The sequence below is a fragment of the Akebia trifoliata genome, chromosome 11, assembly GCF_017979445.1.
Source record: "Akebia trifoliata isolate Shusen 1 chromosome 11, ASM1797944v1, whole genome shotgun sequence".
In the NCBI taxonomy this organism is placed as follows: Eukaryota; Viridiplantae; Streptophyta; class Magnoliopsida; order Ranunculales; family Lardizabalaceae; genus Akebia; species Akebia trifoliata.
In genome coordinates this window covers 29,162,428-29,234,516 of record NC_141385.1, presented here as the reverse complement: position 1 = coordinate 29,234,516, position 72,089 = coordinate 29,162,428, and the positions used below count along the sequence as shown (strand labels likewise).

Genomic DNA, 72,089 nt, shown 5'->3' with positions numbered 1-72,089 from the left:
GGTTCACAGCCAGCAGTAAGGACTTCATTAGGGTTATCATTCCAGTAATATGATAGCTAGATGGTTTGGGATTGATTGGACGGACGAGGAGGACTAGGTCAAATGGGGGTTGGGTGATGGATACCATATTCAAATTCTGAGGAGGTTGGTAAGTAGGTAAATGATTGGTGGTAACCTTTGGTTGCATAGGGTCAGGGATGGTGATTTTTTTAACGTTGATGAGTTCTTGAATGTCATGGCGGAAGGTGATACACCGATCAGTATGATGACCTGGGTTTTGGTAGAATTCATAAAAAATGTTGGGGTTATGTGAAGCTGGTAGGGGGTTTGGCAGAGGTCGAGGTTGGAGAGGAGTGAGAAGCCCTTTTAAAAATAGTTTCTAGAAGGCTACAGTGAGGGTCATTCCTAAATCTATGAGCTGATGGGGAGGAGTTCTACCTGGATTTGACTGAGTATTAGTTCGAACTGGGGATTCAAATGGAGTGGTGGATGTGTTGGTTATATAGGCATAATTGACATTGGGTTTGGAATTAGTGAAGGGTTTTTTGGCTTTGTTCTCAGAAGAGTTGGAAAGTATCCTAGAGGCAAAAGCATCCTCAAGTTGGTTTTCGGCTTGTAACAAGGATTCGAATGTGGGGAGATACTGAACGACTAAATGCTGAGCATACCCTTGCGAGAGGTTTTTCAATATGATCGTCACTTATTCCTTTTCTAATAGTCTATTCCACATTTGTGCATCCTTGGTCCTACAGTGGCTAATGAAATCAGTAAATGTTTTCTCATTCTTCTGCTTAGTTAATTCCATATCCCTTCGAGAAGTTTCGATCTCGGTGCTGTACTTGTACTGGTGCTAGAACATCCTTGACATATTTTCCCATGTCCCTATTACAGTTGGATCTTGCGACATCAACCATTGTAGAGCTGATCCAGATAGAGTACGTTAGAACAACAATGTCATATGTTCGTCATTAAGGCCCATTGTGCGTATGTTGGTGACATACACCTTGAGATGCGTTTTTGCGCAGCCTACTCCACTGAATTTTTTCATTTTTGATATCATAAATTTCTCGGGCAGACGAATCTTAGGGATTTGATTCATAGCCTCTATTCCTACCGTGATTTCATCAATCTATTTTATGTTCTTCATGATTGTTTCCAACTAAGTCATTATGTTGGCTAGCATTGGATTCTCATTAAAGTGCTCATCATTTTCGTCAAGTTCATAAACGTCATCCAGATTCTTAGCCGTGTTACCTTCCGGACCCTTACCCCTTTGATCTTTAGGGTGGTCTCTTGTTGACTCGAAGATCTATTCTAGCACTTTTACCTTGCTTTTTATGCTATTCATATCCATTGCAAAGATCGCCAAGATCTTACGAATTTTCAGAATTTTAGATTTAGAAGCCATTTTTGACGGTTCGCTTGGTGCTGATATCCGTCCTAACCGTCCTGACTCACGACTCCAACTAGGTGGTGGACGCTTAAGTTTAGGAGCAATGATATCCTGAAACGCCATCAAAGGTGGATTATTTGTTATAGACCCGATGATAGATTTTTAGCAATTAGAACTAAAGGTCCCTCTTGATAGCATTTTTTTAGATTCACCCCCTAGATTCAAAGTTTTTAACTGATGACACATTCCGAGCAAAAAACAACATGAAAATGATTTGTTGATTGATTAGGAATCTTAATAAATTTCGAATCATAATTAAGGGTCGTATGACCTTCAAAGAGAAAGATCTAGGTTGTGTTAGTCAGTACACCCCTTAATATGTTTTCTACTAATTCCAACCTTGTCGATTAAAAAATATCCAGTCCATTGAATTAAATTGGCCAATAAAAATGATTGGGACTATGTATCCATTTGAGTTTGGACTGATTCGACCCAATGGATCTGAATATTTTTCTTAAATCATTTCATCCACTATTTTTTAAGTCAATTAGTCCAATCGGTCCATATGTTAATCCATAAGATCCATTTACGAATTGGGCTAACTGGTTTAACTTGACATTGATTGATATATCTTATCAGTTATGTCTATTGGGTTGGACTGGTATTGCGGGTTCAATTTGAGCGGTGTGGACCGGTCCACCCACTTACTTTTTGATTAGATTAAAGAAAGGCAACCCAGGAATACTTATGGTAGATTCAAGTCGTGGCCTAGTGGGACCGCACCTAAATTCTAGGCTTACTATATGATTGAAGTTAGGTTAGGACAAAGCTTAGGTCACTTCAGCCCGAAACATCGATATACTATCCCAGTTTTACCTAGTCAAGCAATACGTGGTATTCCAGTTTGATATACCCGAAGGTACTGTATTGAAGCTGTAACGTTCACGGGCATCCCCTGTGTCCCGAAAGACTAAGTTAGCTTAGATCCGGCTACTAGGTTTATAAGGACATGACATGATGCAAATATGAGTATGCATGCTCGTGAGTGTGTGCAAAGGGATAAAGTGCACCCGGGACATTTTTCGCAAATATCCAATCATACAAATCAAATGCATCCAATCATCAATCCAATCAATAGAGATAAACAATTAAACATATCTAATTACATGCCAATGAAAGAAATGACAAAATCTACATAATCTAAGATTTTCATTGAGTCAACTAGATTTACTCGAGGAAAAAGTCAACTTAAGGATAATCTTGGATCGGGTCAAGTTTGACCCTAAATATCCCCAGTGGAGTCGCCACTGAAATCGTCTTAACTCGGTTGGCCGTCTGTTACCACATAACGAATAGGGGTCTAATTAGGTATCTCGGGAATTTTTGAAGAATAGGGAGTCACCACCTACTTTAGGTCTAAAAATCATAGATAACTCCAAAATGCATCGGGTTGGTCCACGAGTAATGGGTAAGGGGTTAGATTACGAGTTTTGGAAGGTGTTAGTACCGAACCCGCCTAATCAAGATTATCAGTCTCTACTACGATTCAAAAATATCCTATGGACAACATTTAAAGACTAAAGGTCAAATTATGGTCCAATCATCATCGAATTACATCGGATTTACTAAACAAATCTTACGACTAACATAACTACATGGATTCTCAAATTTCGCATGATGGAACCCCATGATTTAGTAAGGCTTACGTGGCACCAAAAAATTAATGGATCAATTCGATCACATTTTGAAGAGTATGAAATCAATTTTCAATGTCATGTACATAAAATTAGTGAATTGGCTCACATATCCATTTCATGGAGAAAAAAAATCGATTCAAATTTCTAATGTACCCAAAATCAGTGAGTCAACTCACAAGTTTGATCAAGAAAATTTTTATTTTTCAAAACCGCCACGTGCACTAAAATCATTGAATTAACACACATATCTATTTTACAGAAAAAAAAAAGTCGATTCAAATTTCTAATGTACACAAAATCAGTGAGTCGACTCAATAATTTTGATCAAAAAAATTTTAACTTTTTAAAATTGTCACGTGCATCAAAACCATTGATTTAACTTACATGTCTATTTTATAGAAAAAGAAAATCGATTCAAATTTTCAATGTCCCCAAAATCAGTGAGGCGACTTAATAATTTTGATCAAGGAAATCTTGATTTTCCAAAATCTCCACATGCGCCAAAATTATTGATTTAACTTACATATCCATTTTATAGAAAAAAATCGATTCAAATTTCTAATGTACCCAAAATCAGTGAGTCAACTCACAATTTTGATCAAGGAAATTTTGATTTTCGAAGACCATCACGTGTGCTAAAATCATTTAATTAACTCACATATCCATTTTATAGAAAAAAATCAATTCCAATTTCTAATGTACCCAAAATCAGTGAGTCGACTCAATAATTTTGATCAAGGAAATTTTGATTTTCAAAAATCATCACGTGCCCCAAACTTAATAAATTAGCTCATACTTTTCGCAAAATCAACGAATTGATCTATTAATATTACAAAATGAGGAAATCGATCCAATAATACTAATAATCAATTGGTTGATCCATCAATATTTCAGAAACTTTAAAAATTGCCATTAGTGCCACGTACACCTCAAAAATTGACGAATCCATTCGTGTACATAAAAAATTATCAAAGCAAAAATAAATACATAAAATAAAAAAGTAAATAAAAATAAATAAAAATTACCTTTGCCAAATGATTTCGAACGCTTGGATTCTTTCAACAAAAATTCAAAATAGCTTATGAGTAGTGCCTTGATCTTGCGAGTTTAATGTGTGAATCTTCCTCCAAAATCAATTTTTTTATTTATTTATTTTCTTGAAATTGTTTGAATAGTTGAAAAAAATGATGTAGTGAAGAGGAAGAAAAATAGAGAAAGTAAAAGAAATAAGTTGGTTGAGAGGTATCTTCTATTCTTTATTTTTTTTATTTTTTTGGTTTAAAAAGGGCGAAAAAATGTTAATGGAAAAAGATGATTGTTGCAAAAAAAATTTCTTTTTAAAATAGGAAAAAAGAATTAGTAGGGTTGTCGTCTAACGTGGGAGGGAGGAGTTGATGACGATAATGGAGAAGAAGGTATATCATTTTTTTTTAAGAAAGAAGAAGAAGGTTGTAGGTTTAATGGTGAAAAAAATGTTGCTATTTTTTTAAGGGTAGCTCTAAAAATGTTTTTTCCCCTCTTAATGGTTCCCTTGATCCTCTTTTATGGTGGTTTTATCATCAAACATGAGAACGGGAAAGATAAGAAAGATAATAGAGGACATTGGTAGTTATAAGAAGTTTGAGAAAGGAAGATGAAGGACATGGGGAAGAGATAGTTGGAGAAGAAATGTGTGTCTACGTTTTTTTTTCTCTTTTTTAGTTTTTTATTTTTTTATTTTTTTATTTTTTTATTTTTTTTATTTTTTTAAGTTTGGAGAGTGGGGGGTGGTGATCCCACGCTGCTCACCTTAATGATCTCTCATAGACCATTTTTAAATTGATTGATTGCTTGGAACTCGAATGGATTTCAATTTGATCGAGTGAATTTTACTTTTGGTTGATTGATTTAATTTTAAATTCGATTGGACTATTTTAGTTTTAAATTTGGTTGATCGATTTTAATTAGTCGATTGGATTTTAATTTCAATATTAATTGATGGATTGGATTTTGATTTAAAAGTTTGATTATTTTAATTTGTACTTTGTTTAATCGATTGGATTTTAAATTGATTTTGAATTTTGTTTTAAATTTGATTTAGAATTTCAATTTGAATTGGTTGATTCAATTTTAATATTATTTTGATTTTATTTCAAATTTGATTTGGTCGAACGAGTTCGATTTTGAATTTAGTTGGGTTCCTTTTTGAATTTATTGGTTGGTTGGTTTTTATTTTTATTTTTATTTTTAATTTAATCGGTTGAATAATTTTAATTTTGATTTTTGACTTGATTTTGCATTTTAATTTGATTTTTGATTAGATTCTAATTTGATTTTCGATTTGAATTTTAAATTGGTTTTTTGATTAAATTTTAGTTTAATTTTCGACTTGAATTTTAAATTAATTTCTAAGTTAAATTTTAGTTTAATTTTCGAATTGAATTTCATTTCGATTTTCAGTTTGAATTTGATTTTCCTAGGGATCATGGTCTTTATGCTAGAGTTGGATATTGAGGGGGCATTTTGGTCATTTTTATGATTTTTTTTAAATTTCTCTATTTTCGTTGATTTGGGTCCCGTTAGACTTGAAATCACATTATGAATGCATTGGAGGTATTTTCGATATTTTTTGAGGGTCCAAAATTTATGAAGGGTATTTTCGTCATTTTGAGGATTTTTACAGATTTTTCTCGAATTTCTTTGTTTTTATCAATTTGGGTCTCGTTAGACTCAAAATCACATTTTAAGTGCAATAGATGTACTTTCGCGATTTTTCGGGGATCCAAAATTTATGAGGGGTATTTTCGTCATTTTGATGATTTTTACGGATTTTAACGTGAGGTTTCTTTTAATCCCTGTGTGATTATTTCGAAATCTCAAATCTATATTTTCCTAGCGTAGCGAGGTCTCCAAGTTATCGAACTGTGTAGCAAACCTATGCGTACATGTTTGCTAAGTCAAGTGTAAGATGTAGCGATCATAAGCGTGTGTAAACTTCTATGTCGAGTTGTGACGAGTAGGAGGATGAAAAAAACTAGAAACATAAGGAATCAAGTAGTATTCACAAGCCTTCGAGTTCTTTTATACTCATCAATAAGAATCCATAACAATCGGGTGACGAATTGTCGAATTAGGCAAATGCAAAAATGGGGTGTCTATAATAACGCTAGATGTCATATGTTTTTCGATAGTATGGGATACCTTAGAGCATATTAAAGCTTATAAAATCTAAAAATTTCTCCTACTTATTTCTTGAGGAACGTTATATGTAAAGGCGGTCTTTGTATAGTATAGAGGTAGGCGGGGTTCATATGCATTGCCTCTTGATAGGTTTCGACGCGAGGGGTCTCCTAGGCTAGTTAGTGATCATTATTAGTCTATAATCGTCAAACGATCGAACTCACCGTTAGTTGAACTCAGTATTGGATTCTTGGTCAATGATCAGTCTGAACTGGATAAATGGTAATCCAACTATAGTATGCTAGACCGACCACAAAATCATATTATAACAATGGGATTCCACATCAGATTGGAAGTCTGGAATAACGAATTGTCATAGTCGAGGCGGTTATATCGATATGTTCCTCTACTCTCTTATCGACTCACCGTTGTATTCTTATTATGTATCTTTTCTTTATTTTGTAATGTTTGATAGATGTTTTTATTTGAAAGATGCATATGTTACTTTAAATGATTGAAATTATGATAAATGTTTACTGAGTATGCTTAGACATTTATCGTATGATTACATTATGAAAAACTTGCATTATTTAATTGTTCAGATGATTATTCGTGTATGTATGACTCGCTATTAGACCGACATTCATCCTATTGAATACCATTACCTTGTTACTCACCCTATCGTTCCCCTTACAGATTATTCAGCTATTGAGGAATCGTTCTTTGAAGAGTCTTTTGATGAGGTCCTTGAAAAGGATCAAATTGATGTCTTGCTACCGCTGTGTCTTTAAGGATTAGTAGAGGGTCTTAGTGGTTTGTGCATGTAGATAAGAAACACAGTAATTTAGAAATTTTTATAATCTAATGTATTATGAGATTGAGGATTTTGATAATATCAGTGTTTGATGATTGTTCTGCTTACTCTAAACTCTTATATTGATATTAGTTAAATGTTTTTCCGCTACGTATATTTTCTTTTCCATAAGTATTATTGCTTGTGAATGTTCTAGCAGGTTGTGTGATTGGTTACCTCACACCTCAAGATTCTGATTGATAAATCATAGGAATTCGTGATTGGGATTTTAGGGTGTGACACAAAATAACTTCAAACGAAAAATCATGATGAAAATCAACGGATTTGATTGTAATAAAGTTCAATTAGAAAAATAAATCAAAGAATTGATTCTGGTTAAAAGACAAATTGTGAATCTATGACATTGGAGTTTCTTTGGCAAGAAACCACACCAGTGTTTAATTAAATGTGATTTTTTTGCAAATTTGGATTAGAAATAGGGGAGGAGCTAAAGGGGGCAGTTGCCCTCTCAACCATTTCGATTTACAACCCCTCTATTATTTGGTAAATATTTGAGATATCCCCTATGTTTCTAAATTGATGAAATGTCACATTTGACCTTGTTTTTCCTTGCTTCAATATTTTTCAAACTTATGTTATGCCCCCTTTGATCTTGTTCTTATTTTCTAAGCTAAGAAAAATAATTTAAATACCTTCATTTTCATTTTGCAGCCAAAAATCCTTAATTTTTCTTTTTAAAAGTAGTCCATCTCCAAGCTCTTCAACCTCTATAATAAATTAATCTTAATTTATTTAACCTCATATTCAATTCATTATTTTTAACCCCACCTTAATCCCTTGGAGAAATTTCTATAAAAAAATCTCATCATCTTTTACTTCAAAAATTCTTCTTTACGTTTGAAGGTTAAAGTAAATTAATTTTCAGATTGAATATTAAGATAAAAATTATTATCCAAGAGGTTGAAGATGCCTTTTTTGGGAAAAAAAATAAAAGTGTTTTAGGTTCACGTTAAAGATGAGTGTTGAAGTCATTTTGCATTAATCTATTAGAGAAGACTAACGTCAAGAGGCCATGTAGGTGTTTTGATGAATGTTTGAGATATCTTATGTTTTTATCAAATAACATTGTCCGCTCGACTTAGGTCTTCTCTCATAGACTAATGAAAAATGATGTAAATGCCTACCTCTTCAATCTCTAATCAAAAGTCCTTGAATTTTCCTTCCCCAAACCAATCTGTAGACACCCAAATTTGATCGGGCCCTCGACGCAAAATGCCCCAAAAATCGCAAAAATTGGAATAGGCTCCGAAGTCCAAGCCTACAAAAATCCAATTTATTTTATCATTATTTTTCAATAAATGGCCCGAGGCTTCCCACGTGGCCCACGGACCAAAAACATCTCATCACCCTCCTATATTCTTAAACTCAACCCAATGCAAGCCCAAACCCATCCTTATCCTACCCACTACCCAAACCCATCCTTATCCTACCCACTACCCAAGTCCATTCAATTTAACTTATTCAAGCCCAAACCCATCCTTATTCTACCTATTACCCAAGCCCATTCAACTCAACCCAACACATTACCCAAGCCCAATTCTCTACCCTAACCCAACATCACAACCAATCACCCAACATCATCAAAATATGACACATGTCATCACCCCATCTCACCTCCCTCATCCAACCACTAACTCCCATCACCTTAACTATCCCATTATTTTTCTTTAAATATCATCTACCCATACTTACAACCTACACCCCCTAGCCTATCATATCCATTATCTCAAATCAAACACTTATAACCTACACCTTCCCCTAATCTACCCCCATCATTCCCTACAAAATCCATCTCTACAATCTAAACCTACACCTATCCTCTCAAATCAAACACTCATCCTTTCCTATCAACTCATCTCAACCCTTCATTTCCACCCACTTTGACACATGGCATCATCTCCCTTACCCTCCCAAAATATCATCAACCACCCCCTTAAATCCTTCATTCTCTTAAAACCAAATACCATTTAATCACAACCACCATCTTAAACTCACTTCACCAAACACTCCACCCAAATGGGTTGGGTAGGATCCAAACCATTTGGGTCAAAACCCACCCATTTAACCCCCCTTCCCTAAATACCCTCCAATCTCCTCTAAATTACACCCACTTCTTTCTTAAACTTATAATCATTCTATCATTTTTCTTCATTTCACCCAACTTTACCCCTAAAATAACTTCCCAACTTCTATAAAAACCCCTCAATTCTCCCTTACAACAACTAATGAAAATTTGACAAAAAATCCTCTAAAAAAGACAACTCACCTTACTACTCTCAACCCTCAACTCTCTACTCTTACTCTACTCTCAACACATCTCAACCTTCAATTCTCAACCTTCAATCAAACAAGTCAAGAAAAGAAAAGAAGACTCATCAAGGAGACATCTTTGAAGATCAAAGAAGATCAAGATTGAGTCAAGGTGGGTTTGAACAAAGGACACCCCCTCTAACTTCCCTCCTCTACTCACCCCCTTCTCTACACATTTTCACACACCACGATGATTTAAATCACCAAAGGGCCCCTTCTTCATAAGGGTGCCCTCAATGATTTAAACCGATATCAAAAGCCCCTCACACTTGAGGGCACACATCGAAATGTTTTTCGATTTCATTTTCTTCTTTATTTTAAAAGACCGAATCCGAGGTTACCACATTACGTGGATGGAGTAGGGTGCCTAACACCTTCCCTACTCCATAAATGGACCCCCTTACCTTTGAATCAAAGCTTGGACCACGCACCTTATCCTACGAGAGTCATCAAAAATTGTCAAAATGACATGTCTTTTTCAAAAATACAAATTCGGGTGACCATTCATACCCTTTTATCAATTTGAATGGTGGCGACTCCAAAACACCCCAAAGTGGAGGGATGTTTCAAAATGATGGAAATCCCATGTCCACACAATCAACTTCAGACTCAACCTTACTGGTTCATTGTAATTTGCTCGCTAGAAGAGAATCCTAGCTCTACCCCTAATTGGAGACATTATGAATCTCGAGGTGGAGAAGTAAATTTTATGCTACCACAGTAAATATTTTGATAATTTCTATAACAATGAAATTTTTTTTTGATTTGATAAATATTTTAACGTGTACTTTCACAACAATTTCAAGATCTCTCATTCATGAGTTGGTAAACTTTTTAAAATTTTATCTTATATTTAATTGACTCATTAGTCGTAAAATTCACCTTGAGTCATTGGGTAGAGTCTTATTCCAGGAAGAAGCTCATCTTCAAGAGGACACCATCATTTCTTATTTTAAAGAGTGTTTTAGAAACATCCTCTATTAAATTGGTGATATTAGGCTTACCTCCTTGCAAAATGTAAAATTTGGTTTAACCCCCTTTGTTTGTTAATCAACATTATTTTTTCTTAATGATTTAATACTTATATTTGATTTTTTTTTTCTTTTCCAAATTTTGGCTTAGTAATTGAAGTATTTGAAAAGCATTTTGAAAAAAAAATCAAAATCAAAATTTTGGCGTTGAATCATGATGAAAAAGCAACCTTGATTTATGATAAGGGGGGGGGGGGGGGTAAACCTAATCTTGCATTTTGCAAGGGGGTAAGGCTAAAATTATCATAACAGAAGTTTTCAGTACTAGCTCCTCCTGACATGTTGTCTCCAGTGATGTTGTCTTTTGTTCTTTCACTTTCCCATGTGATCGTCTTGCTCTTTTTTACTCTCATAAGGGTCCTCACGTTATGAATTACCTTTATAGAGGATATGTTCTTATTTTGCCTTTTAATTTTTTGAAGCACTTGTTTCGTTTTGGCATCAAATTGATACATACTTTTAAAAAATTCATTTTCATCCTTTATAAGTCTCTTTGCATAGGAAGGACCTTCAAAAGTTAGTGGTTGTGGGTACTACATACCACCTTAACCATCCATTTGTCACCTTTCAAAAAGAAATGTCACTCACACTTCTTACTCTCAATTTATATAAGAGCATCCAAATCAAGTCCACCTTTTTTGGAAGATCTATATTTCCCACCCCTCTCACATCCAAAAAAGAGTCTTGGTGTCTTTCCCTTTTAGCTAAGATTGGAAATGTGAGACAACAATAATTGTATTAACTTGTCGGCCCATGTCTCGAACTCAATTGCACAACTCTTCATGTGTTTGGAATACCTAAGAGATAAATAAAATATCAGGATTATTTTATGAAATAAATTTAAAAAATTTATCAGGAAATCAATCAATTAAGAAAATAATATACCTCATCGATAATGAAAACTTTCGCAGATAAATTATCAACAAATGTTGGTCCCTACATCAACAATTGGAATGAAAATTAGTGAAGGAGAAAAAAATTGGAACAAAAAAAATTTAGTATTTTTTTACCAAATAATCCTTATATTATCAGTTACAACATACCAATAATAGCAACACTATTAGGTTCAAACATACCAAACAATATTTTAATAAGATTTCATGTTATGTATCGTTCGGTATACCCAAACTGAATAAAGAAATTTAATTCAATTAATACTTACCAAAATTTAAACATGGGTTCAATAAGTACATACTGAACACTCATATATATAGGAATCTTGGTGAAAACTCGTTCAGTATGTACATATCAAAAATGTGTTGAAAATGTCGGTCAATACATATTGAATGTATACTATTATTTCGATATTGGATTACCAAACGTTTTGGAAAATCTGGAAATATATATATGTGTGTGTGTGTGTGTGTTTTGAATGATAATGATTAAATTAATTTTTTTTGTACATGTTCGATTGCAAAACGATAATAACAATCCTAGAACAAAAGCTGAAGAAAAGACTTAAAAAAAAAAAAAAAAAAACACTAACCTCCATTTATCAAAATGCTTAATTTATATCGGCTGGCAACAAAAAATATCTGACTATATTGAATAATGGCCTTTACAAATCAATTGAAAACTAATATTCTCAGAGGTATTTTCGATAATTTTTTCACTAGGCATTAAACCCTTGGCATCGGTAGGAATAGTTGTCTATTAGGTGGGTGTATGCAGTAAAATAAATAAAATAAAATAAGGGTATTTCAATACTTACCCATTAACATCATTTAAAGTGTATTGGGCGAAAAAGTGATTATAGAAAACGCGTGCCAGTTAGAAAATTTTCTCATAAAAACAAATTCTAACCCATGTGAAACGACAACAGCCAATAGCATTGTCTTAGAATACATCACTTACTTTTCACTTTATCAAAAAACCATAACAAACTTATTGTTATTTTTAAATTGGCATCATAAAAATAAATCATATTAATTTTATTTGAATCAATGCTAAACAAATAAAAAAGACATTTATTTTTAACAAAAGTGTTTACTTGATAGTCGTATCTCTTAAATATATCTCTATCATCTTCGATTTCTATTAGTTCTCTAAGATTTTTATTTTTTATTTTATTTTATTGGTTTTTGATTCTTTCAAAGATGTTATTTTTATTTTGATTCCTATTTTCCTTCAATCTCTTCTATAAGGTTTTATTTTTCATGAAATCTCTATTTAGGTTTCTCTTGAACTTTACTTTTATTTTATTAATATTTTTAGAATCTGATTTCATGTTTCTATTTTTTTTTCGTAACATGCATTGCTTTCTATCGATTAAATATTAGAGAATATAATCTAAAATCTAGATATAAAAAATATAAAAAATAAAAATAAATATATTAAAAATGTAAGTCGGTCCAACCTAAGCGAAACAGGGGTGATCCCACTAATTGTCCAAACACCGTTTGATTTCTAAAATATAAGGTAGATGTATGCAATTTTTTTTTTTTTAAATAATAATAATAAAGAAGAGTGTTTGGGCATGTTTGCGTGCACCAAATAATCCCTCATCTCCGAACAAAATTTACTAAAGAGAATTTTTAACCTTGCGATCCGTGACTATAGATATTAACAATCGTTGGGAGTCAAACTTGAGATCATAGGAGGGGCAGATCCCTTGACCCGAAGTGTTACCACTCACCTACCCATCAGATGGTTAGTTGTATGTAAGTTGTGTGATTGTGAGTTTGTCCTATTGAAACCTTAAAACCATGATTAATTAATTAATTAATTAAAAGGTCTCAATCAGTTTGAGCCCATTTTTGTTCATAAGTGTGGGACTAGGTTGTAGCATCTTCTAAGAATAATTATCAGATATTCCCATTCTTAATTAATGATATATATATAGAGAGAGAGAGAGACAGACAGACAGAGACTCTTTCCACGTCAAACCTACAACCCAAAATCCAACACCATTTATACGAAGATTCCATGGAATCATACCCTCGCCCCCCATTTTCCCTACCTGTCATCCTCACAAAGATGTTCTCCCTAAATCGACACCATACGACGCGGTTCTCGAGATTAAGTACTAGGAGGGAATCACGAGGATCATCTTCTAAGAATAATTAATGGGATATCTTGTTTTAGAACGTGACTGAGTTTGATCTCAATGCACTATTCCTTTAAATTCATTTGAATCAACTCGCCAAGTCAAGCTAATCATACAAGAAATACACCAATTTATTTATTAAAAAGATGATTGGTGTGGATGCAAAAATCCACAATGATTCTCGAGAATCACAGTTAGACCTAACTTTGATTCTGACTTCGTTGAGTTCTACGAATGTTCTTACAAAAACACTTCATCAATGCCCAAGTCACTTACAATGCATCAAAATATGTTATATAGGATAAGAAATGGCAAACCCTTATCCTATAGTTTTTTTTGTTTAGGGTTAATTTAATAATCATCTATAATTCTAGATGATTTCCAACTTACCTTTGGAATGCAACAGTTGACACATGTCAAGTCGATTACGAATAATGTCCCCCTAATCAAACTCCGACATTTAAGTAGTTCCGATCTATACTCAACTACTATATTTTGCCTATTTTATTAAATTTTGGCCAAGTGACTGTCTCATATCTAGAGATGATGCTACTACAGTAAATGTAAAAAATATCCTTCACAGAAAAATTAGAATGATTTTTTAGAAAGCAAACTAAATATAATGATTAATTTTAAAATATTTAAAACTATTTTTAATTAGGTATTAGTAAAAGATGAGTTCCGAAAAGGTGTGATGAATTCATCTTATTTAATAGTGCAATATAAATTGCAAATCGTTTATAAAGTCAATAAAAAAAATTAGTAAATAAGATATTTTTCTTAAGCTATCAAAAAGCTAATTGTAAATAGTGTAAATGGCCCTCATATCAATGTAGTAAAATACTAATTTTCCCCCATTATCTTTATTTTTTTTAAAATAAATTATTACTGTTATAAAAATGTGATTTTGGAAATATATTAGCATAAATTAGGACTTATGGATAATTGTAGGATTCATTTGTGTGGAGGGTTTTTCAGGCCCCACTCATCGAGATGAGTAACTCTCTTGATCAAGCTTGGAAGATATGATCCGTCAACTCTTCTACTCCAGTTGATGCTCTTCTACTCCAAATGGTGAAATCGGATCCAAGCTTTTGGTGACTAAAAACAAAGAAGAGAGGCCCCGATGTGGTGTCTGCCAATAATTCTCTAAAGATTAAGTTAAAAATTTGGAATGATACTAGGAGATAATTCTAAATTTAGAGATCTCATAGAAGATGATGATTAGTAATCTTAGAAATGTGATTTTTTGTTTACCTTGTTTTCGCATTCCAAAATCTGAACCCCACACCTTACTTTGAATGGGGGTTTTATAGCCCCGTGTTTGGAAAAGTGTCACCACATAATTTACCCATGTGCACTGGCCGATTAGGTCATGACCTAGTTAGTATAGGTGGCTGCGTTTTTAGATTCTATTCTCATGCCTCATTAATATTTGCACTTAAATTTGATCTGAGGTGTCTCGCTGCATTGATTTGAACTTATTGTTTTGGAGTCGGTGAGTCAGAATATATTGTTGTCAGAATTACTTTGATTCGTACTCATGGAATCTACATTAAATAAAGATATTCGGCTTCATGGTCGAACTTCATTTGTCTTCTAATGCCATTTTGCTGCCATTCTGCCTGATCTTTTTGATTATTTGAGGTTGATCCTCTATGTCGGTCCTTACCAATCTGATTTCCCGACTGCTTGTGCATTTTCCCCGAGCCAACGTGCTTGAATTCAAACTCAGAGTTGTGGGCTTAGGTAGAGCACGTGTCCTTATCTCAAAGTGTGATGGAAATGGGCTCCACAATCTAGAATCTAGAATCTCGAGGATTACCCTCTCAAGAGAAAAGGAAGGAATTCAAATGATTGGATGGTGCATGATTCACGATATGTTGAATTTAGAATATGAAGGGAATTCAAGGAAAATGATACCTTCTTAAGATAAAGGAAAGAGATTTAGAGGATCAATGGTTGAGGGAGCAGTGGCAAGTTTAAACAAAAATCATGACAAAAATCAATGGATTTGAATGTAATAAATTTCAATTACAAAAATAAATCAAAGAATGATTCTGGCTATAATAAAAAAATGTGAATCTTTGACATTGGAGTTTCTTTGGCAAAAACCAAACTAGTGTTTAATTAAATGTGATTTTTTACAAATTTGGATTAGAGACAGGGGAGGAGCCAAAGGGGGCAGTTGCACTCTCAACTTTTTCGATTTACAACCCTTTTATAATTTGGAAAATATTTGAGATATCCCCTATATTTCCAAATTGATAAAATGTCACATTTGACCTTGTTTTCCCCTACTTCAATATTTTTCAAACTTATGTTATGTCCCCTTCGACCTTGTTTTTTATTTTCTAAGCTAAGAAAAAAATTTAAATACCTTCATTTTCATTTTGCAGTAAAAACTCCTTAATTTTTCTTCTTAAAAGTAGTTCATCTCCAGGCGCCTCAACCTCTATAGTAAAGTAATCTTAATTTATTTAACTTCATTTTCAATCCATTATTTTTAACCTCACCTTAATCTCTTGGAGAAATTTCTAGAATTTTCTATAAAAAAATCTCATCATCTTCTACTTCAAAAATCCTTCTTTACGTTTAAAGGTTAAAGTAAATTTATTTTCAAATTGAAGATTAGGCTAAAAGATTTTATTCAAAAGGTTGAAGATGTCTTTTATGGGAAAAGAAATAAAAGCGTTTTCAAGTTCACATTAAAGATAAGTGTTGAAACCATTTTGCATTACTCTATTAGAGAAGACAGACATTGCGAGGCCATGTAGGTGTTTTGATGAATGTTTGAGATATCCCATGTTTTTTATCAAACAACATAATATTGTATGTTGGACTTAGGTCTTCTCTCATAGACTTATGAAAAATGATGTAAATGCCTACGTCTTCAATCTCTAATCAAAAGTCCTTGAATTTTCCTTCCCCAAACCAGTCAGCTTCAAACTCAACCTTACTGGTTAATTGTAATTTGCCTCCTAGAAGAGAATCCTAGCTCCACCCCTGACTGGAGACACTATGAATCTCGAGGTGGAGAAGTGAATTTTATGCCACCACAGTAAATGTTTTGATAATTTCTATAACAATTTAAAAAAAATGTGATTTGATAAATATTTTAAGGTGTACTTTCACAACAATTTCAAGATCTCTCATTCATGAATTGGTAAACTTTTTAAAATTTTATTTTATATTTAGACGACTCATCAGAGTCATAAAACTCACCTTGAGTCATTGAGTCGAGTCTTATTCTAGGAAGAAGCTCATCTTCAGGAGGACACCATCATTTCTTATTTTAAAGAGTATTTTAGAAACATCCCCTATTAAATTGGTGATATTATGCTTACCCTCTTGCAAAATGCAAGATTAGGTTTAATCCCGTTTATTAGTTAACCAACATTATTTTTTCTTAATGATTTAATATGTATATTTGAATTTTTTTTTCAAATTTTGATTTACTAATTTAAGTATTTGAAAAACATTTTGAAAAAAAATAAATAAATCAAAGTTTTGACGTTGAATCATGATGAAAAAGCAACCTTGATTTATGATAGGGGGGTAAGGCTAAAATAGCCTATTTTAAACAAACAAACAAACCAGAAAGTCGTTGGGTAGCTTTGATGTGAAGTTGTGAACAAGAAGCGAATATGCCCAAAGGGAAGGCTCTCTTACTCGTTAACTTCTTTTATTACTTCCTAGTTTTCTACACATCCCCTTCGTCACGCTTAGCATATGCTTTCAAATATTCTACTTTTTTTAATTTCAAGTAATATTTAACCTTCTCGTTCTTCTTCTTCTCCTTCACTTCACACTTGTCAATCTTAAAACTTTGGATTTGAGAGATGAAATTTGGGAAGAGATTGAAACAACAAATTCGGGAGAGCTTGCCAGAATGGAGAGACAAATTCTTGACTTACAAGGATTTGAAGCAGCAGGTTAATCTTATCTCTTCCACACCGATGATGTCCATAAATGGAATTTCGGAATCTCAAAAGGCAGAAGCGGATTTCATCCACTCGTTGAACATCCAGATCAACAAGTTTAATTCATTCTTCATGGAGCAGGAAGAGGACTTCATAATACGCCATCCAGTAAGTTTTATGTTTTTCATTTATATATATGGCTATGGCCTATATGGCCTATATGGCCTATGGGGTTGGTAGGTACTTTGGTAAGGACCGAATTCCAGCTTTTGGATAGTAGCTTCTGGGGAGCCTCGATGAAGTGATAAGATATATTTATTTGTTTTTTTTTAAGATGAAAATGTATTTGATTTTGGTTAAGAGAATCAATTGGATTTCAACGTGACTCGGCCCCGATTCACATTTGAAGCAATTTTCAGCGTTTCAACTTGAAAATGCACCAAGTCGGCTGACGAGTTTTTGACTTTTTGAGCTTAATTAAAGACTATGACTTAAATACCTCCAAAGTTTTTTTTAAGTTAATGACCCAAATATCCAAAAAAAAAATTAGTATGATTACCAAAGTATGTATATAAGCAGTTTTCCCAATTGCAATCTCTACATCTGGGAGTGGTTTACAAACACTGTCCTCAAACAATCGATGTCCCAAGCGAGATTCATATAGGAGTAAGAGATTCGTGAAGAAGTTATTTCATAGAAGCACTTCTATTGAAAGCCATGCTGCCCCAAATGAGGCCGAAGATGATGAAAGCTAGGTCATATTTGGGTCAAGCCAAAGCTGATGGAAGTCTTAACTAAAACCAATTCCATCCAGAGATCAAGTAAAATCCAGTTTCCCACTAATTTGGGATCAGTGAAGATAATTGAAACAAACCCAAAGTAATTCTATCTATCCGGGCTTGGGACTGGCAGTTGAAATTTAAAAGAATCGATTCTGCTGAATTGGATTGTGACCTCTAGTTTGAATTTTTTTTTTAGATTACAAAATCATCTTACATTGAATTGTTGTTGTTTCTTATATATACTACCTGAAATACATATCCTTTTCCTTCCATGTGTAAAGATAAATACTTGTGATGTTGATGTACAGGAGTTGCAACAGAGGATTCAGAGGGTTATTCTCACACTGGGACCAAATGGGAGCCGACCTTCGGAGACAATTTATAGAGAACAGATGGAAATGATAAAAAAGGACATTGTAAATTTCCACGGCAAAATGGTTCTCTTGGTGAATTACAGCAACATCAATTACATAGGTTACTAGTGAATCTCAAGCTTTATTTAACATACTTGTTGAAGAGTTGTAATTCAAGGCCTACAAACCGTATGCCAATTATTACATTTATGAGATCTCCTAACCCTAAAGAGATAAGAGTTTAACTTTCCGCACAGTTAACATCTACATGCTTTTGGTGTATTACTTAGGCTCAGATAAAAAGGTAGGATGTCTCGAGTTCGAGTCTCAGAAGGGGGGACCTAGGAAAAGGACTAAGTTGGCCGATAAGGTTACTAGAGAGGTTGTCAGCTGAAGAGTGTGCTAATGCCCAAATTGTTATTTTGAAATTTCTTAAGATTCTACAAGTGATTAACAAAATAAGTATTGCAGGATTGGCTAAGATCTTGAAGAAGTACGACAAGAGAACGGGAGCTGTGTTACGCTCACCATTCATTCAGAAAGTGTTGCAGCAACCTTTCTTTACCACAGATCTTGTCTCAAAGCTCATTAAAGAATGCGAGAGTACCATAGATGCAGTGTTTCAAACAGTAGACAAGGACGCGGAAAAAGAAGTAAGAAGAGCAGAAATAGAAACTACAACAATGAAAGGACAGAGTATTTTCAGTAACACCGTAGCGGCTCTTGTTAACATGCAAGAGATTAGAAGGTGGAGCTCTACTTACAGTCAATTTTCTCTTCCTCCTCTCAACTTGCCTGACTCTGATCTCATTCAATCCTTCAAATTTAACTCTCCCATTCCCACTCCCTAATATACCACTATTTCTTCCACAATCGTTTGGTATTTGCTGCTTTTTTTTAACAAGAAGAAGATATGCTTATCAGAGCGAAATGTCACATTTGAAGACGAGTTAAGGATTACTAGAATTTATATCAAGGTTCTGTTGATGGAAAAATGTTTGAGCATGCACATTTGAAGCATAATTTTCATGAATGTTTTGGGGAAATGGTGTTTTAAGAAACTGGGTGTCAAAAATGCTGAATAACATTGCAATTGACATTGATTCTCACATTGCTGATGTGGACGTGTGTACAGAACTATAGATCTATGACTATGTGTGCACCTCCACATTAGCAATGTGAGAATCGATGTCAATTTTAATGTTACTCAGCACGACTCTTCTAAAAATTAGAGAATTGGTATTAAAAATTATAAAAATGCTATTTATCCATCCTGGTAGATAACATTATTTTTTTATGAAAATGAGAAAATTAGGAGGAAAAAAAAAAAATTGAACCAAGGTGTTTGAGGCTCTTAGAGCACCAGGCTAATTCTCGGGGCACTTCCACCAAGTAATTTTTAAGATAAAATCCCTGGGGTGGTCCTAAAGGGGGATTCAATCTCAAGACCTCCACTTCCGAAGGTATGGCCTTGGCCAGGCCATCTCACCAAACCTTAGACGGTTAAAATAAGGAATTTATTATTTTTAAAAAGCAATGAATTTGATGCTTTTAAAAGTGGTGAATTCACTGATTTTTTATTATAAAATATTTCAAGTTATTTATTTCATGGTCGATTCTATAATTTTTCAAAATGAGATAATTCCCAAAATGTGATCAACTTTTGACAAAATTCCCATTTCGGCACACTAGTCATTTTAATTTCGAAAACATGTTTAGCGAGATCGTAGGTTTTTCAAAGTGACGATCTCGTTGATAAATAGCAGCGAGATCTCTAGTACTTTTCTTGAAAAATGACAATTTGTTTGTTCATAAAAGCGACGTTCTCACTAAAAAAGCAGTGAGATCACTGCAATTGATTAGAGACATCGTCACTTTAAAAAACCTGTGATCTTGCCGGCATGTCTTCGGAATTAAAATGCGTAGTGCACTGGAATGGGAATCATCCCATATACAGCTCACGAAATGGTAATATATCCTTTGAAAATTCCATATTTGTCGTAACTCTCTCTCTCTCTCTAAAAAGAGAAAAAGAAAGAACGAAACAAGATAACCAAATCTTCTGGTAACTTCACGCCATAAAACCTAGTAGTGATGGATGCAAGCTAGTGTTGGGAAGTGATGATGCCATAGACTTTGGTTCAACTCCTACTTAAGAACAAGCTTACCCATGATAACAATAATTATAAAAACACAATGCTTGTTGTAATTTTAATTAAAAATGATAATTAATGGACCCAAAAGGTGGGATTTCTTTCATGTAACTTGTTAATTTATTTAATTAAATTTTTGTTTATAAATCATCCCTTATCTTAACAAAAGTATTAAAGATTCAAAATAACATTTTCTTACCTCTCTTAACTATGTTTTTCAATGGCGATTGTTCCATCATTATCATATATGAATTTTGAATATTTCAAGAATATTCTTGAAAAATTAAATAAGTATCATATTACGACACTTTCTGATGTTTTAAGGTTGAGCTCAATGATCTAAGATCTTGAGAATGACAGATTTTTTAGGATAAAAACAAGGTTTTTGGTTAAATTGAACATGAGAGTATTCAGGTAATTTTACATGTATTTCATAGTAGACTAAGGTCAAGAGGCAGGAAGAATATCAAATAATCGACATGAAAAATGAAAATTTTACTTAATGGTCCCTGGCACTAACTTTTCTTTCTGATTAGTCCCTGACTTTTCGATGACAGCTAAATAGTCCATTTACTAAATCCATCTTTTCTAAGCACTCCCTCAAACCCAATTTCCCTAAAAAAATTTGGCAAAACTTCTGAAACTACCCTAACTGTTCGACCTCGCCATTTTTCAACAAAAACCGTTTTTTTCCATCTACAAAACTTGATTTCAAGTTTCCATTCTAACAAAAAAAGACATTAAAGAAGGAAGAAAAACTCTTTTTTCTAAGATTTTTTGAAGTATTTTAACAATGTATGTTGTAGTTAAGGTTTTTCTCGATTTTTCGCTTCGTTTTTTTATGAAAATCTATCAAATTAGGTCAATTCTGTGTGTAATAATGTTTGTAGACACCCCAATTTGTACGGGCTCATACTCAAAAAGGGCAAAAAAATAATAGTTTTTCAACAAAATGTGCCAACGGGCCTCAAAGGCCCAAATCACAAAAAATATGACATTTTTGTCAAAATCAAGGCCCCTAAGACCCCCTAAGGGTCTAATGGGCCCACCTAAAAAGACTCGGCATGCTCCCATCTACCCCGCTCCACTCAAGCGTCGATTTTCGACACAGTGGACCAACGGGCCTCGAAAGCCCGAATCACTAAAAAGCGACATTTTGATCAAACCAAGACCCCTAAGGTCTCCTAATGGTTTAAGGGACTCATCAAAGGGATCGGACCCACCCCACCCTTTCCCAATCTTCACCACTCCGCTCTTGCATCAAAAAAATATTCGATTTGCAATAAAATTCTCCAACGAGCATAAAAAGCCTAATTCGCCAACACGTGGCATTTTAATCAATCTAATAATTTATAAAAATCTTAAAAAGATGAAAAATGAAAAAATGAGACTTGGGACACCTATCACCTCCCCTACCTCCCACCGCTCCGCCTCCAAATCCGCAAACACTCTAAGCCCATTCAAAGCCCATGAACCATCGATTTTCCAAAAAACCAATTTCCCACCTTACCCCTTAATCTAAAATTAATCTCATATCACCTAAACCCTAAAACCTACCCACCCTAAAAAAATCCAATCCAAAATAACTTACAAACCGTCTCTAAAATCCAAGCCCAACACAACAAAGCCCACAAGACATTATCCATATCCAATTCATTATCCAACCCACAACTTTAACCCATAAATCATCATCTACATCAAACTAATCACCAATTTATATCAAAAGGTGACACATGTCATCATCCCCTTTCACCTCCCCCATCTAATCACCTACCTCTATCACCTTTCTCTAAAAAATCAACCAATCACATCACCTCTCTCCAAAAATCACCTCAACCCTTTACCACCCATACCCAAACCCATCATCATTTTCTAAAACAATCAACCACCCTCACCTCAACCCATCATCACCCATACCCTAACTTATTACCCTTCTCTAACACCATCAACCACCCACATCACAACACATATCCTATACACCCTAACCTATCACCATTCTCTAACACCATCAACCACCCATCACTTTCCTTTAAAACACTCCAACAAAATCACCTCAACCCATACTTCCCACCATCATCACCATACCCTTTTCTCTAATCAACCAACCATCATCACCAATCAATTCATCTCATCACCATATCACCTTCTCCCTTTTAAAACATGTCATCATCTCATTACCTCTCCCAAAAATCCAAACATTTAACTCCTTACACAACCCATTCTCCTAAATCTAAACACCTCACATCTTCAACCAACCTAATACTCATTCTCCAAACAACTCCCTTATACCCACAGTCCTTCCATCAACCATCACTCATCTCACCCCACCAAACACTCAACCCAAATAAATTTGGGTAGGATCCAAATCATTTGGATCTAAACTCTACCCATTTTCACTCATTATACAATTACCCTCATTTTCACTCGAAATTTCATATCCCTCACCTCTAAAATCAATGTCATTATCCATTCTTTACTTTACCCCACTTTACCCCATTATATCCCTAAAATAATCCCTCAACATCTATAAATACCCATCTCCTCTTTCCAAAAATGATTACCAATTCTCACTACACAAAAATACTACCAATTCACTCTTACAAACTCACACCAAGTCTCACATAAAAAAAATATTTCACTCAATCTATTCTCAACTCATCTCTTCTTCATTTTCATACTAACATTCTAAAAGAGAAAAATATACTCTCACACTCTACTAAGGACCTTAGAAGACATTGAAGAAGAAGACGAAAAGAAATATTGAAGCTTCAAGGTGGGTGCAAAAAAAAAACCCCCTTCTCTCTCTACCTTCTCTCCCTCTTCTATTATCCCCTTATCTCTTTATTTTATTTTAGATGGATTTAGGATAAATGCTCCCCCTCCCTTATCTCCGATAGATTGGACTTCGATCAAATTGAAAGTATAAGGATTGTAATCCCTTTAAAACAAAATCAATTTTAATCCCCAAACTATTTTCGAGGCAATGGGTATGAGGTTCATTCTCGACTCATGAGAATAAACCCTCAACCTTAGCCAATATTTTTCGAAATCACATGTAAACCTCAAGGCATAGGTTTATAAGGATCATTCCCATCAATGGAATGATCCTATAATTGAGCCAAAAGTAAATCCCTACATAGGGTACAAACGCACGACACGTGACATTTTATTTTAAAAAATCAAAATGACCGAGTTCTTTGATGTTAGCACCACATGGTGGGGAGAAAAGGATGCCTAACACCTTCCATTTTCTTCAACCGAGCTACTTACCCCGATCTCGAGGTTGATCGGTACTTTATCCATCGTGAGTCACTAAAATGCCAAAATGTCACTTTTTTCGAAAAATGTAGATCGGATGATCATTCACACCTACTTACAATATGAATGGTGGCGACTCCAAATCTTTGTGGATGTGGCTATCGTAATCGCGAAACCACGTATCTACAATATTATTTTACAATATTTTTATGATTTTTTAAATGTATTTTATGAAAAAGTTTGAAGAAAGAAAATTAGGGTTGACAGTATTTATTAATAATTGTCGAGGTAGACAATTTGATATTAATTATTGTCGAGTCCGACAATAATTATTTATGAAGTTGTCAGTTCTTTCTATTTTTATAATTAATTTTGGTCTCAATAATTATGATGCAATTCCTTCTTGTTGAAGTTCAGTTTTATTTAACAATGGTAAGTGTAGACACTCCATATTTGCCTCAATTGAGTCCGAGAAGACTAAGAAATAATGAAAAAGAAGGAATAGTCCAATGAAGCAACATGCAAAACCCAGAGAACTACCAAAGTAAAAAACCAAGACCCATGGACCTTCTAAAAAGCCCAAATAAGGCATATCTGTACCTTAGGTGTGGACAGACCAAAATTGGCTTGTCCCCATCTAAAGTGTGGACATATCATTTTGAAGCATGTCCGTATCTTAGATATGGATAGGCCAAATTTGCTTATCCACATCTAAGATGTGGATAAACCATTTTTAAGCCTTCCAGCATCTCTTCTTTGGATAGTTTTGATTTTTCCCTATCCTCATCCCACCTACATATGCACAAAATTTTCGCTGGGGAGGGGGGGAAGGGACCACTCCATTTTCAAAGCCAAAAGCTCTTGAGGACCACTCCATTTGGCATATTCTCATACCTCAATCCCTTAAAACACTCCATTTGTCCCCCAACAATGCTTTACCATTTTGGGGATCACATATCTTTTACAATTTTACCCTCATTTTCATTCTCCCATCACTCCACACTTTGGTTTTATAGTCATTTTGCCTAGCCTATTACCTTTGACCTTGGTCACCATAAAAGAAGACTCAAGAATCTCTTATATTTTTACCTTTTTAACCTTAAGGACTTGGTTGGTGCGACTCAAGCTATGGGAAATGATCATTGAGGACAAAGGCATATGAGGAAAGGAATGGCACTTATGGAGGTTTTGTTGAGAATATTATGTCATTGGAAGGATTGAGACATTTTTATCCTTAAGGGGTTTCTCAAGACTCTATAAATAGAAGGCTCCTCAAGACAAATGGGGAGGGGAATTTGAAAATAAAAAATTATGCCCAAATCTCTGCTCTCTTTGGAACCCTTAAAGCTAAAAGAAGAAGCAGTTAGAAAGAACAATGAGACTAACATGAGGTGGGAGACCTAAATGCTGATTTTTTATTTATCTAAGTATTGTTGTTTTATTTAAGTTCAAGTTCTTAACAATGTAATCTTCTTGCTTTCCTTCAAGGGCATAGGGTTGAAGAGAGTAAGTCTTCTCTTTGAGAAATCATCTTCTCCTCTTAAGTCCTCCAATAAGTTCTACTATTATTCGATGTTAATGCAAGTTATTTCAAATTTTTTTTTTTATGTTTATAGCACTTTATTGTCAAGTTCTTTTAGTTTAGTTTCCTTACTTTAATGGCTAAGGAGGAAGAGAGTAATTCTTCTTCATTGAGGTAATCTTCTCCTTTTAAGTCCATTCATGCATACACCTTAAGTACCCACCACTTTATTTATTGTTAAAAAAATGGATTATAAATCAAAGGTCTGTCTTCCTAGATCCGCACCTAACTCTCTAAGCCAACAAAAATAATTTCAAAGTGAATAAAATTGCATGGATATGGTTAGTCTCTCTTTAAGGGCATGTCCATACATGGACATGTCTCTAAGGCCTAACCAAAATAAATAAACACTCCTAAGGGTACATAGATGTTTAAAAACTATCTTAGAGGCAAGTGCAGTGAAATTCATGATGATTCATACAAAATCTTCAAGTTTACAAAAAAAAATCCAACAAGCATATACTTTTGTATATGGCTTGCTCATCACTTCTTTTTTGAGTTTTTGTAAATCGAACTATAGTCTATTGGACTTTTAACTTCTCTATAATCCCTTTTATCTTCAAAAATATGAAAAAAAAATTCAATTTCCTTACTTCATTTAGGGTTTTTTTTAGTAACCATCACTTGGTGGGTGGGATAATGTGTCTAACACCTTCCTTGTCCTTCAACCGAACTGCCCTACCTAATCTCTTAGGTAGACCTAACCCCTTTTCCATTGAATGTGAGTCACTACAAAGTCAAAGATTAAATTTATAAAATTCTATTCTATGGTGGCCATTCATACCTTAACATTGAATGGTGGAGACTCCTAAACTCATGTAGATGAGGTCCAACTCATAAGCTTCACATGTCTACAATAAGTATATGACAATTTAAATATATTTGATTATTCTAAGTATCTTTGTAATTCCACCGACAGAATCAAGCTTCTACCACCGACATAAAGTTTTGAACAAAACTACTTCTAGCTTTTGGGTTATCCTCCTCATGACTTATACATGTTTTTTCACCTTTTATTTCATTAAAAACATTTAAGTAAATATCCATTTATTTTAAGTTTTTTAATGAAATTCAGATTTTACCCCCTCATTTCAGAATAATGGGAATGGTTTTAAGATCCAAATTTCAAATGATCAAAATCTGATTTTTGATTCAAGAGCAAAACGTAAATTTCAATGTTTTCGACAAATTTTTAAAAGTTAATATCTTTCGCGTCACTTTGAATTAGACTATAAAAATTATATGGTGTCAAGTCTTGCATTTAAGGCTTTCATTTTTAAAAATCCATTTTCAATTACGAGAATTTTGAAAAATTAAGTTTATGACATTTAGCCAAATTTTCACCAGTTTTTTTTTTCAATTTTAACAGTTTGCCTTCATGTACCTATTGGAACCCCGTTTTAAAAAAAAATTGATAATTTTCAATTGAATGATCAAAGTGAGTTTGAAAACTTGAAAAAAAAATATTTGATTTGAAAAGATGAAATATGAGAATGTCGAAAGAATGGGAAAGGGGATGAATGGTAAAATGTTAGAATCACACCCGAAGGGTGATGTCTGCATTTTACATTGTATGTTGTGTGTAGGTTGGTGAAAGGATATCCATGAATAATGATTTGGTTGCATGTTTATTTAAATTATATTAGTGCAGAGACGCTGAGTTTTGTTATTTATTTTAGGCCGGGAAACCACAGTTGCATGGTAGGAACTGGATATCCATTCTCAACCTTGTATTGTTAATTTCTCTTTTATTTTGAAAGAAATATATATATATATATATATATATATAATATATATATATATATATGTATGTATGTATCTATTTTGTGAGTTGTTAAAGAGTTCGTGAATGCTTGAAGGGATAGTACACCATATCATTTGGAGTGGTATACTATTTTGGGATGTACGGTGTGGACCACCAAGCTCATACGTGGTATGGGACACGTATGAGAATGAAGTCACAACTGGAATCTAGGTCCATTCCTCTCTATCTTTATCAGTGAATGTGTATTGTAAAGGTGGTCGTATATGAATGGAGTTGTTTACCTTGTAAATCACATGCATGCCTGATAGGCACAGACGAAGATGATTAGTCAGTAATCACTAACAATCTAACAGTAGTCAAATGTTCTGACACATCGAAAAGAGACCAATTGCTTACGATTACGTCAAATAATCAGTCTGAGCCGGATAAATGGTCCCGCAAGTGTGGTAAACATTGACCAGCCACAAAATTAGGAATTACGACTTATTTAAGGAATATCATGTCCTGATTGAGAGGGATCCAGTCGTGAATCCCAACTCTATAATTTTATTACTTCACCATTGCGTATTATGTAACTATTGTTTTATCTTGATATATAAACTGAAAAACGTGCATGTCATTTCAATGTTATCAATTATACTTGTATAAAAAATGAAAATGTATAGTAAGTATTAATGATTGATATTATGTGAACTTTAAAAATGTTTAGCTGCTCATTCATGGCTATATGTATCAGTTAATCGTATTTTCTCTTGTAAAATTTTGCATATGTTAAACTGCTCAGTATGCTTATTCGATCATGTTTAAGAGTAGTTATTAGTAGGAATTGATTGTGGATTTACTGGGTAACCATTGTTACTCATCCTTTCTTTCTTATTTTTTTTTAGTTTCAGAACTTGCAGTTACAGAGGCAGACGCGGAGTCGAGAAGTAAGGAGTACCTGGTTGGTCAGATTGACGACTAGAGTCTGTTGCATGGTGCACACTAGGACTACACCATTTAGTGTTTTCAATTTTGTCCAGAATGTATATAGATTTTGGGGTTGAGTGTTAGATTTATGTTAGAGTGAGAGTATTTTTGTAATCTGGTATATTGTAACTTCCGCAACTCTGATCTATCTTTATGCTGTTTTTATTTTACCATCTTCCGCACCTTGTATACTTGTGACTTATGTTTTGTATAGGATTTATTGGATTTTAGTTTATCAGATTTTCGAGTTCCGTAGAACACTAACGTAAACAGAGGGAGCCATGTCAAATTTTCAAGGTGCCACCTTGAGATCTGACCTTGGGAGTTGTTAGCATTTGGCGGGGTGCCACATGTTTGTTGGATTTTTTTATGAGCCAAGGACTTTGATGGGAATCCATTTGAATTCCACCATTTTGAATTTCTAGGCTTAAAATGAAGATTATGTATTCACTTGGAGTAATTTTTATTGGTTTAGTCTTTAGGAGGTGCCCATGGGTTAGACACAACTATTAGAAGGACTAATAACCTTCATGCATGAGTTGTGTCTTTAATGAGACTTTTTTTTTGTTAGCTTAGAAAATTGGGTGAGGATCTAAAGAAATTATCACCCTTGTCTCTTAACCTTTTGCAAAATAAAATATGAAAAGTTTGTGAGGGTGTGTATGTATGAGATGGATTTAACAAGAGAAGATTACCTCTTAAAAGGGTCTACTCTCTAGCTCTATTACCATCTAAGGAAAAATAAAATAAAAAACTATTATTCTAGAAAACTTAAAGTGCAAGTAAAGAAAGTAAAACATCTATATTATAAAATTTAAATTGCATAGAAATAAATAATGTAAAACAACTTAATCTAAAGCTCTCAAGGTGATTAATGAGGACTTATTGGAGGAGATTACCTCAAAAATGAATTATTCTTTCTCCCCAAGCCTTTAGCAATAATTTAAAGAATTACATTAGAAAACATGAAACTAAAATAAATAAAGAAAATCACTTGAAAGTAAAGAAAAGAGACGAGTAAGAGTAGGGAGATTAGATGGGAAATGAATGGTTTAACCCCACTTTGGTCTTCTTCTTTCTCTTTTTTTTTTCTTCTTGGATTTTTTTTTCCTATGAATTTTGAGAGAGGTTTGAGAGAATAGGAAGGCTAGAGAGGTTTGGGTAGAGTTTTGAATCACCCAAATGAATTTATTTTTCTTAGAAGGGTCTCATACCTAAAACATTCATTACCCAATTATTCTACAAAACAATCTTAATGAAAAACATCAATTCCACCTCCTAACCTTGGCTTGATGGATTTTAACCTACCAATCTTGATCATAAATGGTTAGAATAGTTTTTGGACCCAAAGCTCTAGAAAATTCTTTGTAGATGGTAGAATGGTTGTAGATCTTATGCTTTGAGTCAATTATGAAAGAACCAAACTAAGTGGCATTTAAATTGGTGATAGGTTTTTTGGCGTTTTGGTTACTTATTTCGATAGAGTCTCCAAAAAACTTGGGATAGGTTGGTCATTAGGTAGAAATTTTAGAGAATTCTCTTAGTGAGGACGAAATGGTCATATGCATTGCAAGATAGTCAATTTACATTGAATACCATGGGGACTGTTTGGATTTTGAAAAAAAGGTTAGAAGGCTTGAAGTGGGAATCTACTTTATTGAGTCTTAACAACCTAGGGTTAGGGGAGGTAATTATCCTTAGGTGGGGATCAACCAAGACTTTGACTCAAGTTTAGGAGAATTAGAGGATTATCAAAGGATTCTTGGTTGAGGAAACTAAACGATTTAGGGCATGGGTAAAACTGGAATTGGGAGCAGATTATGAGAGGAAAAATCTTATTTAAAAGGGTGAGTGAGGTCATTTTCTATTGAGAATCTCATGCACACATGGGCTTACTAACTGCTTAACTGAATTGGATGTATGGTAAGTATGGCCAGAAGAAATTAAGACTAGCTTTACTTGAGGTAAGGCCAATACAATTTTAAGCCTGCATTTCACAAAGGTAAAGTTAGTACAAAAAATAGTTTGGCCATATAATCTGTATAGTCAGGCAAAGCTATGCTTGGTTGTACAGTCCATATGGCCAAGTAAAAATTAATTTTTAATGATCAAAATTGATCATTTTTTATTGGTCCAAGCGTGTCCCATTTTTGATCAAAATTATCTCGATTTGATCATCAATGCATGGATTCGAACGAGTTTTCTGGCTTGTTCAATCAAATTGGGGTGTCTATATTAGGTATTTCTATTATGGACGTGTTTTGTTCTTAGTATCCGATTTGATGACAAAATTTACAATCGTTTTTCATTGACAGTTGGGTCATGCAATTTTCTTTGGACATTCTGGAGCAAAATATCACAGTTGATTACAAGACTAACATATGTAATTTTCCATCCATGTTTCAACTCGGTGAAAAAAATAATGATTGCAATTAGAAAAAATACAACAAAATTACTTACCCAAATATTGAGTTCAAATTAATAGAAAGTGAAGTAAAGAGAGAACAATCTGAATTTGTATACCACATAAAATTAAAACAAACTAACACAAATATTTCATGTTGAGAAGTTTAAGTTTTCATTCTTGTAAGTACTTGCTCCTGTTCCAAATGAAATCAAAATCTTAATATAAAATCTTATTTTATTTTATTTTTTTAATTACTTGGTACCATTTCACTAACAAATCATATTGTAAGAAAAAGACTTTGTAATTGAAGAAATTGATCCCATCAAAGACAATATCTTTAAACATTGTAATGAACCTTGCGAGCTAAATATTAAAAAACTTAAAAAAAAAGAGTCTAGGACTAATCAGAAAGAAAAGTTAGTATCAGGGACAATTAAGTAATTTCCCCAAAAAATCGATGGTGACAAGGAAAGCTCGATGTAAAGTGAACTGAAAAGGACAATTTTGCCATTTCCTTCATCAACATGAGTGTTCACGTGTTTGGGTTTCCTTAGAATCGACTCAATTCTCGTCTTCAGTATTCTTTGTCTCTCACTTTGATTTAATCTTGTCATCATTTCTGTCGCAATACATGGAAAGCGAGATTGTTCCTATTCGCGGTTTCTTTGATATGAAACATTCAAAAATTCGAAATTCGTCAATGAAAGAGACTAAGAGATCAGTCGATTCCATTTGCTCCCAGACTTCTGAAACTATCCATCCTTTCTTGGGTCGATCGGTACTTCCCTTTGTTCTTTCTTCTGAGAGTTTTTAGTTTCATAAGTAATTCTTATTTCCATTTTTTAATTCCTTCATTACCGGTTCCACTGATTTGATTCGTAAGAGAAATGGGTTTCTTTTAGTTTTAATTAGAAAATAGAAAGTGAGTTTGGATGTGATTTTGCTTTCACAATTGTTTCTGTCTCACATTCATGGTTTAATACTTTAATAATTCTATCAACGTTAAGGGAATTCGGGGTGTGGGTTTTGTCTTTTTATTTTTAGTCATACATTACAAAGCGATTTCAAATGTTGATATCGCAGATTATTGTTTAATTTGACACAACTCTACTATTTCCTTGCATCCATGGTTTGGATTGAATAATTCAAGTGGTATAAATTTTTTATTTTTTTTAATCAACTTCAGTAATTCTATTAAGATCACCAATGATTTGTTTTTCTTCTATTTAAAAAGGGAATTCAGGTGTATTTTTGTATTTTTATTTGTTATACATTTAATTTGAATTAAATCTTTAATTGGGAACCAATGCAATTTCGAAACTTGACATCGTTGATTATTTTTTGGTTTGACAAAACTCTACTATTTGTACCATTAAGTTTAGTATTTTTTTGTTTTTGTGTGTGTGTGTGTGGGGGCGGGGGGGGGGGGGGGGGTGAAATGTGTTCATTTTATTTCGTATATAAAGAGAGCTTGGTGTGGATTATTTTCTCAGTTGTGATTTCCTTACATCCCTGGTTGAATTGGATAGATCAAGCATTACCATAAAATTTGATCCACATTACTAAATCTACTAGCATCACAAATGGGTCCTTTCTTTCTCCAAAATTATAGAGAAATTGGGTGCTATTTTTGTCTTTTTTTTCCCTTATCATTTTCATACGTTAATTTGCATTGAATAGTCCCCATCATTACAATGACTCCTAGAACCATCCATCCACTCTTGGGTTGATCAGTACTTCCTTGTGTTCTTTCTTATTGGGGTTTTCACTTTCAGATGTGGTTTTTATGACCCTTTTTAATGCCTTCCTTATCAGCTTTGCGAACTTGCTTTGTAAAAAATTGATCCTTCCAATTACTTTTACGGCCAAGATGGTCTTTTTTACAAAGTGGGATTCTTTTAGTTTTCGTTAGAAAAGGAATCTGGATGTATTACTTTTTCATAATGGTAATTTCCTTACTGCTTGGTTTGGATTGAATAATTAAATGGTATCGACCAAATTTGAAGGACTTCATTAATTCTATAGATATTACAAATGGCTTTGTTTTGTCTTCAAACTAAAAGGGGATCTGTGTTTTCCTTTTGTTTGGTATTTTTAGTTAGACATTAGTTTGGATTAAATCCTTTAATGCGAATCAATGTAAGTTTGAACCTTTATGTCATAGAATCAATTCAACTTCGAACCTTTATATTGTAGATTATTGTTTGGTTTGACATAACTCTACCATTTGTACCACTAAGTTGGTTTATTTTATTTTATTCTTTTTTTTCCTGCCTTCTAGCTATGGTTCATTTTATTTCTAAAATATTACGAGAGCTTGGGTGTGAATTCATTTTACCAATTTTGATTTCGTTACATCCGTAGTTGAACTGAATTGTTCAAGCGGTTCTCCCAAATTCAATCCAAATTACTATTTCTACTAAAATCACAAATATATAGTTTTTATCTTCAAAGTTTTTTTTTGGATAAGTCGTTTCATCTCCAAAGTCAAAGGGAAGCTAGGTGTTTTTTTTTTGTCTTTTTTGTTTTCATGCATTTATTTGGATCGAATAGTTCAATGGGAAGTGGTTTAATATTGATCCTTCATATTCATATTGCAGGCTATTGTTTATGCAATAGATTTGGCTCTGTGTGTTGGCTCTATACTTGCAACTTTGACATCATGGAAGGGACTAAATTGGATCTTACAAAAGGAGAAATGTCTTCCTTTTAAATGCACTTATGCCTCCATTGAAAGGAAGTATTAATGATATAGCTACCTCCAAAGGTGTTGGAGAAGGGGGCAAATGAGTCATCATGAACCACAATATAAGAGCGGAAGGATTAACTCTCTTCAATCACCCCTCGAAGAACATTGGCATCTCACTCAAGAACAAAACAAGCGTTTGTCTTTACGAAATCTAAGCTTTAAGTTCGTGATGTCTTATCCTTTGAAGTTCTTAGACTCGTTCAAGAGAACCGGAAGGACCAAGAGCTTGCAAATAATTCTCGAAGGATCTCATGAGACAAAAGATGAAGAGCTTGTTGAGTCTTTTCGTAGATTGCTTTTCGTGGAAGGTTTCCTACCAGGGAACCATGATGACTATCATACCCTTTTACGGTAAGTTTGACAATAACTGAAATAAGTAGATGACTTAGTTGTTCTCATTCGAAATAAGGACCACAAATATATTTCTTTTTTTCCCCTAATATTATTATGTGCCAGATAGGATAGGGTTGTCATTCAAATATCATTTTTTACACCTTATCTCATTTACTGGAATTTGCAATATGACCTTATTTTTCCATTTTAGTCTATCATGAACCACACCTATGTCTTTTATGTTAGATAGAAATCAATGTTGTGATTGAGTTATTTTTGATGGTGTATGCATTATATACTAATGCTTTGCATATATCTCTCACAGTTTCCTACGAATGAGAGATTTTGACACGCAAAAAGCGAAAGATGCATATTTAAAAATGCTCAAGTGGCGTGAAGACTATGGGGTTGATGTGATTGCCAAGGTAAATCCTTAACTAATCTCTGTGATAGATTTTTAGAAGAGTAATGGTTGTTTAATGATTTCTTGTGCATTATACATATATTGATCTTTACGTATATAAAAAAATAATATATATATATAAGTTCTGATCCCTCAGGGACGTTTGCATCGTCCCATTCTTTTATGGACTGTAGTGGCCCTTATGAGAACTTCAGGAAATAATACTTTAGTTTGGGTTTTTGGTCGTTTTGGAATTATCAATAAAAAAATTGTTTACTTTCGATTCCTCTCTCAAGCTCAATCCTTCAATTTTCACTCCCAAGCTCAACTTAATAGAGAACTCCTCTCTTTCTCTCAAGCTTTATCCTTCAAATTTCAATCTTCTCTCTCAAGCTCAACCTATGGGAGAGTAATTTGAGTTTCAGTTTCAATCGTCTCTGTCAGTTTCAGTTTTAAATGAGTAATTTGAGGTTTCTTCTCTCAAATTCTTCTTGTTTCCATTTGCAGGTTCTTTGAAAGAGCTTCATAGGTACTTTATCTTCTTTGTTTTGGTCAGTGATTGCTATAATCTATCATTAGATTTGCAACCTACCTTAGTACCTCTAAAGCTAGGGGAAAAATAGCCTGATTCGATCACCTAATTAATTAAATTGGTTTGTGATTTGTGGGTGTTTTAGGAATTTTAGGTGGCAATAATCTTGATTTTTGACCTAACTGATTATGGAGCTTATCAATGAATAAGTTTGTGTTTTATTGATTTTATGAAGGTAAAGGTACCCTATGGGTACCTACTTTTGTGCAATTTAGACAGAGAGAAGGAGAGGGGAAATCAAAAGTCTATTTTCAATTAATTATTTGACAATGACAAAATTCCAAACTAAAGTAGCATTTCCCTAAGTTCTCCTTTAGGGAAATTTTGTTATATAAAGAATGGGATAATGCTAACGTCCCCAAGAGGTCTTGGACGTTAGCATTATATATATATATATATAGCTAGAATTTGGTTATACATGAACAGCCAGGCTGTTCGTGTGTGTTTGTGCGACAGCCCTAGGGCTTTAGTTGACTCGTGGTGGGCTATTTATGTAATGGGGCCCACCTTATATTATGTATGTGGGCCCTGCATACTTTTTATTAGCTGTTTTTAATAAATAAAGAGAGGCCGAACCCCTTAGCTTAGGAAAAACCCAAAAACCTAGAGCAAGTAGAAGATAAAAGAAAGAGAAGAATAAGAAGATTAGAGAGAGCGAGAGAGACGAACACAACATAAGCTAAGGGGTTCGGCCTCTTCTCTTTATTTATTAAAAATAACTAATAAAAAGTATGTGGGGCTCACATACATAACATAAGGTGTGCTCCATTACATAAATAACACACCACCAGTCAACTAAAGCCCTAGGGTTGTCTTACAAACACACACGAACAACCTGGCTGTTTGTGTATAACAAAATATCTAATACTCCCCCTTAAGTTGGAGTATACATATCAAAGATGCCCAACTTGGTACACAAAGAAGAAAAATGTACACGAGATAAAGGCTTAGTGAGAAAATCAACCAACTGATCACTCGACTTCACATAGGCCATGACAATCTGTTTATGCACGAGTAAATCCCGAACAAAGTGACAGTCAACTTCGATATGCTTGGTATGATCATAATAGATAGGGTTGCTGGCAATAAAAATGGTAGCCTGATTGTCACAATACATCTGATAGGTAATGGAGCATCAACACCCATGTCACGAAGAAGAGAATGACCCACAACATTTTTTTTTATAAGCTTAAATTTTATTAGAAGGGGACAAGATGGTCCCGAAGAACAAACTTAACAAAAAGGCAAGGGCCGCTTAGGTATCCTCTAGATTACAAGCCGTGTCCCATCTGACAACAAGATCTTCAAAGAAGATACCTTTAAAAACTTTGTACATTTTTCCCGAAAAGAACAAGAGACCCAAAATAGACAATAGTAAATCATGCATCAGAAGCTCTTTCCCCTCAAAGATATAGTTATTTCTTTCCTTCCAAATGCCCAACAAATGGTGAATGGGGTTAGAATCCAAATGATTCGTTTCGCGCCTCTAAAGGGATTACCCCACGATCCCCAAACTGTAAAACGTTTCTTGGTCAACCTTGGAAAACAAGCTTTCACATCAAAGAAACTGAGGAAATGTGCCCAACCTCATGAGTAAGATCACAATGAATGAGCAAATGGTTCGTCGTCTCACCCTCCCTTAAGCAAAGCAAGCAACCATTCGAGGTTTGAAGTCTTATCTTGATCAATTGGTCCAATGTGTTTACTTTCTCCAATGATGCTTGCCATGCAAACACAGAGACTTTAGAGGGGATCTTGACACCCCAAACAAAAGAAGCTGAGAATGTGGAGTTGGAAAGGGGAAGCTCTGAAGTGTACATAGAATTAACCAAGTAGGCCCCCTCTCTTGTGCCTGTCCAGCGGATACTATCATCCCTATCCTCACAAATGGTGTAGCCCTCGACCAATTCCAATAGCCTTCCCACATTAGCAAGCTCCCAATCATTGAAATTCCGTCTGAACCTGAAGTCCCAAGACCTTAACATGCTATTACCCACTAAGAACGCCACTATAGGCCTCCCCTTTTTAGAAGAGATGGCATGAAGATCTAGAAATTGCTCCACCAAAGGAGTCTCCCCATACCACTTGTCTTCCCAAAAGCAAATTTTGCTGTCCCTTCCCACTTTGAATTTGACTCTCATTTGGAACGCAGGGATTCTCTTTAGAATCTCTTTCTACACCCCACATCCTATAAAACCATTTCCCTCTCCACTTTCCCACCCAAACTCTTTCTCCTTGTATTTTTGCTTCACCACATCTTTCCATATGTTTTCCACCTCTGTCCCGAACCTCCATAACCACTTAGCCAAGAAGGTTGAGTTCATAGTAGTAAAATCTTTAATGCCCAAGCCTTCTCTTTGTTTTGGAAAGCAAATCATCCTCCATCTCACCATATGATATTTTCTATTATTATCCTTGTCATGCTAGAAGAAATCCCTATAGATCTTGTCCATTTGTAGCTTCACGCTATGAGGCAATGAAAAAAGAGACATAAAGTAGTTAGGGATGCTTGCGAGAGTGTTAGTAATCAAAACTAATTTCCCCCCTTTGGATAGATATTTCGCTTTCCACAAGCTTAATCTCTTCCTCATCCTTTCAAGAATTGGATCCCAAATAGCCTTACTCTTATAGGGTGCACCGAGAGGAAGACCCAAGAAGGTAGTTGGCAAAGCACCCACCTTGAAGTCGATCGAGGCCACAAACAACTCCAATCCACCAGATACATTCACCCCAAATTTTTTGTTTTTTTCTTTCAAATTGACCGGAATGCTTGAGACTGTCTTGAAACAACCCAAATACCATTGAGAGTCCTCAATTGGGTGGCTGAATGGTCTAGAAACACAAGTGTATCATTGGCGAAATGTAGACTCGAAACGATACGGACATGCCTATCTTCTCTGAAGCTAGATAAGTCCCCATTCTCCATGACTTTAGACATCATTTTACTGGGAGCTTCCAATGTCAACAAAAAAAGGTACGGTGAAAATGGATCCCCTTGTTGCAAACCCTTAGAGCCTTTGAAAAACCTTCAAGAAACCCATTCACCAAGTTTGAGAAGGAAAGGGATGACACACTTCATCATTCAACTAATCCAAACCTTCCCAAAATCTCTTCTCTGCATAACGTATTCTAGAAAGGACCAAATTACATGGTCATAAGCCTCTTCCAAATCAATCTTACATACTAGACCTGGAACTTCTACTTTGATTTTAGAGTCAATGCATTCATTAGCAATTAGAACACTATCTAGAATTTGCCTACTTGCAACAAAAGCTCCTTAGGAAGGCCCAATAACATTCTGAATTACCTTATTCAGTCTAGCGGCAAGTAGCATTGAGAGAATCTTATACGTTGCGCCCACCAAACTAATGGGCCTAAGATCTGAATGTCCTCCCCTCTTCAACTTTGGGTATTAATGCCACAAAGGTGCAATTTGAATTGTGATCTAAGAATCCCTCCATAAAGAATTCCTCCATAACCCACATCTCAAAAGTAAAGTGGGCCATTGCACAATTTTCAACTTCAATACTAGAGCGAGCCACAATGTTTTGCTTCTTACTACACCAAGTAACATGATTTCCACCAACAAATGTGCAATAACCAGAGGTAGAGTGGTGATCGGAACGACTCACGGCCCAGCCAACATTAGGATATCTAAAAATAGTCAAGGAAAATGAAGGACGGTACAAGAGCACCCTTCAGATAGTGTGGGAGTATCAATTAGACGAGATCCTAGAGTGCCTGTCTTAGATGATAAGTCCAACACATACTTGCGTTGGCATAGAATGGGTCCATCCTTGGAATGTGCAACCTCAATCCCAAAGAAATAACGAAAGAGGTCCAAGTCTTTTGTATGGATCGGAGTACCCAAATGAGCTTTCAATTGGGCAATACCAACAGAGTCACTTCCAGTGACAATAATTTCATCCACATACACAATGAGAATGATAATACTTTAGGTGGAATGCTAAAACCCATACCGAAACACCGTAGATCTAAATTTGTCAAACCAAGCACGTGGGGACTATTTCAGTCTATACAACGCCTTTTTCAACCTATACACAAGATGTTCTTTCCCTTCAACTAGATAACCTGGGGGCTGATCCATATGCACTTCCTCTTGTAAATCTCCATGAAGAAATACATTTATGATGTTTAGTTGGTAAAGTGGCCAAGTTAGAGCTTACTATGACAGATAGAAGGATTCTAACATAATTGAGGCGAGAAACAGGTGAAAAGGTTTCACAATAATCCACACCATAAGTCTGTGTATACCCTTTAGCTACCAATTGAGCCTAAGCCGATCAATCGAGCCATCAAGTTGATACTTGATTGTGTACACCCAATGATAACCAACAGTATTCTTCCCGGAAGAAAGAGTGGTGAGGTCCCATGTCAGATTCTGATAAAAGGCATGCATCTCATCATCCATTGCAAGTTTCCACCCAGAAGAAGACATAGCCTAACGATAAGTACTAGGAATAGAAACAGTGTACAACGAAAATGCGAGGGAGCAAAAAATAAATGAAAGACGTTAAAAAGATACAAAATTAGAAATAAGATGGTTAGTGCAGGAACAAATACCTTTTCGCAATGCAATAGGTAGCGTGGAGGATGATGGTGCTATAGAAGGAGGTAGAAGGTCTTCAAAGGAGACTTGAGGTGGAAGGTTCTAGGAGAGTTAGGTGATGGTTCAACTGTGGCTGGACCGTAAGATACAACTGGGTGATGTTGAGAGCACTGGTAAACTTGCAAATGAGGAGAAGGAATTGGAAGAGGAACAATAGGGAAAACTAACTCCCCCTGATGAGAATGAACCAGATCATAATCGAATTGACAACCCAAAGTAGAGAAAAAGATGTCGACTCAAAAAAGGTGACATCGGCATTAGTATAATACCGACTCCCTACAGGATTATAACATGATAACTCTTGTGAGTCCTAGAATAACCCAAGAAGACACACTTAATAGTATGATGAGACAACTTATCATGACCAGTCCCAAGAATGTGGATTTATGACACACCAAAAGACACGTGGAACAAAAGGAAAGGGCTTGGCCTTAAGATATAACAAAGAGAAAGGTGCCTAGCCACCCAAAATAGGTGTAGAAACTTGATTAATGAGGTAACAAGCAGTAAGAACATCATCAACCCACTAAGGTTTAGGAATGGACATGTTAAACAATAAGGTGGAAGTCACATCCAATATGGTCTTTGCAAAAATCAAACATACAATTTTGGGTATATTCAAGGGAATTTTCATAATGAATTTTTTTAACACGGCGTTCAAACTAAACAAATATCTCATTATAAAAGGCTAAAATTTTTTTGGTAGTTCAGAATGGTCGTTCATTAAAAAAAGCCAAGTCATTATAGAGTAATCATCCACAAAAATGACAATAAGAAAAGTCAGAAGTACTTTTTATTCTTGCAGGACCCCAAATGTCCGAATGGACTACATCAAAAGGACTCAACCGACGACTCTCAAGATTAGGAGGAAAACTACTATGGTAATGCTTGCCTAACTGACAAGCTTCACATTCTAATACTGGAATAGGACTCCATGTGGGAACAATTTGACACAATTTTTGCAATGACGAGTGACCTAAACAATAATGCCACAGTATAGGAGAGACGAAAACACTCAAAACAGGAATCGACTCATCATAGTCTAGAAAATACAGCCCATTCCATTCATGCCCTGAACCAATCACCTTCTTTGTCTTGAGGTGCTAAAAAACACAAGAGGTCGGAGAAAAGGTTATAGAATAGTTTAGTGATTTCTTTAGTTGACTTATAAATAGAAGATTAAAAGGAAATTCAGGAACAAATAAGCCAGAAGTGAGTCTCATGGAATTGGTAGGGTGAAGATCACCAATGCCAAGGTCAAGGCGAGAAAAACCATCATCTAAAATAATATGAGATCTAGATGAGTGAAAATTAGAAAAGATGGAGGAGATACCATACATGTGAGCACTATTACCAGAGTCAATAAACCAGGAAAATGAAGGGGATCGAGCAACTACACAAGAAGAATTACCTGTATTGACCATAATTGTTGTGGGAGTAGATGAAGGAGAGGGTAGCCTGGCAACTTCTGATGGATCTGACTAAGTTAAGCAATAAGATTGTTTTGAGACTTAGAATCAGTAATCGAGGGTTTGGAAGCAGATGATTGAGTGACAGATGTGGAAGACGTATCGGCAGATGTATTGTAGGCATAATTAGGATGTTCCCATTTGTCCCAATAATAATCCTCGGTATGTCTTGTTTTACCAGAATAGTTGTATTTCTAATTTAACTTATCAGTACCATGGCCAGAAATAGTACCACTCACGGGTTCCACGATGACCACCACTACAACCACCATCGCGAGTACTGCTGTGTCTACTACGAGGAGTCCCACGAGTACCATCACCATTGATTAAGGCAAATGACTCCTTAAGAAAAGAAAGAGCTAAGTACGTAAGAGAGACCCTCTGAAGGCCAGAATAGGCATTCACTATAGTAGGAAGTCGTTAACCAACTAGTATCTGATCCTTGAAGACACTGTACTTTGAGTTAAGACTAGACAACAACAATGCAACTTGGAACTCTTCCTATTGGTGTTGCTAAACTTCCAAATCAGTGCTCAGAGGTTGATTGAGTAGTAGTTCTTTCCACATACCTTTCAAATTACTGTAATGTTCATTCAGGGGTTTATCACCTTATTTGGTAGTAAACATGCCTTCAAACAACTCAAACACCCTAGTCACATTATTCTCTTGAGAGTACATCTATGCAAGAGAGTTCCAGATCTTACTGTTAGGCCTTTGGTTGGACCCTTTATAGAAGGGAAACTAACAGGGACTTTGTCGTAAAGGTTGGAAAGAAGGTTAGCTTTGTAAAAGAAGAATAACCTATCCAAAGGACGCAAGCTCACATTCATCAAGAATACAACAAAGCCTTATCCCAAACATTTGGGGTTAGCTAAATGAATCCTATTCCTTCATTCCACTTTGTCCAAAGCCAAGTCTTCTATAATTGAGAGTTATCTTTATAACTGAACACTTGGCTTGTATAACATGTTTCATTGTTCTCTATTACTATAGCTGTGACTAAGTTAAGTTAAAAAAAGGCTAGAGATTGATTATGGGGATAGAGTATCCTTGTTTCCATTGACTATCAACAAAACCAACAGTTTGTTCTATGAATTGCAATTGCAACTTTTATAAAGTGGTCCATGATGGTTGGTTTCATAAGGTAGTTGATTTTCCTTGATTAATGGGGCTCCTAGATAGGCCCTAAAGTTTTTTGGATATGTCTTGTGCATGCATTAATTATGTTCTTGATTCAAAGTTGGAAAGCTAGTTGGCAACTACTTCACACATTCAACTAAAAGAAATAGCTGAATTATTTGACTAGCACTCAAAATTTGAAAGGTTTGCGATTGCAGCCCCAAAACTTTTGGTAAGGTGGTGCAAGTTATTTCTAAAATACTTGGGTTCTTGAGAATCTCCGGCACTTGGACACTAGTGCAACACCTGAAGAGTAAACTTTAGGATGAGGTTCTGAAGTTGACGAAGAAGCTTTTCAAAATTTGGATTTCATAATGTACTATAATGAACTGATTTTCTCTATCCCCCATTTTCTTTTTTTGTTCTTTCTCCCCCGTCCCCCCCCCCCCCCCCCCCTCCCCTCACATTTCATAATGTTCAAGTATTGTTTCTGTTACCCAAATAGATCTTCTGTCTGTTAGTGTCTTTAAATGATGAAATCTATGTTATTTATGTTGTTTGTTATCTTATCTGGTTCATGTTTGCTTTGGGACTTATTTGGTTGAGAAAATACTTCAGGAATTTACTCTTGAGGAGTACAGAGAAGTTAAGAGATGCTATCCACACGGTTTTCATGGTGTTGATAGATATGGCAGACCACTATATATTGAAAGGATAGGAATGGTAGATCTTAATGCTCTATTGCAAGTAACTACAATTGACCGTTTTGTGAAATATCACATTGTTGAGCAAGAGAAGACCTCAAATTTGAGATATCCTGCATGTTCAGTTGTAGCTAAGAAGCATATAGCATCCACAACGAGTATCCTAGATGTGAAGGGAGTGGTAAGTATAAGTGCTCATTTCATCATCCCATGATATCCAATAAAGAATTTTATGAGTGCCTTTTGTAATGCTTAATTTATAAAAGGAATCCATGTGGCTACTTATAGTGATATTGCTTTGTCATCGTTTAAAAAGCATGATAATGCCAGCTTGCAAACAGCTTAAGGGTCCAATTTTATCGGAGTGTATTGTGTGGTTTATAAATGAGGCACAATCTATTTACACATAATTTCATGTTCTAGTCATGTATTGGACAAATGCTTGCACTTTTTTAAACAAACCCTAATTTCCTCAAAAGTTTTGTTTTCAGCTAGTATTTGTTTATTTTTTTATATAATTTTAACGTGTATCAGCTTATCTAAATGAAGTTGCCAGCTTGCTAAGTTTTTTAAAGTCTCTTAGTGTTGATACCATGAATAGGGTTTAAAACACGCCTCTCCTACATAATTACTAATCACTTACCTGCTTGCCTAGCAAAAAAAAAAAAAAAAAGCTTACCGAAATACGTCACTTCTATAGGGTGAAGTCTACATCACTTCTATAGGGTCTACTTCACCTAAACTAAAGAATTTCGAGAACTACAACTTTTGACATATGAAAAAAATCATCGACATTTCCATGTATTGGATTTGTAGGGATCAATGTACAATATCAATGCCAGTGTTAGACAACGATATGTCTATCTGTATGAAATAGGTGCAATTCAAGTTGCTGGAAAACAAATAAGTTTAGCTATTGTGGATTCATGAATTGTTATTGATGCATCCCATTGTTTTCTCTTTTTTGATTTTAATTCCTTTCTCTCTATCCAAAATATGGATACGTGCTACTCACATTTATCTATTTGATGATAGTATGCAGCATGAATATATATTTCACCATATTCTACAGCACTATTATGCGGTGTTGTAACTCTTTTTCTTGTATCTTTATGTGTTCTTTCTGCAGACAAGTTTAATATGACGACTTTGTGATAACCGTCCCTTCCATATTAGTAAATTGTTGTTGACTCACTTCCAAAACAGGGTTTTGGTGTGGTTCGGAGATATTATATAGTGAGTTTTGGTGTAATTCCATTAAAGTAACAATAGGAATTTTGTTATGAATTAGAATAAGGGGAGAAAAAAAAACTCGGATTTTTTCAATAATCATCATGATCAAAGCCTTATCCCAAGGATTTGGGGTTGGCAAAACAAATCCTATTCCTCCGTTCCACTCTGTCTAGAGTCGCATCTTCTTTTATTGAATATTTCTTCTAATTGGAGCCGTAATCGGGCTTCATTGGACCTGGCCAAACCATTTTGTTATGAATCAGAATAAGAGAGAAAAAACTCCGATTTTTCCAATAATCATCATCATCATCAAAGCCTTATCTGAAGGATTTGGGGTCGGCTAAACAAATCCTATTCCTCTGTTCCACTTCGTCTAGAATGGCATCTCCTTTTTTTGAAATATTTCTTCTAATTGGAACTGTAGTCAACCGTCATTGAAACTTGCCAAACCATCTTAGTTAACTTTCTTTTAGTTTATCGCTTACTGGAACTACTACTGCATTTTCTTAAATGCTTTCAGTTCTAATTTTATCATTTCTAGTTTTTTAATTCATCTACATGTAATAACTTGGGAAAATTCAAACAAGTGCAAATTTTACCAATTTAAAGCCTTAAAAAAATTCATCAATACCTTCAAAAGGAAAATCTTGAGGGGACTTTGTTTTTCACTACGTTAATGTGATAGTCATAAACATGTTTCCTAGGGGGTTGCTCGTCTGGTGAAGCTAAATGAGCAAAATCCAATGTTACAATTCATCCACAGTAAGAAGAGCTTGTTTCCCTAACAATTTTTTTTATCTTTTTACTTTGTTAATATTCATCCTCAAAGATGTTTGTGTATATTTTCTATTTATTGGAAAATTTTAGTCCACTTTATATATATAGGGGTTTGCTCATCTGAAGAAGCTAAATGAGCAAAATCCAATGTTACAATTCATCATCAATAAAGGAGAGCTGGCTTGCCTAACAAAATTTTTTTTTCCACTTTGTTACAATTCATCCTCAAAGATGCTTATTTATATTTGATACAATTCATACCACTTAGTACATGCGTCTACATAGATATATTGAACAATGAATATTTTATGTTGTAAATTCTTTGAACGAAGGTGATCTTCTTTGTGTAGGGTATGAATAACTTCTCAAGGCCTGCTAGAGAACTTTTCACTGAAATTCAGAAGATAGATAGCAATTACTACCCTGAGGTATGTGGATTATGAATATTCTTTTCACAGAGATATCTATATTAAATAAATACATCATTGGCCACAAATCCAGCTTTGGAAAGTGAGTAGTGAGCACTATTTATAGGAAATTCAGCACACATTTTTCTTCAAAAATAAGACCAGCCATGCTTTATGGAGATGAATTTTTGGCTGTAATAAACATGTCAATATAATAATCGTAGCAGAGATAAGCATGTTGACAAGGATGAGCAGTAAAACTAGGAAAGAAAAAATAAAGAGTATATTGGAAGATACGTTTAATGATAAAGTTAAATGGCAAAAATAGGATTCTTGTTTCCATCCCCAGTGATTAAGATACAATGTAGATGGTAATGATGATGATTTGTGTTTGAAGCATTTGATATTTGTATAAAAAATAAAAATAGTGACAATGACAAGTCATAGTACAAATTATAACTACAATGGGGCTGTTCTCACTTAAGGTTCATTCTTGTAAATGGTTTGTTCAATTTTTTTTTCCACTTGACATTCGTATCCATATTTAGTATTATATACTATTGAATGTTACATAACTTGGCCCCCTAGAACATCAAATATGATTAGTTAAACAATCTAGTAGACCTTGAAGATGGTCCTTACTAAAAGAGTAGTCATATATACAGCCAGTATGCATGGAGATGGGACCCACCTAGGCAGAAATATGGATTGAGTCTATTGATCTTAGATATCTGCTTTATTGATATTATTTGGATAATCCGAAAGAATCCAACTGGCCCAAATAAAAATCATTTATTCACTTGGGTTTATCTTTGGTGTTGGAGATGTAGGCAGACTACATCAAATAGTGGGTAGCTTCCTCATGCATATGTACTTGGCGTAATGTCCACACTTTCATAAATTGTCTTAGTGGTTTGAGAAAGAGGTAAATTGGATTTAAGTCTATTGGATTATGTTATGATCAGTTTATGTCTTTATGTTCAGTTTTTTTGGTTTTTTCTCTTTGTAAGGGTACATATGTCTTTTCACTCTTATTATTATAATAAATACTCTTCCCAGCCCTAATTGTGGCTGGATGATTCTCTTTCTATTACTCTTCTTGGTATCAGAGCTCTAGAACCCCATCGACAACTCCTTTTGGGTCCTTTCTCTTCGGTTCTTGGTCCCTTGAACCACCATCATCTTATTTTCTTATCCCCCTCGCTGTGGCTTTTTCAGGGGGATTATAGAATATTCGATCATGGAGAGGCTCGCGTGGTTTTCTTCCTCCGTCGCCCAAGTGTTCCATTTTGCTTTTAGTGGGATTTTAATAATATAGGCGGGATCTTGGAACCAAACACATCTAGCAGCAGGTTCTTTTAAGAGTTTCCCCCTTTAGGGGTTTCTTATTTTTTTATTTCTGTTTGGCCTAGAGTTTTCTACTTGCATGCTGCAATAGAACTAGTTGGCTGTCTTTGCAATAAGCCTACACTGTAGGCTGGTTTCCATGCTGCCAATAGGTCACTGCGACAGTGCTGTGGGCTGCGATAGGACTCTTGGTTGTGTGTTCAGGACTGTGCGAAAGTTCTAAGGGCTGGACAACAGTTTTGAGGGCGTTGCAATAGGATTGTGTGACTGTGGTTGAGCTGTTAGCCTCTTGCGACAGTACTGTATGATAACTCTATGCTTCTGATAGTCTTTTGTGCTGCTGTATGATAGTTTTGTGTTGTGAGACAGGGGTGTGTAGCCTTGTGATAGTGCTAAGCAAGTTTGTTAGGTGTTATTTTTTTGCGAGTAGCTGCTATGGACTAATGCTGTCCCCTTCCTCCTTTCATTGAACTTCGGTTTGCATGCGACCTCCCTTTAAACCAAATCTTCCGGTATTTTTTTGTTCCTCCAATTTGTGGAGAACCACTGTTTTTTGTGAGGCTGCTGTGAGTTCAGTTCTTTGTCTTGGTTTTCTTTTTTGCTTTTTTTTTTTTATTCATTTGTCTTTGGAAGTTATAACATTGAATCAAGAGAACAAGGGATCAAATATATCTTTTGGGCCCAACTCCTCAGCCCAACGTATTACTAACTGCCCTTTTGGATGGTCGAAACTTTCAGTCTCGGTCTCGATCTGTGAGACTCTATTTGGGAAGTTGAGGCAAATTTGGATGGCTTTTGGGTAATGTTACCAAGCCACCTACTATTGATCCCAAATCTGAATAATGAAAAATTGATAATTGTACTATTCTTGGATGGTTGTTTAATTTTATGGAGCAGCGGATCTACACTATGTTTATGTACCATGAGACTGTCTCATCTTTGTGGTTAACTCTTACTCAGACATATGCGCATGCTCAGAATGATTCGTGGATTTATGAGCTTTATCAAGATATTGTCTAGGCTACTTAAGGGACTCAGAGTATAGCAGATTATTTTGGATTCCTTCAGTCTCGATGGGAGGAGTTCTCTCATTATGAGCTTATGGCTGAGTTGTCTGCAGAGGTAGCTAGATATGTGGTTACGAGAATTGCTCGTCATCAGACATACTAGTTTCTCATGGTTTACGCCTTGAGTTTGAGGCACTTCGAACATAGATTCTTAACACCTCATTTTTGCCTCCCTTATTGGAGATTTTTACGACTATTGATAGTGATAAGCATCATCATCGTGTGGTTCCATCTCAGACTCAGATTCCGGGTGCTTTTTCTGCGCCAACGACAAATCAGATGGCTCTTGCAACCAACTTGAGTTCCTCTGACTCTCGTTCTGGGAGCTGAGAGTCGTGGCCTTGGGGGCCGTGGTCGTAGTTGAGGGACTAGTTTCATTTGTAATCATTGTGGGAAGGCTGGCCAAGAGAAGGCTCGTTGCTTTCAGTTCTACCCTTGTTACAATCTACTTCTACTATTTCTTTGATGCAATCTGCTTCCCGTGCTGCCATTGTGGATTCATCACTAGTTTCGACCATTGACTCTCCTATCTCTCTTGGCACTATTGATTTGTAGCAACTTCAGGCCTAGATTGCCACTACTGTTCAAGATCAGATCCATGCCCATACTCAATCATTTTCGACTGTGGCCTTAGTTACCACACCTCCAAGTACATGTTTTGCATTCCATGTCTCTTAGTCGGGTTCAACTCCCTTAAGATGGGTTATTAATTATGGTGTCTTTGATTACATAATTGGTGTGTCTAGTCATTTTACCTCTTCCATTTTTCCCGCTACTCCTAGAGAGGTTCGCTTTGCTGATGTGTCTCTTATACCCATACACAGCAAGGGTACCATCCCTTTATCCTCTGGTATTTATCTTGATTCTATACTTCATGTTCCCCATCTTTTTCTTAATCTCTTGTTTATGAGTAGTATTACAAAACTTTAAATTATTCCGTGACTTTGTTCCTATTCAATGTATTTTTCAGGATCTGACTTCGAGGAGGATTTTTGACAAGGGATATGAGCAGGATGGGCTGTACCTGTTTGGATCTCCGCATATTGCTACTCCGACTTCTATGCTTCCCTCCTCTGGGAGTTATACATTTTCTTCTCAGTCTTTAGATATATGGCATGCTTGCTTAGGACATGCTAATTTTTAGCATTTATGTTCTCTATTTCCTGCTTTAAAAAATTCTTGTAATGGACCCAAATTTCAGTGCTATGTGTGTAAGCTTTCTAAATACACACGTACTTCTTATATTCCTCGTATGCATCGATTTAATACAATGTTTGATTTGATTCATTTTGATGTGTGGGGGCCTTCCCCTGTTATTGCTCTTACTAGACATAGGTATTATGTTACATTTATAGATGACTATTCTCGTTGTACTTAGGTCTATTTGATGCGTTCTCAGTTTGAGGTGTTACCTATTTATGTTAACTTTGTTAAAATGATTTAAACCCAGTACAACATTACTGTCAAGTCTCTTAGGTCCGACAATGGAGGGGAATATATCTCTAATGGGATTCGTTCTCATTTTCATGAGCATGGTATGCTTCACTAGTTGATTTGTCCCTACATTCCTGAGCAGAATGGGGTGATGGAATGTAAGAATCGCCATCTTATGAGCATTGTCCATTGTCTTTTTAAAGGAATGCATGTTCCTAAGTTATATTGGAATATGCCTGTCCTCACCGCTGCTTTTCGTCTTAACTGCATTCCAAGTTGTACCTTAGGGGGTTAGGTGCCTCTACATGTTCTTCGTCCTGATAGAATCCTCTTTCCTATTACACCCAGAGTCATTGGGTGCACTTGTTTTGTTCAGGATAAGATTCCTCATCGCACAAAATTAGATGACAAAGTCATTTGGTGTATTTTTTTTGAGTTACTCTTCTATGTCGAAGGGGTATCGGTGTTATGATCCCATTTCTCATCGTGTCATACATTCCCTCGATGTAACCTTTTTAAAAAATGTCTCCTAATTTCCAGCCACATCTTCTTTACAAGATTCCTTTTATTTGCAGGATTCTTTTCCTATAGTACTGTCTTTTCCAGTCTTCTCTCCATCTTCAGCAACGCTTTAGGTTTACCCTCGTCGCTCTCGCCCCTCTCCAACCTTGCCAACCTCCTCCTTGCCCTTCTGTATCTGACTCGTACTTACCTATTGCACTTCGCAAAGGTAAATGGGTGTGTATTACTGATCATTTTATTGTCCAGTTTATTTCCTATTAGAGACTCTCCTCTTCTTATTAGGCCTACTTTGCTGCCACTGATTCTATTTGAGTTCTTCGGTCTATTTCAGAGGCTTTATGAGATCCTTAGTGGACTATTGAGATGGATGCTTTGTAGAAGAACCATACCTGGGAGTTTGTTCCCCTTCCCTTTGGGGGGCGTACTATTGGTTGTAAATGGGTTTTCAATGTTAAGTATCTTGTGGATGGCACCGTTGACTAATATAAGGCCCGCCTTATTGCTAAGGGATTTACACAGATTCTAGGAAAGGATTTTGGTGTTACTTTTGCTCCTGTAGTTAAACTTTCTACTGTTCGTCTTCTTATCTCCTTAGCTGCGTGCCACTCATGGTCTCTTCACCAACTTGATGTGAAGAATGCCTTTCTGAATGGTGATCTGACTGAGATTATCTATATGGACCCCCCTCCTGGGTTCCGTCTTCAGGGGAAGTATTCTGAGAAGGTATGTCGCTTTCTCAAATTTTTGTATGGCATGAAGCAATCCTCGCGAGCTTGGTTTCAACGCTTTTTTGAGGTCATTTATTCTATGGAGTTCTCTAGATGCTACTCGGATCATACATGCTTTATCTGTCAAGGATTGGATAGTCGTTGTGTTATTGCTTTGGTTTATGTGGATGATATTATCTTGACTGGAGATGATGCCCGCGGGATTGAGAGAGTAAAGATGCTATTGGGTAGTTCTTTTGAGGTTAAGGACCTGGGTCCTCTCAAGTACTTCTTGGGGATAGAAGTGGCCTGCTCTCGTCATGGTATTTTATTATCTGAGCTTAGATACACATTAGATTTTCTTTAGGACATGGTATGCTTGTTTGTTGTCCTGTTTCTTCTCCTATGGATCAGAATCATTGTCTTCATGCTGAATCTGACGATCTATTTTCTGATCCTTCCTCTTATCAGAGACTCGTAGGCCATCTAATTTATTTGACTAACACTAGACCAGATTTGACTTTTGCGGTTAGTGTGGTTAGTTAGTTTATGTATGCCCCGCGCACTTCTCATCTTGATGTTATTTACGTATTCTTCGCTACTTGAAGTCGCGTTTAGGTCTTTGACTTTTTTATTCATCCATTGCTCAACCTTATTTGTCCTGCTTAACTGACGTTGATTATGTTGGTTCTATTACGGATAAGAGATCTACTTTTGGTTTCTGTACTTTTTATAGTGGTAATCTGATCTCTTGGAAAAATAAGAAACAAAGTATGGTTTCACGTTGTTTTGCTAAAGTTGAGCATCGGGCTATGGCTCTTGGCACATGTGAGCTTATTTGGCTTCGATCTTTGCTGACAGAGCTGGGATTTCCTATTTCTTGTTCCTCCACACTGTCTTATGATAATAAATATGCTATTATGCTTGCTTTTGACTATGTTCTTCATGAGAGAACCAAGCATATAGAGGTTGATGTTTACTTTCTCAAGGAAAAAGTTCGATCTGATGTGCTTCAGATTGTGTTCATATTTTCTTTAGATCAACTTGTTGACATACTTACGAAGTCTATTGGCCCTTCTATTGCTAACTATCATCTTGTCAAGTTGGGCTTAGTTGATATATTTGTTCCAACTAGAGGGAGAGTATTAGAATATGTTATGATCAATTTTTGTCTTTATGTTTAGATTTTTTGATTTTTTCTCTTTGTAAGGGTACTTATGTCTTTTCACTCTTATTATTATAATAAATACTCTTCCCAGCTCTCATTGTGGCTGGATGATTCTCTTTCTATTACTCTTCTAATTTGACCATTGTAGAGCATAACTGAATATCTTTCTAACACATAAGGTTTCCTTTAAATACAATTAACAGTGTCTGATTTATACATCATTTACCAATGTTCATTGTTCATTGATATCCTTACAGACTCTACATCGACTTTTTATTGTGAATGCTGGATCTGGGTTTAGGGTCTTGTGGAAAGTGCTTAAGGCTTTTTTGGATGCACGGACATTAGCAAAGATTCAAGTTAGGGACTTCTTACCATGATAATCTTTGTGTAGGTTCAGTACGATATCTATGTGCTTTACCTTTGAAACAGATCTGATTCTAACTTTAGAGTATATTTTTCAGGTGTTGGGAAGCAACTATCTAAATAGCCTGGTTGAAATTATTGACCCAAGGTACCATATCTGGTGTGTCTATAAATATTCATATATCCTTTGCTGCCCAGATACATCAAAATGGGTGGTGTATGCATGTAAGATATTTCAATTTAAGTCCAATTGTCATACTAAACTGAATGGTCACACATACTTGCTGTATCTGGGGAACATATCATACATGTATTTCTCCTTGTCCATTTAAAAGTCTAATATGTTCTGATGTCTTTTATTGGTTGTTCCAACAGTAATTTGCCAAGTTTTCTCGGTGGAAATTGCACATGTTCTGAAATTGGAGGTTGCTTACTAAATGACAAAGGACCGTGGAATGATCCAGAAATTAAAGAGCTACTGCAGGTGAACATCTGTGCATTGTAGGATTACTATTATTTTTTCTTTGACTATTCTGCAATTTTGTATAACATTTCCACCTACTTTTATTTTCTTCATTTATCTGAGATGGATTTGGTTTTCTTTTCACAGGCAATAAGTGAAACGGAGCCGAAGGTCAGTCCTGAAGCAAATGGTAGTATGGCTTCAGAAGACGCTTCAGTGCCTAATGTGGTAGGCATGCATGATACTTGTGCTATATATTGTTTAACATATTTCGTAATGCTTTTGAGCATAGAACATGCAGTTTATTATTCAAGCCACCAATAGTAGCTTAGTTATATTATATTTATGGGTCAGGATTGGGGACAACCATTTGATACAATATTTTTTACAACACTACCTGGATTCCATCAAAATTTTTAATGTTTTTTCCACTGGATGCTGTTAGATCTTGTAAAATGGACAACATCTGAGTATAGTAACAAATAGTTGTCCCCTAATCCTGACCCTATATATATTTAGATATATGGGTCGGGTACAAGTACTAAATTCCTAGCCAAAGTTCTGGCTTATATGAGCTAAAAGTTCCAGAATGGGCTGATTTTTTGTGAGAACGATCTATATGGTGAGGAGATCATCCTCACAAAAAATCAGCTCATTCCAAAAATTCTAACCCCATCAAAAGTGATTTATAAACTAACGGTAAAAATTGACGGTCCATGATTCTTCAACTTATAAACTGAGGTTAGAAGTTTCAGAATTGACTGATTTTTTGTGAGGATGATCTCCTCATCATAGAGATCATCCTCATAAAAAATCAGCCAATTCCTAAACTTTTAGCCCATATAGGACAAAACACTTTGGCGAGGACTTTGGCAACCGAACACTGCCCTATATATACTAGAGTTGACTTGTGCCTACGGCACGGGCATTCTCTTTGGGGTTCAAGGGGGTAAAAGCAGAAAAAAAAAATAAAGTTGGAAGGGTATTATTAAAATTTTTGATTAAGGGAGTAAATGATGAAAAACAATAAAGTGGGTTAAAAGAGTAAAAGAGGAAATGTAATAAAGTTAGAGGGTTGAAGAGTAAAGGCAATAAAGTGAGCCCCACAAAAATTGTTAGGTGGGATGTTTATCTCCATAAAACTATAGTTTGATGAGAAGTTTATCCTCCTACAAAACTGTAGTAATTGTGGGCCTTACATTTGTGTTTTATTATATATATTTGTTTGATCAATAGATAGCTTAGTTATAGTATAAACTAAAGTTCACTACTGAAATAAATGTTAGTATGTCTTCGGAAATAGATAGGCATGCATGATACTTCCTACTATATATTGATTAAGAAACATGCATAATCTGCTAGTTTCCATTTCAAAAAGAGATGGGAGCTTGTTAATTATTATTATTATTTTAAAATAAAATTCATTAATCAAAAGAATTGGCGGTTGAGCTGACCAACCAGATACAAAGAGATCAGATGCAACAGCCCATATAAGCCATTCAAAACTCACTCCTCACCTAATATTACAGACCCATTCCCATTTATGATGTAGAACACGTGGCAGAAGTTCTCATGGAGCACTTGGATCACCAAAAATAGAAAGCCAACTAGTAGAAATCATGGACCCTGGAGATAGAATCATGCGATGAGACTCATTCTTGAATGGAATCATTGAGATCTTCAAGATCTATCACTTTTCCATGGACATTTCACTTTTAGCCCGATTCCTTCGTTTACCCCCCTTTTTAGGCAATTTTGTTATTTTGGAAAAGTTTTGTTTGGTTAATAACTTTAATTATAGAAGTCAGAATCACACACCGTTGATTTTGCCTTACTTCTAGGGTTAAGTTGTATCTATTTTCGTGCTTAGTAAATTTTTTTCTATTTTTAGTAATTTATGCTTGTTTAGGCTATTTTCGTGTTTTACTAGGATTAAAATTCTTTTTTCTATAAAATGGTTGTAACTGCAATGCAAAAATCATCTTCAATTTAATAAAATATCTCTTTGAGGGTTCTTTTCTTGTGGATCCCAGATTTTCTTATTCTTTTATTGTTCCATGCTGTGTCAATTTACCTGAGAAATCCTCCAAAACTCCTCTCTAAATTTCTAAAGAGCTTGCACTGAAAAGATAGAAACCCCACTATTGAAATGATTTTGTCCCAAATTAAATGCTCACAATTCTGAAAGATGTGTTCATTTCTCCCCTTCCATATCCTCTAATAAATGGTGAATGGCGCTATGCTCCATAGAATCGATTTTGAGGCTACTATGGATGCTCAAAAGATTGTTATACTTGTATACCAGGTCTACAATAAGCTAGGTGCTCCCCATGATGGAGAAGAGAGAAAATAAATGAGTATGTCACGAGAAAACTTACAATGAATGAAAAGGTTGTTGTAGTCTTTATGACTTTGTCCATCGTCAGTATCTTATTTCGAGCTGCCTACCAAATATAGAAAGAGATTTTTTATGGGACCTTTAGCACCCAAACCACTAAAGTTGGAGACAGTGATGATCACACCTACTTTAAGGGCTGATAGAATGATCTAACTGAATTATCTTCTAACCTTTCATCTTCAACAATTTTCCCTTGAGTGAATGAAAATTTGAGAAAGATGATTAGACAGAGTTGATACGGAGTCGATCTCCCAATAGTTGAAAGCTCTTCGGAGCCCAAAGTCCCACGACACCATTGATGAAGCTTTCTTCTAAGATACTGCGTACATGTTAGGGAATTGATAATTAAGAAGCAAAGCACCAAACACCAGGTCTTCTGAAACATGCATTATGATTCCCCTACCAATCCTGAAACTAATTCTATTTCGGAAATGGGTGGAACTCTAACAACTCCTTTGCACACCCCACCCTCGAAAGATGCTCAAATCAACACAATTCCACCCAAACTTTGATTCTCCAAACTTTGTTTTAATGACTCCGCGACAACCTATTGTGGTCTGACCTGAATATTTACACCATTCCTCAAAAAATGACTTATTCATTCATCTCAAATTCTCCCTCGCTTTTTAGGACAACATATACTTTTCCACTTCATGAGATGAAATTTCATCTTCCATCCTTATTATGCCTAAGGAAATCTCTAATGAGCTTGTCATGTTTGCTTCCACACTCCTAGGGGTTGAAAATAGGGAAGGCCAAAGTGCTTTTAATCAACATCATTTTTTCTCATAGAGAGATATCTTTAGGAATGGCAATCTTAACATGACCCACGAACATGACTCGGAAACAACACAAAATTATTGGGTTTGGGTTAAGCCTAATTGGGTTTGGGTCATAATAGTGTCAACCGTCTAACACGATTCTTAAATGGGTCAGTTCTAGATTAGGGGCGTCAACCTGCTTAACCCATTCTGTACTAGGCTATGAACACATTCTTTTTCTTTATTTCTCATCCCTTTAATTGGTTATGATACATTTTTGGTGATAAAATTTAGTTTTAGTTTTGTGATACTTAAGTTATGTTGGTAGATATTGGTTTATGATTGTGTAACTTAATTTTTAGTTATGGTATTTTATTTTGGTGGTGGAAATGAAACTTATTTTTTCTAATAAAGATTAGAATTTTATTAAATAGGTTACATATGGGTCGGGTCAGGTGTATATATTTATAAATGGGTCGGGTTTAAGTTTTTGACATGATTATTAAATGGGTTGGGTTTGATAAATTTTCATAATACCCTTACCTCAACATGACCCAACCCAACCCATTGCCAACCCTAGATCGTCTTCCAAGAATTCAATTTCCTACTTGCCATCTTAATAATGGGATCCCATCTAGCTTGACTATTACATGCTGCTCCCAATTGTAAACCAAATAAGAAGGAAAGGATCCCATTCATGGCTTCAAATCAGAGTTTGACATCTCGTCTCATTCATGGATGAGACCAAGTTGTCTCAGACGAGTCATCTCATCTCGGATGAGGTAAACAATTTAACTCGGTTTCTATTTATTTATTAATTTATCTTTTATATGCATATAATTGTAATTGTTTTTATAAAATAAGGTGCATTAGAATATTCTTAGCCACAATATTATATTTTTATTTAGATAATAAATATTTTTATAAAAATTTAATATTTTTAGAAAAAATACAAAATCCTGATTTACTTGGTCGAGTTTTACTACTCAGTTGAGATTTTAAAAATATTGTCTAAGTCATGTTGGTTGTCAAACAAGACAACATGCGAGATGAGTGATAGTGAATAACCGTCTCATTGTGAAATCATACCAAGATAACTCTGGCTAGTCATCTCAGTTTTGAACGAGATTTGAAACCATGACCACAACTGACAACCTGACGCGCTAGTCAAAGCTGCTAAGTTCAGAAATTTCCCTACAACACACACATTACTCTTTTGGAGATTGTTCATTAACCTAGATACCGAGTTGAAACAACAAAGAAGCCTGCACAAAAAACACAATTGATTTTCCAAGGCATTAAAATTCAACATATCGTCTGCAAACTATAAATGCAACACTACTTGACCACTACTCCCCACGGAAAATCCAACTGAGTTCCCTTTAAAAATAACCCTCGATTTTCTTCCTAGAGCTTCCATTACAATAACAATAGGACTGGAGACAATCTTGTCTCAAACTTCTAGAGCTCTTAGAAAAATCTATCTTAGAAACATTGGGCATAATGGAGAAAAATGGGGAACAGATACACCTCATAATCTAGCTGATCCAAAATTTTCCCAAATTCTACAACCCAACAAATACCTAAAAAAAATTTCTAACTAACACGATTGTAAACTTTCTCCATATCGATTTTACAAACCACCCTTGGGCTCTCATCTCTCTTCCTTAAATAAATACTCATTTGCAATCAAAAGGCCATCCAAGATCTGCCTTCCCATAACGATTGCTCCTTGAACTAAAACCATGATTCCTAGCAACACCAATTGGATTACGGAAGCAAGCATCTTCAAGATGATCTTCTAGGTGGCACCAACCAAGCTAATGGGCCTCAAATTAGAAATATCTTTCACCCCGCAACTTATTTAAGATCAAGGACATGAAGGTACAATTTGAGCCAAAGTCACCTCCATCAGATTGTCCTTCACGATTTTCCAATAGTTTTTGAAGAATGCCATTGAAATACTATCAATGCTTAGAGCTTTGTCATTGTTCATAATATATGGTCTTAAATACTTTATCCTTGCCAAAAGACCTCTTGAGCCAATCCCGTTTAACTTGAGAGATACCAGCAAAATCTAATTGATCAAGAAATGGCCTACTAGATGCTCCTCAAAATACAACTTTCCATTGAACTCCATCATGCCTGATCTAACACACAAACATGAGGAAGAACCAATGATCCATCCCAAAATTTTTCCCTAACAAAGTGCATGTCCACTTCAATATGTTTGGTTCACTCGATTGCAAAATAAGGAAATTGGATTTATTTTTAGATAAATTACGAAAACCCTCAAAGATTTTACATAAAACAATAAAGCATATCCTAATTAGGGATAAACTTTATCTCTAACAATCGAATCTTTATCTTAAACCAATCTAATCATATTCCTCATCTCTGTGATATATGAATCGCACAATACACCTTATTAAAATACTTCATATCTAGTACACTAACACCCTCCCTCAAACTTATGGTGATCAATGTGAGTTTGTTGAAATTAATAGTCTCCAAGAGTAGGATCGTTTAAGAAGTCACCAATCCCCTATGATCAAACGACTTAAGAATAATACCATAAAACAACTCAAACTAGATGGAAAAACTAGAATGAAAATAATCAAATGACCTCTGTTGGGCCTTGAAATGGGCACAAAATAGGACGTTAGCATTGGGCATTGCCTCTTTTGGGTCTTTGATGGTTGCAACGAGGCTCTATTGTGGGCTCAATTACTAACCTCATTTAGTTTGTTTGTTTTACTTTCAAATTGTAATGTGTTTGGCCATAAAGATTGAGATAAATTGGGTTGAAGTAATTCGGGGACAAGGAATTTGACTGAGTGGGAATGTAGTGGATCACACTAAAAGGCTTGGGGTATTGGACTTTGTGAATTAAACCCACAAAAGTGGACTTGGTGAATTGGGACATGTGAGAGGAGTAGTAGGGCCCACAACTAATACTTCTAAACTTAGTAACCTAAACCATGTGATAGGGTTGGCGGACCTGTTTCAAATCGTAGTTTTGTGGATTGAGAGTAGATTTGCCTAAATCTGCACTCCCAAATCTTACCATTCATGTTTTCAACGTAAGTAGCTTTGAATGTTGCTCTTTGACGCTATTTAGTCTTTACACATCAACAAACATTATGTACGTTTTCTCTTTAAAACTCTCTTTACACCTTGCAAACATACTATATTTAATTGTGATACGACATTAGCGAGGAAAGGTGAAGGTCTTTGATGGGTTAATTTTGCTAAGATAAAACTTAATGTTATTATAGGTAATATTTGCATTTGGTGACTTGTTAGCTTTACATTTGATACTTTTTCTTGATTTATTCCCAACCATGAATTGATCATATTTTAGCACTCAAATCAATAGTCTATGTTGCACCAATCAAACCATTTTTTTTAGCTAATATAAACCTAACAAGTGATGGAATGAAAATCAGATCTCAAGACTAATGAACTATGCCTCAACACATTTTAAGTGGGGATGGCAAACTTTTCATGCAATGAATATAATAAAAGATTTTTTATTAGAGGGAAGAAATCATTATTGGCATCTCTCTGGGCAAGTCCCTTAATCATATGTTTACATAGGCACTCTAGAGACGCTCCTAACTTAAGGGTATTTTTGAATTGGATGCTCCTGCATACCCACACCTGCACCCGCTTCACGCTCTGGTCACTAAGCTTCTAAACAAAAACTTCTTATCTTCTCTTTGTTACCAACCTTAATAGCCTTGGGAAATGGTGTTATTTGGAAGAAAAACTTCTTTTCATCTTCATCAATGCACTTGTTTTATGAAGATCAACAAGTATGGATCATAGATTGATGAGCACCATAGTTTACACACACACTTGAGTCATATGAGATATATCACTGGAAGTTTAGTGAGTATTGCAACCGCTAAATCGTGAGGGATGATTGGTAAAACATCACAACTTTCTTCCTCTTCATCATCATCATCATCTTCTTATCCTCATGCGATTTCAAATCTCATAAGGCTTAGGTGTTTGTGATGAGGGAAGAATTAACCTACTACATATGATTTATTTGAAGAAATGTCTGAATGAACAATGGAGGAAAAAAAAGGTTTTGGCATAATACAAATGGAAGAAGAAAGAAAAGAAATGGTTGGACGAGCAATGATGTTGTTGCCCGTTAAAGAAAGATATCCAAGATCTAGAGCTCGATTAACATATCTATGACTTTGATACTATGTGAAAGAATGAAATTGGATTTAATCTAAGATGAATAATTACAAGAACCTGAATAGGGTTTGTATAAAAACCAATAAAGTAAATCCTAGTTAGAGATGAACTCTGTATCTTACAATCTAATCCTTATCTTAAACCAATCTAATCCTATTTTTATCTTTGTTAAACATGATTCGGTGTATTTCAATACACTTTATTATCATACTTCATGTTTAATATTATAACATTTAAGATTGAATCTGAGGTAGTTTTCTCAACAATTTCATTGTTACAATGGAGGGGTATGATCGAAGATCACAAGAGAAAAAATCCATAAATGTTGTGTGAAATGGCACGATTCCAAGCTTCATCGCTAGATTGTGGAGTGAATAGTAGAACCTACCCAATCTGTATTGACATTTCCTGATATATGTAAGGTGACCATGAGGTGATACAAAGTCCATCATTGGGATTAGACTTAATATATCGAAGAATACAACAAACAACTGCAAGATGGTTCGCATGAGGAGTGTGAATAGATTGGCTAACCAAGCTGACGACAAAGATAATATTGGATCGTGTGAAAGATAAATTAGACGATCCATGAGACACTAGTATTCCTAAGGATTTGATAGGTCACCTTTATTTTCACATAAGGATTCTTAGGATCCATTGGAAATGAAGAGTATGCACCTAAGTAGGTGCCAACTAGCTTAGTTGGTAAAGTCTTTGGGTGATGATATCGGAGACCTGGGTTCAAATCCTGTCAACACCGAGTTACTGAACTCATTCAAAATAAGCTTTATCGACAAAAAAGAGAGTATTTGCACCCAATCATGTCAGTATCATGAAGGTCAAGAGCATACTTTGTTTTAGAGGGAAATATTCTTTTCTTGGATCGAACAATCTCAAGGCGAATGAAAAGTTTGAAACTACCCAAATTCTTGACCTAAAAAAAATGGCTAAGTTCATACTTCACATGGGGAATAAAAGAAATCATCCCCAGTGAGAAAAATAAACAAGGAGGATTGTGCATCCTATGGCACCTAGATGAGTAAAACTTGTGTGATCAGAGTAACATCTCTGGAAACCCAAACTCGTAATCACTCCATTGAAACGATGAAACCAAGGTCAAGAAGACTACTTCAAACCATAAATGTATTTCCAAAGGAGAATTTTTTTTTTCCAGTCTCCCCCTAGAGTAAGTAGGCATGAAGAGTATTCTCATAACTTCTTCTAGTTGATAAAATGGTGAATTCTTAATGGTAGCAAAAGAGACGAGAACACGATTACATGTCAAATTAACCATAGGAGTAGTCATAATCAAGACCATAATTTTGAGTGAAGCCATGTGCGGTGATTAATGGCATTAATGTCATAGGCCTCCCAAATGTGCTCTATGTAAAACTAGTAAGGGGAGAAAGCGAGATCATTACTAGAGCTTATAGTGTAAGGTGGTTGTGTTGATTTCAATAGTGATTTCTCATTATACAGGGTATTTCAACGATGGTTTCTCGTCATCACCTATAGGTGTTGCTCCTACTTTTTCTTAAATGTGTCATTTCTAAATTCGTCTTTCTTAAGGTTTCCACTCATCCAAAAATGTACAAAATAAAATATGTGAAATAGTACACGATTTTAGAATTCTATGTAATATGCTTAATTACTATGTCCCCTTAAAATAAAAAGGTTACTGCAAACACCTACAATTGAAGACAATACTATCTACATGGAAATCTTGATGCACTATATAGGCATTTTATGAACTCAATCTTACAAACAAAAAAATATATTTTTTCCTTTCTAGAAAAAAAAAGACACAATGGTCCATCACAGTAGAAGTCTAGGAAGGACGAAGGAAAAAAACAACAACTAGGGTGGTGCTCATTCTTAGTTGCATTAGTTATCGTCAAATTAAACAAGCATCTATAATGATCAATAGGCTTAATTCTCAATTTTCGAACTACATGGATAGGCATGCATTCCGTATTATTCACGTTAGATGATGTTTGGTAATTACTAAAACCATCCAAAGATTTTCTTCTCCTGTAAAGTGCAAAAATTCCCATGTAGTAATTGTTTTCATGTTTAAAAGTTTTGTAGTATCTCGGTTGAGATCGGTATGACTCATCCTTTCGAGCATTGAAAAATTGATTATTCGATTGGTTGATTCGAAATCATGAGGGTTCAAGTCTCTATTATAGGGAAATATGATGTCTTTTCTATTTTCCTAGTTTTCTATTGTTCTCTATGTAAGGGCATTCATGTCCATTCACCTTGTTTATTTTAAATACATTGGCAAGCTCTCTTTGACAGACTTGATTGTTCTTCTTCTACAATTCTTTTTTGGTATCAAAGCCCTAGAGGACCCATCGACAGCCCCTCCTTGGGTTTTTCCTTTTCAGTTTTGGGATCTTGAAGCATCCTAGTCTCCACCCTCCTCTCTTCCCGTTTCTCTTCTTCTCCCATCCATCTTTTTGACTTTGAGATCAAACATCCAGCAGTAGCCTCGTTAGAAGGTCACCCCCTTCCGGGGTTCTTTTTTTATATTATTCTTTTCATTGGAGATCCCACAATCGCATGCTGAGTTAAGGATTCCTCTCCTATAAGCCTGTGTTGCTGTTTTGCGACAAGGCAGCTTATGCGACTGCTCCTATTGGGCTGCCAGCTAGTCCATGTGATAGGGCTGGCCTGTGTGACAGGGTTCCTGTGTTGCTGAGGTGTGACATGGCAACTTCTGTGATTGCTCCGATAAGGCTACCAGCTGGTCCATGCGATAGGGCTGGGCTGTGCGACAGGGGTGTTGTCTAATCTGCTGAGGGCTTGATCCATGTGTAATCTTTACTGTTTTCATGGAGTATTTCTGCAGTTTTCTGGTTCTATGGACTGCCCTTTGTTGATTTGTTGATTTGTTGATTGCACATTGGTTTGGGATCGCGAGAGACCTCCTTTCAAACCAAAGCTCCGATTTTCTACCTCTTTCCTATCTCTACACTCTCTCTTCTTCAAATTGTAGTTTTTCTACATTTGGTTATTGCTTTATTGCCTTGTTTCTCTTTTATCCATTTTTCTTTTGGGGAGATATGATATCGAACCATGAGAACAAGGACTCAAATACTATTCTTGGGGCAAATTTCTCAGCCCAGCGTATTTCTAGTAGCTTATTGGATGGTTGCAATTTTCAGTCATGGTCTCGATTTGTGAGACTCTATTTGGGCATTAGAGGCAAATCCGGGTGGCTTTTGAGTTTTGTTAACAAGCCATCTCATACGGATTCCAAGTTTGAACAATGGAAGATTGATAATTGTACTATTCTTGAATGGTTATTTAACTCCATGGAGTAGCATATCTATACTATGTTCATGTACCATGAGACTCATCTTTATGATTAGCTCTCACTCAAACATATGCGTATACTAGGAATGATTCGAGGATTTATGAGCTTTATCGAGACATTGCCTAGGCTACTTAGGGGATTCAGTGTGTTGTTGATTATTTTTTATTTCTTCAGTCTCGATGGGAGGAGTTTTCTCATTATGAGTCTATGAGAGGCAGCTGGGTATGTGGTTAAGAGGATTGCTTGACATTAGACATATCAATTTCTCATGGGCTTACGTATCAAATTTGAGGTATTACGAACCCAGATCCTTAACACCTCGCCTTTGCCTTCCTTATTTGAGACTATTAATGGTGATGAACATAGTTACTGTGTAGTTCCATCTCAGACTCAGACTTAGGCTCTTGGTATCCTTTCTGCTTTATCGATAGATCGGATAGCTCTAGCAGGCAATTCAGATTTTATTTACTCTCGTGCCCAAGGGTTTGGGAGTCGTGGCCGTGGGGGGCGTGGTAGTGGTTTTATTTGCAGTTATTATGGGAAGACTGGCCATAAGAAGGCCCGATGCTTTCTGTTATATCCTCATTTGTTGCAATCAATTGCCACTCTTTTAGGCATTTTGCTCCCCGTGCTGCCACTGTAGATTCAGTACCAATTCCTACCACTGACCCTCCTATTTCTCCTGGCATTATTGATTTGCAGTAGCTTCAGACACAAATTGTCACTATTGTATGTGATCAGATCCATGCTCATATTCGATCATTTTCGATTGTGGCCTCAATTACCATGCCTCTAGGTATATCCTTTGCATTTCATGTCACTCAGTTGGAACCTGCGTTATTGATTTTGGTGCCTTTGATCACATGACTTGTGAGTCTAGCCATTTTACTTCACCTATTTCTCGTGCTACTCATAAGGAGGTTCGCCTTACTGATGGATCCCTTACACATATACACAGTAAGTGTACCATCCCTTTATCTTTTGGTATTTCATTTGATTCTATTCTTCATCTTCTTCACATATCGCTTAAACTTTTTTCTACGAGTAGTACAAAATCTCTAAATTTCTTTGGATCTTTTTTCCCACTCACTGTATTTTTCAAGACCCGAATTCGAAGAGGATTTTTGACAAGGGGAATGAACGGGATGGGTTGTACCTATTTAGATCTTCGCTTACTGTTGCTCCGGCTTCTATGCTACCCTCCCCTGGGAGTCATACTTTTTCTTTTGAGTCTTTAGATTTATGGTATGCTCACTTAGGACATGTTAATTTTTAGCACTTAATGTTATTTATTTTTTGCTTTAAAAAATTATTATAGTGGATATAAGTTTCAATGCTCTGTGTGATACTATGTTTGATTTAGTTCATTCTGATGTGTGTGAACCTTCCCTTGTTACTGCTTTTACTAGTCATCGGTATTATGTTACATTTATGGATGACTATTCTTGTTGTACTTGGGTCTATTTGATGTGATCTTGGTCTAAAGTGCTTATTTTTGTTAATTTTCTTAAAATGATCCAGACTCAATACAACATCATTGTAAAAGCTCTTAGGTCTGATATTGAAGGGGAATATATTTCTGATGGGATTCGTTATCACCTTCATGAGCATGGTATGCTTAATCAGTTGACTTGTCCCTACACCCCTGCGCAGAATGGGGTGGTAGAACGCAAGAACCGCCACCTTATGAACATTGGTCATTGCCTTCTTCGAGGAATATATATTCCTAATTTATATTGGAACACGGTGGTCCTCAGTGTCGTTTTTTTTCTTAATCGTGTTCCGAGTCGCACCTTAGGGGGACAAGTGTCTCTTCATGTTCTTCGCCCTGATAGCATCCTCTTTCCTATTACATCTAAAGTCTTTGGGTGTACTTGTTTTGTTTAGGACAGAACCCTTCATCGCACGAAATTAAATGACAAAGCCATTCAGTGTGTTTTCTTGGGTTACTCCTCTATGACAAAAGGATATTAGTGTTATAATCTCATTTCTCATCGTGTCATACATTCTCTTATTGCTATTTTTCTTAAAATATTCCCTATTTTCATGCCACATTTTCTTTATAGGATCCTTTCCCTTTAGTGTTGTCTTCTTTGGTCTTCTATCCATTTTCGCCAACGCTTCAAGTTTACTCTCGTTACCTTCGTCCCTCTCTAACCTTGTCGATCTCCTCTTTAGACTCAGGTATATTCTCCCTACCCTTGGTCCTATCCCTTCTGTATCTGACTCTTACTTACCTATTGCACTTCACAAAGGTAAGTGGGGGTGTATTACTGATCATCCTATTGCCTAGTTTGTTTCCTATCAGCGACTCTCTCCTTTTTATCAAGCCTATTTTGTTGCCACTGATTCTATTCAAGTTCCCCAATCTGTTTCAGAGGCTTTAACGAGATCCTCAGTGGACTATGGTTAGGACTACTAAGATGGATGCTTTGCAGAAGAATCATACCTAGGAGTTTGTTCCATTTCCCTCTAAAGAGCGGTCTATTGGTTGTAAATGGGTTTTCACTGTCAAGTATCTCACGGATGATACTGTTGATCGATACAAGGCCCACCTAGTTGCTAGGAGATTTACATAGACTCCAAGAAAGGATTTTGGTGCTACATTTTCCCTTGTAGCTAAACTTTCCAATGTTCGCCTCCTTATCTCTTTAGCTATATGTCACTCACGACTTCTTCACCAACTTGATGTGAAGAATGCCTTTCTTAATGGTGTTCTGACTGAGGTTATCTATGTGGACCCCCCTCCTAAGTTTCGTCTTTAGGGGGAGTATTCTGGGAAGGTATTTCGCCTTATCAAATTTTTGTATGGCCTAAAGCAGTTTCCACAAGTCTGGTTTCAACGTTTTTCTGAGGTCATTTTATCTATGAAGTTTTTTATATGCCACTCAAATCATACATGCTTTGTTCATCGAGGATTGGATGGTCGTTGCGCTATTATTGTAGTTTATGTAGATGATATTATCCTGACTAGAGATGATTCACAAGGTAAAGATGATATTGGGTTATGCTTTTGAGATTAAAGACTTAGGTTGCCTTAAGTACTTCTTGGGGATAGAAGTGGCCCGTTCTCACCGTGGTATTTAGCTATCTCAACGCAAATACACTTTAGATATTCTTCAGGACACTGGTATGCTTGGTTGTCCTGCTTCCTCTCCTATGGATTAGAATCATCATCTTCATGTTGAATCTGGTGATCTATTATCTGATTTTATTTTTATCAACAACTCGTAGACCGTCTGATTTATCTGAATAACACTATACTATATTTGATTTTTGTGGTTAGTGTGGTCAGTCAGTTCATGTATGCTCTGCGCACTTTTCATTTTGATGCCGTTTATCATACTCTTTGCTATTTGAAGTCACGTCCTGGTCTTGGGCTTTTTTATTCGTCTATTGCTTAACCTCATTTATCCTGTTTCACTACTGCTGATTATGCTGGTTCTATTACGGATAGGAGATCAATGATAGGAGATCAATCTCTAGTTTTTGTACTTTTCATGGTGGTAACTTGATCTTGTGAAAAAGTTAGAAATAAAATGTGGTTTCTCATTTTTCTGTTGAAGCTGAGTATCGAGCTATGGCCCTTTAAACCGTATTCATGTCTTCTTCATATCAGCTTGCTGATATACTTATGAAGTTTGTTGCTCTCTCTGTCACCAATTCTCATCTTGTCAAACTGGGCTTAGTTGATATATTTGCACTAGTTTGAGGGGGAATATTGGGAAATATGATGTTTTCTCTATTTTCCTAGTTTTCTATTGTTCTCTCCATTCACCTTGTTTATTATAAATACATTGACAAGCTCTCTTTGAGAGACTTGATTGTTCTTCTTCTACAATTCTTCTTCCCTATCCCCCCAAAAGCCCAAGTTGACTCCCCAAGTATGTATCTTCTTTTTTTGTTAGCGGTTTCAAATTAGGTACTGCCCCACTAAACATGAAAGAGAGCTATTTCTAGATGGGTCACTTCATGAAAGACGATCTTTCTGCCCTTCGCCCATCTGCTTGACAAGCAAGCTACCTTGATCAATCTTTGGCTTTGATTTGTTATGCTCAGCAACTCCAACAAGCTTGTTAGTCTCTTGCTGCCCAAAACTCTGCCAAGAAAGCACTGCTTTACGTTTGATTCTCTGTTCCCAGATTCTGTGGCTTTAAAGAAATTCCTACTATTATCGTTGTTAGTGCTTAGTGATTCCTATATTATGTTTTGGGATTATCTTGGTTGAGATCATCCTGAATTTCTCCTAACTAAGATAGTGCCTCAAGACGAGGTTTTAAACATTGATTGTTTTCACCTAAAATGTACCTCATGTTCAATTTAAAATTGGAAGATTTGAATCATGAATTTTGTTCTAATTGTAAGATTAAAAATTAGATTATAAGATTTTTATAAAGGATTCTTACTCAAGATTCAAATCCTTTGAGTTAAGATTGATTCAAATGGTAGGATTTAAATTGTAAATCATAGGATTTTAACCAAGCATTAAAATCTTGTCTCGATGCAATGTTTTGATTAGGAAAATCAGAGACTCTCTTAATCGAAACATTCTGAGCCAATCTGAAACATTCAATGTTTCTAGATCATTGTTTCATCCTGGTCTTGGCCATTTCGGAATGTTCCGTTGGAACATTGCAAAATGAAACAAAACATTAAGCCATGGTCTTAAAAAAACTATTTGGAATTATCATTAAGGTAATTATAAAATCAATACGTGGAGTTTAAAGTGAATTTGGTTGATCTACTTGAAGTGCCAACTTAGCTAAGTGGTAAGACGTGTGGAGTGTTGTTCCCATGTCTTACGTTTAAACCTCCTTGATCCCAACTTCATTTTCTAACCACTAACCCTATACCTATCAAATAAATAAATAAATTAGGTTGATCAGGCACTTGGGGAAGACTTAATATTTGAGACATTGAGGGGGATGGGCCTGTATGTGAAGTTTTGATTGATGAAAACCTAGTGAGTTTCTTAGGTTCAATAGGAAAAAAAAACAAGTCAATTTAACATTATTGATGAGCTTGTGCCTCTTAGTTGCACTTAGTCTTCTACAGTTTGATTTAAACAGGTTTTACAGTTGAATTTTTTCAAGCCAAGCTCTTACGCTTTTCATAGGACATAATTTGAGGCCCAATACATGAGAGTGCTGGGGCTTTGATTCTTCTGATAGACCGAGTTGGACTTGCAATGTCTTCCCAAGCTTGGTCACTGTGTGGACCTTACTAGTATGGCATAATGTGCTTACAAAATTTAATTCACATAATGGTTCTCAAAGTAGAACCCATATCGTACATGTCTAACAAAGGTAATGCTGGCATGTATACAATTTTCCCAAGTGCTTTTTGAACCCATCCTTTAACTTCCAGTGCATGCAAAGGATTTTTGATCTCCTCTACAATTTTCTCCCTTCAAAATTGATAAACTTCATTATGTTTTATCTTCTGGGGCACTAGACTAAGAAAGTATTTATGTATAGAAACAGAATTTTGACGGAAATTTTAAGATGAACATATTCTCATCATTTTGCAAACAGTAACTCCATATTCGGATCATACAACTAACCAGGAAACCACTAATTTTGTTTTCGTTTAGGCAATTCAGTTACCTTTAGCGAATGATTAGTTACTACATCAGTTTAAACTCTCCAAGATTTACCACTCTTCACATACTAGAGTACCACTCTTTGAAGGGAATGTAGTTGGAACTTTTACTATTTAACGGAATGTGGTGGTTTCATGTGGTAGCATTTACTTTCCTTTGCTTTATTTTTATTTTTTTTCCATTCATCTATAATAGGCAGGTCTCTTCAATTTCCTTTTTCTTACAAATAAAACTTATTTATTTACTGAAATAAATACATTCTTTGAACACCCCTTTCTGGATCCTGCTTTAGTTTTCTAACCATGGCCATGCTGATTGCTTGAGGCTATATATTGCCTACTCATTTTCCCTTAATAGGAAGAAATTCTTGAGGCGAAACCTTATAAACGTCTGTACAGCCCCACTACACATGATTCACATCAAAGTAGTTTTTTTAACAACCCCCATCCCCCCTAGATTAGCAGTTATTGTAACATTTGTATTATATTCCATTTGATCACCATCTCTTTCAAATGGTCTTGGTTCTTGAAAGTTTATATATGTTCAGTATGCTTTTAATGGCTTGAATTTTTTTCGGCTTACCAGAGCCATTAGTTTTCCTCAATTTGAATGCAGGGTTATGTACAAATCACTAGTTCCTACGAGACACGTGCAGGAGAACGTGAAAGTCTAGAGAAACACGGGTATACAAAATATGTTGATAAACTTATCGCCCAAAAAATTCAATCATTGGAAGATGGAATAAAGGACACCAAGATGGTGGGTTACAAACTGCTAATAGTTCTTCCTTCGGGGCTCTAAATTAAAGTATTCTATTTCTTTTTTTATCTTTTTGTCTTTTTCTGTTGCGCAGATTTTGGAAGGGTTTCTCATGAAACATGAAGAGCTTACGAGGCAGATACAAGAGCTGAAGGAACTGGACTTCTTGGTAAGTACATCTAACCCAGAATTAATGTTTGATGCATTTTTTCAAGTTTCTCCATCTAATGTTTTGATCATTTCTTGATAATTCCATCGCAGAGGGGTCTTTCAGATAAGAAAGCCAATACTTGAAGTTGAAGTGAAATCCAAGAATTACTTTTGGTACTGAAATTGACATGTATTATACATTATTACTTTGTTTTCGTGCTCAAATGACATTCAAAAATTGATAAATTCGGTATTTAATTTATCAATAAAAAAAGGAAAATTATGCAATATGCATACTTACTCCATTGCCCCCTCTACAATTGTTTATTCTTTTTCATTAATGCTTATATGTTGACTTATTACAAGTAATCTCATCTATAATTATCATTTTTATAAAACAGTTTGAAGAAAATTTGAGTTGTGTTTGTGGTACTCTGGCTCGGATTAGAATCTGTGTCTAGGCATTATTGCAGTCGAGAAATTGAGACTCAATTGAGACATTCTGTGGTAATCCGAAATATTAATGTTTCATTTCGGTTTCTGCTGAAGCAGAAATATCTCGGCCAAGACATTTGAGACAGTATGAAACTTTAAACCATGATTCTTAAAAGCCTCAAAACTATAAAAAGAATTTACATGATTGAGTAGGATAGCAATGAAACCATAATAGGATGTGCAGATAAACAAATTACTTATATAATTTCCTGCCACTGTTTTTATACCAGAATTTAAAACAAGTAGATTGCATTAAATAGTATGAAATTTTGTTTCATTAATCAAGTTCAGCGCTTCTTATGGTTCTTAGCAAAAAAATAAAAATAAAAACCCTTTTATGTTCAACGGCGAGACATGCTATCTTGTGATGATCCTTCACTGGAAGGGACTCATGAGGGCCAGTTTCTATACCAACCAGCCCATGCTGAGACGAGTCCACTAATCCCCAGTGAGACTGCATGGTTGCAGATGGGGTTCGGTTCAATGTCAGCCAAAGCTATAATTAAGTCAGCAACGTTGGCAGCCACTCCCATCAGCCTCATCACCCTATCTGCTCTTATTTTCTTCACGTTCTCCATCTCTGCAGCTTTCTCCGTCGAAGAGCCATCCTTTGACATCTCCAATTGTAGAGAGTGTTTCCTCTGTTTCTCTAATCCTTCTTTAATGATAATGAAGTCGGATATAATGAAGAAAATATAACCAAAGGCCTCGCCGAAGGCAGAAATGAAACTCATCTTCCTTGCTAACTCAGTGTCTAACACTCCAATCCTTGACAACCATAAAAAGTGGTCGAAGAAGAAGTAGATCATTTCTCCAGCATTGGCAAGAACGGCTAGGAAACGTAAAGTTGGGGTCGAGCCTGGGTTCCGCCGAATAGAGTTGAAGCCTGTTAGGAATCTGCCTGTTCGGAAAGCTTTACGGCTGAGACCAGAGGCCACTTCCCATTGCTTGGCTCTTCTGGCAATATCAGGTTGGGTGGTCTCGACGTGCCAATGGACGAGCTTGGAGACATACTGGAAGGTCTTTACAAGCTTGTCTATGCCATCTCTCTTAGCTAGAAAGATAACCAGCTTGTCTACTGTGTCATTCATGGCTCAATGTGAGGCAAAGCTATGAGCTTGATTTGTGAGAGTGACGAAGAAGTTTTTGGTTTGCTAGTTAGTTGGGATAAATAAATTATGTAGCACCACAGGAATTGGTTTTGGATAATACATTTCTGAATGGTCTTGTTTTTTTCATGGTATATCGTTTTTCACAGTAGTTTTAGAACTCATTGAGTCAACCCGAAATTCAACCGAGTCGACTCGAATCCAAATTGTTTTTTAGGTGACTTGGATATAAAACTTGTTGGAACCAATTCGCTGAGTCAACTCATATACTTAAACAAGTCATGCCAAAAGGGATTGAGTTGGATCAGAAACTCACACTTCTTCTCTCAAAACTTCATTAAAAAACCCTTGATTTTTGGGATTTTCTCCCCAAAATTATCCCCTCTTGAAGCTTCTCAACTTATTCAACCTCCTCGGCTTTAATCTCTTAAAGAAAAAGCCTTGATTTTTCTACTAAAAACCAATCATCTTTAAGCTCTTAAAACTTATTTAATTTCATCTTCAATTCTTTTGACTTCAGTTCAAGCTCTAGAAGAAAATCTTTGATTTTTTTAAATCATAAATCCATTAACTTCAAGCTCTTAAATATATTCAACTTCGTCTTTAATCCATTGGCTTCATCCTCTTGAAGAATTTTTCTTTAAAAGAATTCATAGTTTTCTACTTCCCTAATCTCCCTATCTTTTTATGTGAGGTATGAAAGTTGATGAGGCTGGTAAAAGGTTAAATAAAGGGTTTTTAACTAGAGATTAAATATGTGAGTATTTTATTTGATTTGTCTTGACTGAGCCAACTCCAGAGTTATTGACTTGACTCGCTAGGTATTTGATTATAGCTATGTTCCTTTTGGATAAATGATCACCCTGCATTTCATGCGGTAATTTTATTTAACTAAGGTACAGTGTATTGCACACATGGTTCATAAATCTTAAATATGTTTTAAAATTTTGCATTAAACTCGGTTGAGTTAGCTCCACAATAAGTAAAATACAATACTGTTCCATTCGAAATTGTCATTAAAAAGAGGGAGCAACTTGTTGCAGATCACAATTCTCCTTTTGAACCACAAACATAAAAAATAAAAAA

General features: G+C 35.4%; 3 protein-coding genes across 4 annotated transcripts; 2 read left to right on the top strand and 1 right to left on the bottom strand.

The window, feature by feature from the left end:
• The first annotated feature begins 17,279 nt into the window (after positions 1-17,279).
• Positions 17,280-19,563, top strand: SPX3 (SPX domain protein 3). The gene is made up of 3 exons (XM_086417272.1): positions 17,280-17,601; positions 18,524-18,689; positions 19,040-19,563. Exons 1-3 carry the CDS (start codon positions 17,353-17,355, stop codon positions 19,417-19,419), a joined length of 795 nt encoding a protein of 264 aa, XP_086273398.1. The 5' UTR covers positions 17,280-17,352; the 3' UTR covers positions 19,420-19,563.
• Positions 19,564-31,231: 11,668 nt separating this feature from the next.
• On the top strand, positions 31,232-70,494 carry LOC147391222 (Sec14p-like phosphatidylinositol transfer family protein). Of its 2 annotated transcripts, XM_086457374.1 has the most exons (12): positions 31,232-31,480; positions 33,303-33,802; positions 34,110-34,209; positions 42,616-42,882; positions 45,062-45,139; positions 51,621-51,722; positions 51,828-51,877; positions 52,105-52,213; positions 52,340-52,420; positions 69,106-69,249; positions 69,344-69,418; positions 69,511-70,494. In XM_086457374.1, exons 2-12 carry the CDS (start codon positions 33,489-33,491, stop codon positions 69,541-69,543), a joined length of 1,353 nt encoding a protein of 450 aa, XP_086313500.1. In that variant the 5' UTR covers positions 31,232-31,480; positions 33,303-33,488; the 3' UTR covers positions 69,544-70,494. The 2 variants fall into 2 exon arrangements, with proteins under 2 accessions (XP_086313500.1, XP_086313501.1); XM_086457375.1 differs by lacking the exon at positions 51,621-51,722.
• On the bottom strand, positions 70,147-71,063 carry PEX11B (peroxin 11B). The gene has a single exon (XM_086457377.1). It carries the CDS (start codon positions 70,983-70,985, stop codon positions 70,284-70,286), a length of 702 nt encoding a protein of 233 aa, XP_086313503.1. The 5' UTR covers positions 70,986-71,063; the 3' UTR covers positions 70,147-70,283.
• Positions 71,064-72,089: the final 1,026 nt, after the last annotated feature.

What these genes read in the sequence shown, in the direction of transcription:
- SPX3 (XM_086417272.1), top strand. Translation starts at nt 17,353, where the DNA reads ATGAAATTTGGGAAGAGATTGAAACAACAAATTCGGGAGAGCTTGCCA. An exon ending in ACTTCATAATACGCCATCCA is followed by an intron (nt 17,602 to 18,523) that starts GTAAGTTTTATG and finishes GTTGATGTACAG; the next exon opens with GAGTTGCAACAGAGGATTCA. An exon ending in CAGCAACATCAATTACATAG is followed by an intron (nt 18,690 to 19,039) that starts GTTACTAGTGAA and finishes TAAGTATTGCAG; the next exon opens with GATTGGCTAAGATCTTGAAG.
- LOC147391222 (XM_086457374.1), top strand. Translation starts at nt 33,489, where the DNA reads ATGAGTCATCATGAACCACAATATAAGAGCGGAAGGATTAACTCTCTT. An exon ending in GGGTTGATGTGATTGCCAAG is followed by an intron (nt 34,210 to 42,615) that starts GTAAATCCTTAA and finishes AAAATACTTCAG; the next exon opens with GAATTTACTCTTGAGGAGTA. An exon ending in GTTGAAATTATTGACCCAAG is followed by an intron (nt 51,878 to 52,104) that starts GTACCATATCTG and finishes TTGTTCCAACAG; the next exon opens with TAATTTGCCAAGTTTTCTCG.
- PEX11B (XM_086457377.1), bottom strand. Translation starts at nt 70,985, where the DNA reads ATGAATGACACAGTAGACAAGCTGGTTATCTTTCTAGCTAAGAGAGAT.